The sequence below is a fragment of the Centroberyx affinis genome, unplaced genomic scaffold, assembly GCF_046629955.1.
Source record: "Centroberyx affinis isolate AG114_WGS23_722 - 3 ecotype Tasmania unplaced genomic scaffold, CSIRO-AGI_Caff_v1 ptg009398l_1, whole genome shotgun sequence".
In the NCBI taxonomy this organism is placed as follows: domain Eukaryota; kingdom Metazoa; phylum Chordata; class Actinopteri; order Beryciformes; family Berycidae; genus Centroberyx; species Centroberyx affinis.
In genome coordinates, this window is record NW_027284513.1 from 1 (window position 1) to 51469 (window position 51469).

Below are 51469 nucleotides of genomic sequence, written 5' to 3' on the forward strand. Positions count from 1 at the left end.
GATTTGACCTCCTGTCCAGTGTGAATTGAGATGGTATATTCAGGACTTGTTCTGAGGTCAAGGATGATGTGCTTGGAAGACAATTATTGCTTTATCCGCAGCTTGGGGTAGATCAACTCTCTTGAACTGACCCAAGTTCCATTGGCCTCAAAGGGTTTATTGGAAATGTGGCGATGTGAAGTTTAGTCTGTCTGTTGATTGTCAGTGTGTGTGAGAGCACAATGGCTGACAGCAGGCTTTCTAAATGACAGGATGTTGACAGCTTTGATCTGCCACATAGCCCCTGTTCCATCACCCCACCCCCCCACCGCGGGCACTAGAGGCTATTCTTACCCTGACCTCTGGCTGTAGGCCTGGGATTAGGTGGGTGACTTGTAGTTCACTTTAATTCTACTGAGCTATCCTCTTCAGATGAGAAAGGAGGGTGGCACACAAATAGAGAGACTAATGGAGAGATAAGTATGCCTAACAAAAACAATTGGCCAGTGTTGGCGGTAACACGCTATCCAAGTTGAGTAACTTAACACGTTCGTTTTTCAATGTATGTAATAAGTTATTAGTTACTTTCTCAAACTTGCATTTCGTTACTTTTCCTTTACGTTTCCGTTACTTTTCCACGACTCACAGTTTACCCGCTGTGTACCTTTTTAAAGGAAAAATCCAGCCTAAAACGCTGTAATATAGCTACTGGCAGTGTACCTTTCACTTCTGCATCCATTTTTGTTGTTTGGTGGTGTACTTTTCTTACTCCCGTGGATAATAGCCCAAACCTAGCCAACATGACGTCACATCCAGATATTTCCAGTGCAGCTACAATGGAGTTTAACAGCAGAAACATTTTCAGCTATTTAAAACATCTTTGTGACCTTGGTATTATAAGGTTCTATCTGACCTTTTTGTCAAAACTGAGTTAGTGGCATGAACCTATTCTATGAGTGCCTGTTGACGTGTGGTGTTATTTTTTGAAAATAATGATTTTTGAGTCTGTAATTTCTTAAACAAAATGACCCATCTCCATTTAACTCAATGGATGCTGAAAACTTTGAAGCTCAATAGCTCAGAACTATCCTGAAGGCAGATAGAACCTTATATTTCTAAGCTCACGCAATGGTAAATGTCAGGTTTTCTGTCAGCCCCTCAAAATCAAAGAGCAGGGGCTTTTTTCTGTTTTACACTGAAGTTCAACAATCATACAGGGAGATATCCACGGCGAAATCTGTCTATTGAGCCTACCGAAAGTAGACCATATTAATACTTTCTCTTTATTGTCCATTCACACACTCCCCAGCCATAGATTTCAAAAGGGTGATAATTAGGAATGGGGCGATATGCTTATCTCACAATACGATTCAATACGGGACATGGGGTTCACGATTAAGGTTCACAGTTTTGTATTGCAATATATTGAATTTCGTTGTATCATCCCATCCCTAATGGTAATTAGTCTGAGCATGTGGTACACCATCCATTTGGTTTGAAGTACAGAGCACACTGCTGGTAAAGAGGGTAGTGAATATCAGTGACCAATTGATGGCCCACCAGAGATTTCACCATGATCACATGATGGGGTTTGATTAACAGACACACACTGGCTTCGCTGACAAGTGGCTATGGAGAATCTGTCCACACCACAGGCTCCAGTGGTTCTTGGAGTCAAGTGGGTATGGGTATAGAGACACACACACACACACACACACACACACACACACACATTTTCCATTGTGCCGGGGAGTGATAAATTGGTTTATGAGCCCTTCCCCCTGGTGATACTAAACATGTCACCATGTAGCCTTCTGTCCTGTGGTTGCACTTCATAGCATCATTAAAGCTGCACTAGGCAAATTTGGAAAGTTGAAATTGGAGAGATATCTATACTAAATCTATAATAAATACACATTAATAGTAATAATTGCTGGATTACTGAAAAAAGAACGTGGGTATTTGAACACAAGATGGGATTATCTGGGGATTTAGATAATGATAGGCTAAACTTATTGTATAGGCATCTATTGTGCCTATACAATTGTTTATTTGTGAGTTTGTTGCCCAAATATTTTGGTGATTTTTTTTTCTTTGTTTTTATTTTTATGTTATTGTTTTCTTTGTCAGAAAACTAAGACAGGATATGTGTAGAAGGGAAGTTTAGTCTGTCTGTTGAATGTCATGAGATCTGGTATATGAACACAAAAATAACCCAATAACCCAAGAGACCAATAGACAAGACCCTCCTGGACCCACAGACCAATAGACAAAATCCTCCTGAGCACAGAGACCAACAGTCAGAAATCTTTTGAACCCTGGTCTGGACTTTCCATGATGGCAGGCATTAAGGAGTAGTTTGTGTGTGTGTGTGTGTGTGTGTGTGAGAGGGCGTGTGTGTTTGTGTGTATGCTGGGGACGAGGTTATTGGCCACAGTGAGCATTATATATTCATTATAAATCCAAGGCCAAGCAGACCATGTGGTCCTTTGTGGCTGAACTGGATGATTCTGGCGTTTGATACATTTCCAGTCCCAACATTCCCTAAGTCTTTTGTTATTCCTTAAATTTTCAGTCATACAGACTGGACGAGGGCATCAAGTGACCCGCCAAAACGTAAGCCCTTCTATCTTTGGCCCCAATGAACATGTTGGGTTGAACAGGTCCTATTCCTGGAAATCCATTCATACTTTCCTCCCTGATATTGGCCTTCTGAGAGCTGAAGGCTGTATTTGACATTTCTGGGTAACAATTGCTGCTGTACACAATCATTTGAATCTGCTTTAGAGTGTTTGTTTGTTTGTTTCTGGCTCAGGCTGCTTTGAGTTGATCAGGATCAGTTATTGTTGTGTATGCTTTCGATTGAGGTGAGAGAGGCTGATAGTAAAGGTACTAGCTCCAGCAGCCCTTCACACAGTCTCTTTTGTATTGCAGCCATGTGATTTCAACCTCTGCAAATATCAAGGCTTGTCTGGATGCAAATATTTATGATATTTATAGGTCAGGGCTGTCACTGTAAGTGTGTGTGTTTGTGTGTATACACAGGGCACTGCGCATTTATTAATACATACATAGAAAACCCTCAGCTTTTTGATCAATTTCAAACACTGTATATAGCTGCTTCCCCTTATCTTAGTTTTACTTTCTTGTATTAACTCCTGTTCTACCAATTTTGTGCTGTATGTCATAGAGGTCTTTCCAGTTTGTTATTAGAATATGATAAGCATACTGAAAGTCTGACAGTGGAACTGGGTCGATTTCTATGGGACTGGCTTCTGTCCTTCAGTAAACAAAAAAATCTTTGTCATTAAATTCCATTTTTTGGAGATTGAAAGGAATAATGTACAATTTCAGAAACATATTGTATTTCCTATGTCATAATTTTGTTTTTATTAGTGAGGATTTACTTATTTACTTTATTGCCAGATTGCCAGAACAGTTTATACCCTAAATTGTGATAGCAATGTGCACTTCCATTGAGAATGAATTACAGAAGATGAGGAAACTGAATTGACCATCCAGTGGGATTTTCTTGAGACTTACAGTATTGGTTTTTCTGTCTAGCTTTGTGAGATAGTTGATACTTGTTCAGAAATACTAAATGGGACGTCCCAAGCTACAGTATCACATATATTAATTGCCTGGTATTCCCCTTTCGATATTACAGGTGGTGAGTAATGTATTATAGCTCTTACCGGCTTTGGAGATGTGATGAAAGTCAATGTTGTTGAAGCTCCCAGCCCAGTGCAGTCTGTTCTGCTGCAGGGAACAAAGTTGCTAAAGTTTATGGGAGGAAGCACTGAGGGGCGGAGAGTAGGGGCGGTAGTAAATGGAAGGCTACTGTATTGTTGTGTTATTCTGCTCAGCACAGAGAACATATTGCCATATACTAGCAGTCAGCAGTTGCCTATATGAAGGAGGAGAATCTTATCAAGGACCAGACTAAAACATGGATTTAAAGGTGCAAGAAATACTAGTATTTTGCATGGTGATACATTACCTCTTCACTCAATGCTTGTTTGGTCCCTCCTGTAATTAACTAGGTTACTGCTCTACATTGTGAAAATTATTTATGTCCATCACAGGCCACCATAAGGTATGACAGAGAGCTCTCAGTGCAGTTGCAATTCCTACTGGCCACCGATAGAGATAAAACTTGTGAATTCTTCAATTTCCTTTTAAACCTGCAATAAGCGATATCAGACCTTATAACCAATCCTGAAACTAATGTGTGCTATGTAGAGATTTCATTGAGACATAATGATATAAACTTCCTAAACAAAAGTGAGACTGGTAACTGGCGACACTTCTCCATAGACTGTAAAATAAAGAGGTAGGTACGTCTTAACTATTAGCCTTTATGCACGGTGCTTTGCTAGGTTTGTCCTTAGGGGCCTCTGTAGTGCCGTAGCTTTGCTGTGCTTTATTTACAAATGTGTTGAGGTCTCTGTCACCCTCTAATGGTCGGAAAATCGCTTATTGCAGCTTTAATTGTTTGTAAATAAGATAAGATAAGATAAGATAGCCCTTTATTGATCCCCCTTAGGGACATTCAGGTGTCACAGCAGCAAGTGGCGGACAATGCCAAGGAAATGCCAAGTATGATATGATATGATATGATGAAGTACAGCAAGGTAATAGACGAAATAGGTACTAAAATAAGATAATAAGGTAATGTACATAATATACAACAATATACAACAATAGAGACAGTGCAGTGCAGACAGTGCAAATAAATGCAGGTAAATGCAAATAAAAATGCAAATAAAAATGATGTGGTGGAAGTTTCCAGTAATAAAAGAGACTTGGAGAGTAGAGTTGTCTTTCTGTCATCTTTATTGCTTGCAAGCAAGGCACAAGATGTTCATTCATCAAGTTTGTGGAACAAAAAGGCGCAAAACAGTAGTTTGCCTGCAGTATTAAAAGGTGAAATCCAGTCTGCAAAGGGGCTGGACCACATTCATCAGAAGTGCTAAGATAACAGTTTTGGTGTCTCACAAAAGACCAGTTCAGCAGATAAAAGATTTCCTGTGCAAACAAGGACCAATACAACTAGCCACTATCTTATCTAGCTCAGGTCAGGAAAAAAAGACAAAGGGAGGGAGGGGGTTGGGTCCAAGTTATTGTGCAGGATGGATGGGGGTGAGGGTCTGGGATCTTTGGAGGGGGGATGGTCCAGGGGCCAAGTTATTGCATGACCTTGGTATTATAAGGTTCTATCTGACCTTTTTGTCAAAACTGAGTAAGTCACATGAACCTATTCTATGAGTGCCTGTTGACTAGGGCTGTGCAAAAAAATCGATACAGCTGAGTATTGCAATATTTTTTTCCATGATACTGTATCGATTTTCCAGCCCCTCGTATCGATACATTAAAAAAAATTATTCATGTTTTAAACAGATTTAAAATGTCCTTAATTTTCCCTCAAATCCCTTTGAATTAAATAGTTTTGACTCAATTTGTCCGCTGAGTTATCAATGTAATGTGATGTACATATTAGACTACCCAGGTGGTACACAGCAAGTTGTATTTTCAGCTCTATTTTTAAATTTTCAGTAAATTATGTAGAGTATTGCAATGTATCGCAATATGTATCGTATCGCAATATGTATCGTATCACAATGTATCGTGATACAATCGTATTGTGACCCATGTATCGTGATACGTATCGTATCGTGAGGTCCTTGCCAATACCCAGCCTTACTGTTGACATATGTGTGGTGTTATTATTTGAAAAAAATAATTTTTTGAGTCTGTAATTTCTAAAACAAAAGGACCCATCTCCATTTAACTCAATGGATGCTGAAAACTTTGAAGCTCAATATCTTAGAACTATCCTGAAGGCAGATAGAACCTTATAATTCTAAGCTCAACTCATCCCCTCATCCTCCTCTCTGCCACTGCCTCCAGATTGTCCAGCTAAATAAATAATAATAATAGTATTTTTAACAATATCTTTTTAACCTAAGCCCGACTCAAACACTAAAAGTACATTAATAGACCTTTGACAACTATTGTAATAATGAGATGACCACAGCCATAATAAAATGTTCATCTAGCCTAATCATTGAATTGTGTCTGGTATATGTCTGGTGGGTCTGATGGTAACTACCATTTTTGCCAAATCCGATGAAGTGATTGAATTTAGGTATTCAGTGTGCAGTCATTCCTATGTTCCCAGGGTCCTTTGTTCCCCGAGTCCTATGTTCCCAAGGTCCTATGTTACCAGGGTCCTATGTTCCCAGGGTCCTATGTTCCCCAGCTCTATATAGCACATAATGGGAACATGAAAAAGATGTTCCCCAGCTCTGTATTCGCTTAATATGGTTAGTTAGGGTAAGGGTTTAGGGTTAAGGTTAGGGTTAGGGTTAAACATAGGACCCTGGGAGAGCACATATCTAGAACTGGGGAACATAGGACCCTGGGAACATAGGAGCCTTTGTCATGTTCCCATTATGTGCCATATAAATCTGGAGAACATTGGACCCTGGGAACATAGATAAGCTCCCATTTAGTGTTAGGGTACTGATGTATGTAGTATCATCAGCATCAACATCTCAACATCAACAAGGGAATGCTGATCAGCAGGTTGAAAACAACTGTTGCAGGTTTATTAACATAATTCCTCAGGAGCAGCAGGACTCTGTTCAGCCTTTCATTCCCTCACAGACAGAAGGGACAAACACAGTCATGAGGCTCCTGAGGTTGTGGCTTTCAGGACAGAAAACACTGGAACTCACTGTTACTTCAGCAGAAAACAACCCAGCCCTCAAAATGTTCTTACAAGGACTTCATTTCATTTTATTTCCTTTCCCTAACCGTAACCAAATTGTTTTAGTTGTCTCAACCTACCCATAACCTTTACCCTAATTTTAAATAGTTGTTTTACTTGCCTAAATGTAACCGTTGGCTAATCTTTTCATGTGATAAACAGGTGAAAATGGTGTGTCTAATTCATGCTATTTTATGAGATTGCGTTGAATGTTTGGGGCCTCAGGTGATCTTGACTACAGTTTTTGTGTCACTTTAAAAAAGGTGTCAGCAGCAGATTTCAGCCGTAGGATGTATGTACACTACGATAATTAATAATTGGGGGATTCCCTCGGGAGGTAAAAAAAGTCAATAACCCAATATCGAGCAGACACAGCTGCTCACTCACAGTGACATTATTACAGCAGTTGCGATTAATGTACATGCATACAACATGCAAGTTCCCGTTACCTCACTGTCCCGATCCAAGTGAAGAGGAGCGCCAAATCCATTAATATCCAAATCCGAATCCATGTCCATGTAGTTTAGTTTATTTTTATTTCTGTGTCATGCCAAACATCTGGCCCATCCCACATGGGATTACAGGACACAAGCATTTTACAAAACATACATCTTCCGGTGATGCATATAAGAGCAAAAAAAATAAAATAAAATAAAAGTACTACTATATTCTTACAAATAACATATTTGAAATGATAGGTTTCAAATGAACAATACACTGAAAAGAACTGCTACAAACTTACAGTTTATCTTGATAAAGAGCTTTTTTTCTCATCTCCCAGGCTTTCTCCAGGTAACTAGCTAATCTAAATGTTTCATAAGCGAACAGCCAACTCAATCTTTGTGCATCATCCATATTTACAAAATCAGTGCCTGTTTTTATCTTACTAAACAAAGTATTGCACAGTTCCCAGTAAAAAGGGCAATAGAAAACAAAGTGAAACTCATTTTCTATATCAGTCAAACAGCACACTGAACAAATTCGCTTTTCTTCTTCCAGACTGACATACAGTCCAGTTTCAACCGCAAGTGGTAAAATACCAGATCTCCATGTAAGTAAGCCAGGTTTTCATTAGACAGGCTTCCCTGTACTAATAGAGATGATTGATGAAGACAGACTGTACCTTTGCCAGGATCACAGAAGGCAGGCTGCTACACTGGCCTTTCCGTGTTTCCGTGTTGATTTTTTTTTTAATTTTTTTTTTTTACAAATAATATTCTGAAAAACAAACACGGACACCATGAACACCGCAAGCGCAATTCCCCATTCGGTGTGATGATGGTGATGATGATGATGGTAGTGTTGATATGACAGTGACTACAATGATGCTCTGCGCAAGAAGATACTGGTCTTTATGTCAGTGGTAATAAACATGTGTTTATGCCCAATGGGCCTCATTTATCAAGCGATTTCTGAACAAATTTTTTTATAAATATTTTGTATTCAACTTTACACATGAAATCAGGATTTATCAAAGTTTTTGTACGTCTGAATTGTTTGTACATCCAAACGCCACAGTTTGTCTTTTATCTCAAGTCTTTCACTTTTATTAATGGACAGTAAATTGGCTACTTTGAACGTATGCTTATACTTTCTCTCAAAGTATTACATAGAAGAAAGCCATAAAGAAAGCAATAGTTTAAAGTATTGGTTCTCAACGTGGGGTCCAGGGACCACCAGGGGTCCTTGAGGGGGTCCCAGGGGGTCCCCACCAAATTGATGAATCGTTAAACTTCATTTACAAGAAGTTAACACAATTAGAGAATGTAGAAGAATGACTGTTTGATCATAGTTTCACTGTTATCTCTCTACCTACAATACAGATAGTCATGGAATTCTGGACAAAATCATATCTAACATTAAAAATATTCTCAGATTTGGGTCTGAGAGACAAAATCTCAATGGTGGACTGTCCAAATGTGGGTCTGTGGCTCTAATGTGGACTAAATTAGGGGTCCTTGATATGAAAAAGGTTGAGAATCACTGGTTTAAAGAAACCAACATGAATTTGTTGTAGGCCTAGATGCGATTTCAAAAAATGACTGATCGATATTGCGCAATTGGAGAGACTAGTTAAAGGGCTAAAACACTGTAAATCCCCCAATAATCTGGACTCAGAGGGAGGGGAGAAGCAGATAGGGGGGTGGGTGGGGGGGGGGGGTGGAGATATTTTGTGTAGTGGTCAATCCACAATCCGATGTCATCTGTTCCCTTGAGCCCCTCGGCTGGTGAAGAGTTTCAGCGCTGGGCATGATGTCGCTTTTCCCATCTGGAACAGTGCCAGAGGCAGACACATCCCCAATGATGGCAACGATGCAATCAGCGGTTTGGGAGGGTGCACCAGCAGTTATTCCCTGGCTTCCTCCCATGACCTTGACATTCCTTTGGTTGGCAGCAATGCACTTTGTAGGGAACAGTTTTAAATCAAACCACTTTCTATTAACTTCTTTTGTGGTTCTCTACGAGGATGTACCAGCCTCCTTCCAAAGGTCAATTTTTTGTGGAGCCACAATCCCACTATGGAAGCCCATTTCCGCTAGTGTGATGAAAAAAACAGTCCTGTAAGTCATTATAATGAGAAACTTTCTCAAAATAATGAGTTAGTATCTCAAAATGAGTTAGTATCTCAAAATAATGAGAAACTTTCTCAAAATAATGACTTAGTATCTCAAAACAATGAGTTAGTATCTCAAAATTATGAGAATTTTTTTTTATTATTTTGAGAAAGTTTCTCATTATTTTGAGATACTAACTCATTATTTTGAGATACTCATTATTTTGAGATACTAACTCATTATTTTGAGATACTAACTCATTATTTTGAGAAAGTTTCTCATTATAATGACTTACAGGATCTTTTTTTTTTCATCCCACTGCTCCTGCTGCAGAATAGTATTTGGGGTTTTTTCAAGACAGTGAGTATTTCCTCAGTTTCTGCACCGCTGAAGTTCTTCTTTTTCACTTTCTTTGATGCCATTTTGGTCTGGAAGATTGTTAATGTGGGTGTTCTCCTTTACCTTTATGTTGCATTTCTGAGCCGGCGACAATGTTAATTCATGATAATTAAGGCCTTGTGAACGCGCTTTCCATTTACAAATGATTGGGAACATAGGCACATGAATACAATGGACATCATGTGACTCGAACATTTGACAAATACGGCGGCACTTTTTCAGCTGTGCTTTCATGTATTGCTTGCTTGCTTACTTGTTTAGAATATTATATATACTGTATATACTATATGTACATTCTTTGGTTACGTCATATATATACATATATTTTATGTATATTCTTGGCTATTTCTGTGGATATTATCATGGATGTTGGAAGAAATTAGCATAATTATCTAATTCCTTTGTGAATGCTGCTGGTTTATGTCTATAATGATCATGGGATTCCTGGGTAGCAGGGGGGTGGGGTTGGGAGGAATGGGTGGGTTGTACTGGTAGTTTTGTTAATGTTTGTTTGCTGTTTTTGTGTCTGTTTTTGTGTTTTTGTGTTTTTGATGTATGTACACTGCCTTGGTCCATCATGTTAGGGGCTAGAGGATGGGGGTGGAGTGGGTTGGTGGGAGGGAAACAAGGGAAATGGGGGGGATCTGTTGTAGGACACTTTGCTTTGTTTCCTTGTGTCACTTTTGTGACTGTGATGGTGCTCCCCCTTCCTTATATACACAATAAATAATTGATCACAAAAAAAAGACAAATATGGTGGCAGTTGTTAGTTCGTAAAATTGTACGAGGAAACACTCATATTTACAAAATGAGTGATAACTGAGACCCATTGTGTGTGAGCTAACCTCTGTGTGTGTGTGTGTTTACAGATGCTGTCGGGGACCTCCCTACCTGTCAACACTCTGGTGAAGATTAAAGAGGGGCTGCTGAGACAGAGGGAACTGGAGATAGATAGGTACTGCTGGACGTACACACACTGGAGTGGCCGGGGTGACTTTGTCATTTAATATGCGTGAAGGAAAGAACATGATGTGCAACAGACAGCTGCACAACTCATAACAACGCATAACAACTCATAACAACTTAGCGAGTTACTTCACAAATGGTCACACTGACTTTATGACAGCCAGGGCCCAGTCACTGCCGGAATACATGGAATAACTGAGGTGTGTCTTGCTGCTCACATATGTTTTACAATGGCATCACAACCAGGCCAAATACACAGCAGGACAATATTGGATATTTTGACTAATACTGATCAAAAGGCCTCTAGAAATCCTAGACATTCTGTTAAACAGTCAGAATGTCAGAATGTCAGAATTGAGGTCCCTGCTATGATATTTGGAATATCACTTGATTTAAAGGTTCCATATTTTACACTTTCCAGTGTTTTATTTTATCTCTTGAGGTCCATTCAAAGCTGTGTGTGTGGTGTCATGTACCAAAAACACTCTCAGTCCATTTTTACACGTTCATTTTCCAGCATCTCTCTGAGCCTTAGCAAGAACAGGCCGTTTCTGTCGCCGTGTCTTTAAGGCTCATTGATATTAACGACCCTGTGTTCTGATTGGCTAACCGTTTCAAGAGTGAAACATGAGACACCGCAGGGAAACGACACCCGTGTCAAAATGGCACCACCGTGAAAACTCTAGTTGGCGCCGGTGCGTTTTGTTCCTTTCATAATGTTTAGATAGCACTTCTTTATAATCCAAGAAGCAACTGAAATCCCGTTTTCCACAATATGGGACCTTTAATGAGTGAGAGTCACATTTGGTCACATTTCCATTTTAGCACCTCTCACTGGTAAAGTAAAATTTGAGAAGTGCACTGGTAACACTTTACAATAAGGGTACACTAAGTTAAACAAGACAAGGTAAAAAAAAAAATAGAAATATGTTTACATACAAGATTATTAGCAATAAGTGGAGCTCAGACTATATTTTAAAACATGACAATGTAGCCTCTAGAGAGCTGTTCAAAGTGATAAAACAAAAACATAAATAAGTAAATAAATTTAAATAGTTACTTCCTACACAGTTTATCAAAAAGGAGGCAAGAATACACAAACGAAATTCTCATCACCTGCTTCATTTAAAAAAAAAAAAAAAAAATTGACAATCTCTTTCAAGATGCTTGATTAATTAGCCTAACTGCGGTATGCAGAGTTGAATTTTTCAGTCAGTTTGTTTTGAACTCCGCCCGTTTGTTTTGGTTTCTTAATGACGCTTATTACCGTCCTTTGACTTTTCAGGCAGTCATCTCTGTGTGCGCGCAGGTGGCGGTCACTCATTTGTCTTTCATCTGCATCAGGGAGGGACACTAAGGCATGATGAAAACAGCAGAGGCCGTGCACACCGTTCTCTCCCACAGGACTCTGTGTTCAGCGAAAACACGACAGAGCGGCTGCAGTGTGATACGAGAAAAGATGACCGACAGATGCAGGCATATGTTGGTTATGTAGGCTTAATGGGCCCTTTCTCCTAAGAGGGAATTCAGGCAGGAGCCCTTTATTTAAACAAGAGCTGCTTGGTGCGTTGGATGAATGACGAGTTCCGATTCGTAGTAAATGGTACGGAAATCAAATACTGGTAACACTTTACAATAAGGGTCACTAAGTTAAGGGTTAGTTAATGAATACGCATTAACTAACCCTTAACTTAGTGACCCTTATTGTAAAGTGTTACCAAATAGGGAGTGCCGAAGATCATCGGTGGTTTTGATTGATTTGATTAATTGATTTTATTAGGATCTCTTTTAGCCAAGACGGCTATTCTTCCAAGAGTCCAGTACAATAAAATCATATTTTTAATCAAAAACAAGAACACAACAACACACAGACACACACACACTCATACCCACACTCACAAACATCACACAAACAACCTAAAAAAGTTTTCAGTAAAATGACATGGGTAACACTTTACAATAAGGGTCACTAAGTTAAGGGTTAGTTAATGCTTAATAAGCATTAAGTAACCCTTAATTAACAGTTAACTAATGTGTCTGGTAATCATTTACTAATGGTGTTCATGTTAACTAAGGCATTAATTTATACATTATTTAATAGTCATCTTTATAAACTATTAAATAATGTATAAATTAATACCTTAGTTAACATGAACACCATTAGTAAGTTACACATTAGTTAACTGTTAATTAAGGGTTAACTAACCCTTATTAAGCATTAACTAACCCTTAACTTAGTGACCCTTATTATAAAGTGTTACCATGACATGTCAATAATCCTTAAAACAAAAACAAAAAAACAAAAAAGAATGACCATCTACGACAATAAATTTACATTTTTCTAACTAATATTTTAATCTGCCAGGATCAAGATTTTTTTCTTCTCATCTGTAGCTTTGTCGAGAGCAACATAAATCTTAATAATAAATCTTAGAATTTGGCGGTCTATAAATACAACAAATGAGAACAGGTGATCGATGTGGCAGCTGTACTTGTGTCCATATTTCTTCTACCTGATTAACACAAAGGTCGTCCCTTCTTTGATACCGTGATTGTAGCCAGCAATGGTTTCTGTCTTCCAGACAAAAGCAGCAGATCCTGCAGCTCCATGCCCGGATCAGAGAGAACGACCTCAGAGCACAGCAGGTCCTGCAGAGCCAGAGGGGACGCTCTGATGACCCCTACATCCTCAAAACTAAGGTAACACTCAGCGGATACCTATGAGTGATATACTTCACAGATATCTGCATCTAAATTCACAGTGGTGGAAGAAGTACTCTGATCCTTTACTTAAGTAAAAGTACCAATACAGCAATGTAAAAATACTCCATTACAAGTAAAAGTCCTGCATGAAAAATCCTACTTAAGTAAAAGTACATAAGTATTAGCAGTAAAATGTAGTTAAAGTATTAAAGTAAAAGTAGTGGTTTGGTCCCTCTGTCTGATATTTTATTATATATGACATCATTAGATTATTAATACTGAAGCATCAGTGTGTAAGCAGCATGTTACTGTTGTAGCTGCTGGAGGTGGAGCTAATTTGAACTACTTTATATACAGTTAGCTAGTTTAGTCCAGTGGTTCCCAACCTAGGGGTCGGGCCCCTCCAAAGGGTCACCAGATAAATCTGAGGGGTCGTGAGATGATTAATGGGAGAGGAAAGAAGAAAAAACAAAGTGCTGATACACAAATCTGTTTTCAGTTTTTGGACTTGATTTTTGCTGAAATATTGGATCATTTGAACATTTATTGAAATGAAACCATGTGAGATTTAGAGGGAAAAATCACTATTTGGTGGAGCTGTTAACAACTCATAGACATCTGAAATGTGACCCCGACTACACACTGCTTTTTGTAAGACGTCAAAAGCCAAAAAGGTTGGAAACCACTGGTTTCATCTTTAACAATGTGTTGTATTTTAAAAGCTTGTTATATTATCCATTGTGTCAAATCTCCATCTGAAAAGTAACTAAAGCTGTCAAATAAATGTAGTGGAGCAGAAAGACAATATTTCCCTCTGAAATGTAGTGGAATGGAAGTATGAAGTAGCATCAAATGGAAATACTCAAGTAAAGTACAAGTATCTCAAAATTGTACTTAAGTACAGTACTTGAGTAAATGTACTTAGTTACTTTCCACCATATGGAAAATGTTTAAATAATTATCAAAGTTAAAGCAAAACCTCTGGTTATCTAACAGGATTCGGCAGCAGGAGCCCCACCAGGGCATCCATGCTGTGATAACGAGGAGCTCGGCAGGAAACTGGCAGCGGCTGAACTGGAAGTCCTCCATCTGAACGAGTTCCTCAAGCAGAACACACAGAAATACACCGAGGACATCAGAAAGCTGGAGGAGAAGGTACAACAGTCGACAGCGTTTCCATCCATTTTTTCGTGGTGCTGATTATGCATGATTGAAAAAGAAAAACATATATATGCCACGATTATCATATAGGCATGATATGGACCTTGTTCCCTCTGCAGGGTTCATTCATACCCTCATTTTCATTATGTTGTGAGCACATTGGCAAGGTTATTATCGTTTACGAAAACTAACAAAATAACGAAAACTAGGTGTGAAAAAACATTTTCGTTAACTGAAACAAAAATAAAAACGAGGCTTTACAAAAAAACGATAACTAACTGAAACTGTATTGTGTGTTTACAAAACTAACTAAAATAAACTAAAATTATAGAGAAAATGTCTTTAGTTTTTGTCTTTGTCAATTTATTTAATACATAAGCCTAGTATTTAGAATTTTTGAATCTCGCCCCTGACAAATACCCCATATTACAAAAAAAGACTAAAACTAACACTGAAACTAATAAAAACTAAACTAGTATGGAGAAAAGGGAAAAAAAACTCAGAGGATGGGTCATCAAGGCATTTTATTGGCAAGTTATTGTCAGTAAGAAACTATTGCTGATACAGACTGGAGGGATGTTATAGACTATAAAGCAGGGGTCGGCAAGTAAATTTGGCCTCGGGACAATTTTTTCTAGGTTATTAGATGGCGGGCCATAACATAACTAGAAACAAAAGCTCAATTTAAGACATTGGATTTTAAAAAGTTACCCGTGTTATAGGCTATGATGAGGTGTGTGGGTCAATGGGAGTGATTGGAATCTCCGATTGGATTATATTTGGGTTTTTTTTACTTAGAAACATTTCGTTTAGATGGAAAATGATAAAATATTTTGGTCCCTGCATTCTCCTCCATGAATGCAAGACACGTGAGAGGAAAAGGCTGACAAACAAAAACGTGGAGAATTTGCCTGCACATTTTGCCTTGTTTTTGTCATTTATTTTTCTTCTCCTTTAATAACGTTTGCTAAAAATATACAGACTGCAAAGCATAATGTGGTTTTGTAAGTAATATATGTACTGGGGGCTCTCATAGTTGGCCCAAGACTGTTAAATGTAAAATAAAAAAATAATAAATTAGAAAAAGAAAAGAAAAATGTAAAGAATTCTAAAATCTATGGGGGGGCCAAAAAATATTGCTGGTGGGCCAGTCATGGCCCGCGGGCCACCTGTTGCCAACCCCTGCTACAAAGGATTGTTATTGCTCAATATGGACAGAGTGTACACACTGCAAGTGACTTTGTTGATGGCTCTGATTACATCTATGTCATGGTCTCATGCAGCTACACTGGGGAATTTGAATGGCTGTGACTTCTTGTCCATAGGCAGAACTATTCTTGATGGAACAAAATCACATCAGAAGGGAAACCAGAAAGCATGTGAAGCAGCGAAGTAGTAGTAGTAGTATTTTATTCAGTCATCACACACAATACAATAAGTATAAACAGTATATACAATATACAATCTAATATACAATAAGTATAAGCAGTCTAGACAGTATAAACAAAATCAACAATCTATGTATTAAATAGTGACTGAAAAGGCACAGGCAGAAGCATAATGCCTATTCTACATTCTTATCAATTTAAGCTACCCTCCAGAAATAAAAAATAATAATCAAATAAAAAATCATTCACACTTGTAACCCTCAAAAATAGCTTTATAAACCATTCTTTTGAAAACCAAAAGCGAGTTACACATTCTTAAATTTATATTAGCATTGTTCCATAATTTAACCCCAACAATAGAAATACATCTCCTTTTAATCTGTTTTTTTAGTGTGAACATGGTGTTACAGCTCTCCAACACCACATCTCAGAAAAGGATCTACAGTGTATATTCACTTATTACATGCATATATAATGTACATCCATTCACATACTTTTTATGCAAATCAAGTGCACATTTCATATATCATATGCACACAATATAATGTGTGTGCACAGAGTTAATACTTTACCTCGTAATACTTTTTTTCCTACTGGACAGCCAGGCTAGGCTCCATACAGAGCCACTGGGGCATTCTTGGTAGGGAAACAATAGGTGATTACATTCAACACCATAATAATATTTAATGTCACTATATTACTCATATGAGGCTCATTGTCCACAGATGAAGACGAGGGACCGCTACATCAGTAGTCTGAAGAAGAAATGCCAGAGAGAGAGTGAGCAGAACCAAGAGAAACAGCAACGCATCGAAACGCTGGAGAAATACCTGGCTGACCTGCCCACGCTGGACGAGGTGCAGGCCCAGGCCCAGCAGGTACACACACACACACACACACACACACACACACACACACACACACACACACACACACCTGGTAGATATCAGGGGTCAGATTGTATTTTCAGCCTTTTTTCTTCCTCAAAAGTAAGTTTTTCTGTTTTTAGTTTTGTCTTGATCACTCCCTGTGATATTTCAGTTAGTGATGTCCACTGAAGGCTGTGTCTGTATATTTTATACTTATTATTTTTTTATGAATAATTTAGCTAACACGGAATGTGCCAGTTGAAACCGTTGAATATAATATTACTGTTAATTCTCTGTATAGATCATGCTTGATGTATTTTACATGGCTAAATAAATGTTTTTTTCTGTGTTTTTGATCAATATTTATTATGTTGAATATTTGACTACTATTTACCAGAGGTGTGACCAAGTCAGCTTTGCTCGAGCCCCGAGTCAGTCTCAAGTCTTGAGGCACAAGTCTCAAGTCAAGTCCCAAGTCTAAATGTAGATTACCAAGTCAAGTCCAAGTCATTAATGTGAAGTCCCAAGTCTAAATGTAGAACAGCAGGTCAAGTCAGAACAAATCAAGAGTCCAGTATCAATTTAATATCTTAAAGAAAACTAAATATCTAGGACTTTTCGATGCAATATGGTTTTAATAGGATAAAAACGTAGAGCATCATGAGTTTGATTTCTATAATCAGTTTCATCTTCAGTAAATTCAATCATTCCATACAAATTCAGAAAACAGAATTTAAATTCAGTCGTCTGCTGGAACAAATCTCATCACTTTAAATTTAAATCATTTACTCAAACACAAGATCTCAAGTCAAGACTTTAGAAACCTTTTCAAGTCATCAAAGTACAAGTCAGAGTCAAGTCCCAAGTCACCAGAACCCAAGTCAAGTCAAGTCTCAAGTCTTCTCTTCATGCTTAATGATAGTAATGACATTCATACTGGTGGTTGTGAATGGTGCAATACCTCCCGTTGCCACCAGTGGGCAGTAAATATCAGGCCCTGGGCTTTGTTCCCTTTTGTAGATTTATCCCTTCTCTTTTGTACTTGTTCATTACACACCTGAGAAATAAGACAGATATTATATTATTATTATCATAGCAATAAAGTTTGAGGAACATTTAAACCTGTCTAACCATGTTACCAGTACAAGACTCACCCCCTAGAACAGTGTTTCTCAACATGGGGTCCGGGAACCACCAGGGGTCCTTTAGGGAGTTCCAGGGGGTCCCCAGCAAATTGATGAAACTTCAGCATTTCATTTACAAGAAGTTAGAGAATGTAGAAGAATGACTGTTTTGATCATAGTTTCACTGTTATCTCTCTATCTACAATAGTGATAGTCATGGAATTCTGGACAAAATCATATCTAACAATATTCAAAAGACAAAATCTCATCAAATGGGGGTCCGTTGCTCTGATGTGAAGTCAATTAGGGGTCCTTGATATGAAAAAGGTTGAGAATCACTGCCCTAGAACAACTTCACTTCCAGATAACTAATTTCCAAAGGTACAGTGTATACTATCAAATTCATAAATAAATAAAACCAGATACATTTGTAATTGGCTTAAAAAAATAAATAAAAAATAAAAATAAAATCTAAATAAACCCTTATCTTAGCTGTTATAAATCCCTGGTAAGAAATCATAATCCAGTAGAAATCGCAGACACAATTTGGCAACTGAAACAGGTCATCATATAAAAAAAAAATCATGTTATGAAAGACGTGAATGTCCCGGTTCACACTGCAAACAAAATGAGATTAAAGATTGGAAGTAGCGAGTCATATAATTGGTTTTGCTGCAGGTTTTGTATGTTTTATGTCACAATTCCAGCTAAAAGTAACAAGGTAAAACAGAATACTGCTGAAAAAACCTCCGGTAATCCCAGAAAGATATTGATTTATTGTTTTTGATTCATTTTCTTCTTTTAAAGTACAGCTGTACGAATAAACCTGCTTTTATTTGTGCACATTTTATATTAATTAGTGCTTTGGCTACACTAGAATACTTGCCATATTTATGAAGCCATTCTGATTATGATTGTATGATTCTATGATATTCTTAGTGGCCATACTGATAATGTGTGTGTGTGTGTGTGTGTATGTGCGTTCAGCTGGAGGAGGTACAACAGAAAGCCAAGGATCTGGAAGAAACGGTGTCTCAGCTAGAAAAGAGTCTAGAGGAAGGATGCACGCTGATGAAGGAGAAAGAGGACCTGATTGAGACCCAGTCCAAGAGGGAGAAGGAGCTGGTAGCAACTGTACACAGGTACATGATGAACTAGTTTTGGTAATGTCTCTACTTTTTTCTACATTGGACTGCAGAGTAGGGCTGGGCGATATGGTTAAAATCAATATCAGGATTTTTTTCGATACCTCTACTGCAGAGCTGCTTAAAATGGTCTCAGATGTATTTCTCACTCTCTCTGTCTCTCTGACTTTCTCTCTTTCTCTCACTCTCTCTGTCCCTCTGTCTTTCTCTCTGTCTCTCCTTCTCTCTGTCTTTCTCTCTGTCTCTCTCTTTCTCTCACTCTCTGTCTTTCTCTCTGTCTCTCTTTCTGTCTCTGTCTCTCTTTCTGTCTCTCTGTCTCTCTTTCTGTCTCTGTCTCTCTTTCTGTCTCTTTCTCTTTCTGTCTCTCTTTCTCTCTGTCTCTCTTTCTGTCTCTCTTTCTGTCTGTCTCTCTCTCTGTCTCTCTTTCTGTCTCTCTCTCTGTCTCTCTTTTTCTCTGTCTCCCTGTGTACAGCCTGCAGCAGAAGGTGCAGCAGTGTTTGGAGGACGGCGTGAGGCTGCCCATGCTGGAGCTGAAGCAGCTAGAGGTGGAAAACACTCGACTACTGGAGCAGCAAGATGACAGCAGCAAGGTAGCAGGCTATACAAACAAACACACACACACACACACACACACACACACACACAAACACACACACAGAATTGCCATTAACATGCCCTCTCTGCTTTTCACCAGCTGGTCGAGTATCAGAAGAAGCAGATTGAGAGACTGACCCAGGAACTCATGGTAATAACCAGATCCACACACTAAGACAACCTCTGACTGACAAAATATTGCCATAGCAAGATATTCTGTTGACAGTGCACAATTTCCTTGTTGATTTAGCCCAAAGTCATTTCAGCTGCAAATGAGATTGTATAGGGAGATTTAGAATTGGCATACCGTATTTCCTCTAATAGTGGCCGGTAGTCAATTAAAAGCCGGGTCTCTGATAATGGCTGGGGCCGTGGTCGACACAAACAAATGAAGGCCGGCCCCAAATACAGGCCGGGGAAAAAAACAAAGGAAAAATCAACGGTGGATACCGGTAAACTGCCTGTTATATAATGTAACTGTAGTTTGTAGTAACGTACAAGTGCCACAAGATGGCAGTATGCCACAAGATGGCTTGACCGGCGGAAGTCTCTGGAGCATGCCGTCGCCGATTACCATAATTATCGGTAATGCATTGCAGTAACAAAAAAACGGCTACCTAACGTAACCCAACAGAAGCAGATCAGAAAACAAGGAGGCTTCGTACTAAAATATGAGCAAATATACTTATCAAACAGAGGGAATTAGAAATAAAGGCCTGTCTCTAATATAAGCCTGCTTCCAATAAAGGCCTGGTACCATCTGCAGTTGAGGTAAATAAAGGCCTGGGCCAATATTAGAGGAAATACGGTAGTTCATATTTGGTTGTAGTTTGGGCAATGGATGTCATCCTCGTTGATGGAGAAGACCCTACTTTATCTGCCCACATGCACTTGACACATAAATCAGGCTTAACTATTGCGTGGTTGTGCTGTGGCAGGCCACCGAGAGGAGGCTGCAGACGGAGAGAAGCCTTTCTCAGCAGCTCCAGTCTCAACTGTTGGAAAAGGAGGACGACCTGGCCGCCCTATCCAGAACCTTCCAAGAGGTATCAGTCAAGCCTGTTTCCTCATCCACGTCTGTCTGTCTGCCTGTCTGTCTGGGGACCAGTTCTTCAGAGTTCCAAAAAGACCTACAGTATATTTACACCATAATTTAGTGCAAATCTTAACTACAGCTGGTTGATTTGCAATAAATCATGGTGTATAGGTCTTTCTATTCACAGTGTGATTGTTTGGCTGTTTTTGTTTTGGAACTCTAAAGAACAGGTCCCCATTGACTTCAGTTGTTTTGGAGAAGGCTGCTACCAAGTTGTGCTGGCAACCTCCCTGTGTTATATGGACTAACAAATTTCACCTGTGTTTCATTTGGCATGAGGGTGAGAAGATGATGACAGAATTTTCATTTTTGGGTGAACTATTCTTTTAATAACCCCAGTGACATACCCGCACTCACACAGCATAGCCTGATGTCCTCTATTGTTACCATTTGTGGATTAGTACATCTGTCTTTTGACATCTGCAGTGGGCTCCAAAGATTTGCCATTGTGTATGAAATAGCTACAGTGTAACTTAACACTCTGACAGTTGGGCCTACTTTCCTACTTCAAAATAAGTCAGTCTCAATATTTATGCACAGAAAAGTCTTAATTAGACTAGTCCCTGCTCTGAGCTTTGCAGTTTAATCCTTGTCCAGCACCAGTGAAAGAGGTGGATATATAAATGACTTCGAAAAATGGTCAGAGAATCATGGTGTACTGGTCTGTTTCCCTAAGTTAAATGGAAACTCCCTCTGTGTCTCCCACCAAGAACCAGCAGCAGGCGGACGAGGGCGTGTTGGCATGTCCCGTATCCCAGGTGGAGATGCCGGAGGCTGGCTGTCTACTGAAGGAGATGTCGCTGTGTCTGCTGGACCTCCAGGCTCTGTGCAGCATCCTGGCTCAGAGGGCGCAGGGCAAAGAGCCCAACCTGGCCCTGCTGCTGGGCATCAAATGTATGCGGATAACACACACAAACACACCAGGATATTGTATTTCCTGTATTGAATATTAGATACTGTTTGTGCAAGGCTTTGAACATCTGAAAAGATGTGCTGGCTAGCCCGTCCTCCACCACAAAATTACGATTACAGGTCAGAACGAGGGAGGAGAGGAGACAAGGAGAGGAGAGAGGAGAGGAGACAAGGAGAGGAGAGGAGACAAGGAGAGGAGAGAGGAGAGGAGAGGAGGAGAGGAGAGGACAGGAGGAGAGAGGAGAGGAGAGGAAACAAGGAGAGGAGGAGAGGATAGAAGAGAGGAGAGGAGACAAGGAGAGGAGGAGGGGAGGAGAGGAGACAAGGAGAGGACAGCAGGAGAGGAGACAAGGACAGGAGAGGAGGAGAGGAGAGGAAATGAGGAGGAGAGGAAGAGAGGAAAGGAGAGGAGGAGAGGAAGAGAGGAAAGGAGAGGAGGAGAGGAGACAAGGAGAGGAGACAAGGAGAGGAAGAGGTTCTAAATGCTAGTCAAATTAACAGGTGCCACTTTGTGGCAAAAAGACGTCCCTGCTTGGTCACAGTAGACAACACTTGGCTAACCAAGGTTAGAAAGATTTTTCCAGTATTAAATTTATTCAGAGAATGCAAAACCTTTCATTGCTGGTGCGATGCTTAATGGCAATCTCACCAGACTTGTAAGGGTTCACTTCACTGTGTATTTCCCCTTACTTAGTGATGACTCGCCTCTTTCACTCTCTCTCTAGCGATGGGTATATCTGCTGAGGAGAACGACAGCAGGGCGGTGGTGGTGGAGGATGAGCTGAGAGCCAAGCTGCTGGAGGTCGGGCAGCTGAGGAGAGACATCGACGAGTTGAGGAAAAGCATCTCGGACCGCTACGCTCAGGATATGGGAGACAACTGTGTCACCCAGTGACGCCCATCACCCTCCAGCTCCGATACCGCTGCTCTGACCCTGGATGTTTTTTTTTTTTAACTCTTCTTGCCCTCATCTCTTCTTCTCCCCATCTCCGCTGAGTCCTCTTCACTTTTGAGGCCTCAGTACGCTTAATTGATAACCAGAAAAAAAAACTGTTTTATAAAAGGTATTTCTTAACAATTAGGTACAGAGAAGCAGAGTTGTTTTATTTTACTGCAGCTCTACGTTGAAGGGATTTCAGATTTCTGAATGTAGGCCCAAGCTGTGAATCAAGTTTACGTGAAGCAGGCTTCTTTATGTGTGTCAGAGTTTGAGTTGTGAGGAAGCCATCAGTGAGGCTTCCAGTTTGTTGTAGAATCAGCTTTTACGATGGTCATGGTTTGTCTGCTCTTAAAAAAAAAAAAGGGATTGTGAGTATATTTTTTTATGTACAAAAAGTCAGAACACAAGTATGTCCCGCCTCCAAACCCCATTGGCCAGTAGGAAAACGACTGAACTGCTGCTATGTCAAAGTGCCTCTTTGAGTGACAGCTGATTCCACCAATCAGCTACTTGCATCTGAAACTAAGGTTCCTTTTCATATCTGTTCCGTCAAGACATCCACCCTCACTTATGAAGCAGTCAGAAATTATCACATTCAAGCGCTGCAAGGAACTTTTTCCATTTGATTAATGAATCTCTTAATGCTCTAATTTGATCGCTCATATTTGGCAACGCCTTGCAACCAGTCCATGTAATAGGAGGCTTCTAATGGTTTTAATGGAGGTAGATTTGTAGAAACCTATAACTGTCAGATAATATAATAACTCAAACTGTAATACAATGTCCCTCTGAATGAGTCAAAAATGCAATACAACCTGAGTTTATAATATTTTTTCCTGATAATATGGATAACGGATAATTATTATAAGGGGTGTAACTTGGTTCAGTTATTACAGTGTCAGGGTGAAGATGTTATTACATCATCTAGTGACTTATTGCATTGACAGGTTTTACCCCATTTTAACTTAAGAAAAGTGCTATATAAATAAAGTTTATTATTAGTTTATTAACAATGTTACAAAGTAACAAAGCTTCACAAAAGGATAAAATACAATAAAACAATAATAATACAATATAAGTGAGTAAAGTAAACTAGTAAACTTAAGGACATTTTATGACATTGTAACAAGTTATTACATTACCTGTAAGTTATTGCATTATTAGCCGCTACAAGCATAACCAAAAGGAGCAAAATTATACATTAGGCCAGCCTATTTCTGCATTTAATTCTGTAGATTGATTTGCCTTGATCAAAAAACGATTTAAATAATATCATTGACTGAACAGACAGGTTTCAGTAAATAATGCTGGCTTATTTTGCCATTCTGTTTGCCCAAATATGTAAAGAATTACTTCAAATTAGCGAATTCACATTCAGACCGGACGTGGTGCGACTGATACGCATCACAAATTGTGTATGATCATATTCAGATCCAATTGGAGCGTATGCTACATTCAGAAATCAAAACAGGTCAACCTCACCTGAGCAGCACTGACTGATCACACCTCTCCTCCTCCCATAATTCCATCTTTCTGGTTCCTGTGTATGAATGAGCTAATGTAAAATACATTGTACAATTTCTGATGTTAGAAAAATTTAAACTGATTTATACAGAGGCAGAAAAAAAAAAAAGTGACAAACTTGTATCATCCACCTGAATATTTTTGTCTTTTTAAGCAATATTAACTTTCCAGTTGTGCTGTTAACCAGGTTCTTTAGGAGTCACTGATAATTAATTAGCATATAATTAATTCAATCATGACGCGTCAGGTAATATTCAGGTGTCTGTCAAACCAAAAGAACAGTTCAGGAGTTATTCTCATAGCAGATAAATAGAATTTGTTACTGGTGAAATCATAACTTTGTGTGTCATTTGTTAAGCCAGTTTTCAGCATCTGTGTGGACAGCATGCAGAGCTCCAGGACATCATTACCAAGAAATATGAGACGGACCTTAATAAAGGACCTGGAAGGGTTACCCAGATGTAGGGTTAGTTAATGCTTAATAAGCATTAACTAACCCTTAATTACCAGTTAACTAATGTGTAATTTACTAATGTGTTCATGTTATCTAAGGTATTAATTTATACATTATTTAATAGTTTATAAAGAGGACTATTAAATAATGTCTAAATTAACACCTTAGTTAACATGAACACCATTAGTAAATGATTACCAGACACATGAGTTAACAGTTAATTAAGGGTTAGTTAATGCTTATTAAGCATTAACTAACCCTTAACTTAGTGACCCTTATTGTAAAGTGTTACCACTTAAATTGTTTCTCATACGGCATCACAAGTACATTTAAAGCACATAATAAAAGCATCATAATTCGAATACAGTATGAGTTAAAAGCATCATAATTCGAATACAGTATGAGTATGCAGCTAATAATCCTACAAGTCAGACCAGATTCATAATGCATTATGATGCATGTCAATGTATTATAATGCATGTACATTTCTGTGGTGATTATAATGTAAGAATAGTTATTGCAATATATGCTGACAAGATGCTGATAATGTGTTTCTGATGCCTCACAATGCACCTCTATTCAAGTGTTTGGGCGTTTTGTTTCACCTCAACAGGAAAACTGCTCCTCCTATATACAGAAAGTTAAATAGGAACAGTAGCGACAATTGATTTATTATGGTCATGTGTTCGCTACGGTGGCCCTGAGGGACATTTCTGAAAACACGACTACATTTCACAAAACACGACATTTCACAAAACGACGACATTTCACAAAACACATTTCAGAATCTGAAATGTCGTTGTCGTGTTTTCACCCTCAGGGCCACCGTAGTTCTCTAATACGTCATGGATACAGGCTCAGCATCTGAGGGAACTGAGCTGAACTGAATAAGAGCCAGTCATGACAACTATAACATTACATATTTGTCTGTTTGCTATGATATGGTGAATGTGCTACGTTCTTTGCTACATTTATATCAGTATTGTGTTTAAATTGGCAATACGAATATTTTGATCCTGGTTTAAGTATATTTTGCATGTTTCTTAATATGTTCTACTGTAGACTTGGTTTGGTGTCGTGCTTAGAACAAACTCTAGCATAGCATGATTAGCCTGCCCAGTATCTGCACTGTCTTACCAATGTTACCTGTATAAGATGGACTATTTAAGACTAGCAAAAAAAAGGGGCTGAGAGGGATGTGAAATGTTAAAAATATAATGTGCTTTTATCTATGCAATCTTACATACCAGCAGCTCATGTTGACTAATCGGCCGGTAGAGTATGGTAAGAGTATGGTAAGGTATTGTTCTTCTGTGCCTTTCATAAGCTATGCAGTCGGCTACACAGCTCATGTCTTTCAATTAAGAGTTGAGTCATTAACTATTCGTTAATTGTAATGAAGTTCCATACAATGAAGCTTGTATGGAACGTCTCAACAGTGGGAATGTTGTAATATAGTTTTAACGTTGTCCAAGACACACTGAGGATGTACAGTAGACTTTTCATCACAACAGTGGTGGGAAAACATTAACATTACTGTGAATATGAATATTTAACATACTGTATCTGATAACTTCATATACTTAATTTAGTCAGTCAGTTGTATAAGCCCAGTGTGAAACATGAACTGCACATTGAGCGAGACTGATGCAAATGCTAAGCCATAGGCACAAACAATGCATACACATACACTCAGGTAACTACACAGGACGGAGTGGTCTCCATGGAAACCTGAAGAATGTACTTACTGTAAATGCACTGTAAATTATGGGATGCGACAGCCTAGAGTCCAATGAATCTTGGAGACAAAGAAAACTAGTGTGAATGTGCATAGCGACCAAACTGAAACAGATCTGAAATCAGATTTTAACCCTCCATCATCAGACCTGATCCATCAAGTTTCTTTGTCTGCATGATTCATGCGGTGGATAACAGCTGAGTGGATTTAACGGTAGAAGTGTTGTAGAATATAAAAAGGGAAAGTATTTGGTTGTCATGGCTGGTTCTTTGTCTGTGTTGTCAGTCAGTCTGTGGATGATTTAACAAGCCACTGGATGGCTTCTTAATCTGTATAAGGAATAATTATTTGGTTTATAGTATTGATCATGTTTCAAGCTTTTTAGTTTTGCAGCTAGAGTTTATGAATGCCAAAGGTATATTTATATACAATGATGTTCCTAAAAAGTATTAACATGTATTTTTCCATTTTAAAAAAAGGGTTTTGATCTGTTATTTCAAATGACAAATAAAAACTATTTTTCTATTTTTTTTTTTTGAGTATTATTGGGTATTGGTGGCAAAATACTAGTAGTTAAGACTAGTCTAAGCCTTAGACTGGTCTTACATTCTCAGGTTGGACTAGGCTAATTAAGACTGTCTGTTACTTAAATATTACGACTGACTTATTTTTAGGTAAGAAAGATAGCCACCCTGGCTAATCTTGAGTTAAGAACTTTGTTGTTATGGCAACAAGTTGGCCTAACTGTCAGAGTGGGACGTTTAAATACTGAAGCGGTTTCATAAAAAATGGCAAGTCTCAGTTTTTTGGAACGACCTGAAGAAGAACGAGACAGAAACAACACAGATCTACAACAATCAAGAAGTTGTAGGAACAGGTAAATATAAGTGTCTATAGCGAGTTTGACTTAAGGTCACATTTAAGTCTAAGACTAGGTCTATCTTTATGCAACTGGCCCCAGGTCTCAACTAAGAGGGGGGGAAAAAACACATAGAACTGTTTCCAGTAAGTGAAATGTGCTTTATTGGATAGTCACAGGCAAAGCACTATTGCAGGCTCCTGAACTTGGATGTTAGATAACCAAGAACCTTTGTGAAGGTTCACATTGATTCACTGCAATACGACATCCAATGGGCAATGCTGATTAATCTGCACTGAGCAAGTTCAAGCACACTGAAAAGTTATTCAAATGAACACTGGAGAAAATCTTTGTGTGCAACTACGAGCAAGATTAAAAAATATTTTTGTACTGAAGTCAAAAGAATTGGATACCTCCAGAGAACTAGATAATTAAATAACATTTACAATAAAATACCAAAGCATAAAAAAACCCATACTTAAATAAGTACATGGCAGTGCATTGCACAACTGCATGGTTCAATAATGCAAAAATATAGTAAAAATGTCTGTATAAAAATACATTGAATAGCTGTTTCCTAAAAGCATTATGGTGAAAACTGTAGTCCTGCAAGACTACTTGGATTAAAAATTGGATTTAAGAAGGCAGCAGGTACAAGTGGTACAAATAGCAACCTGCCTTAAAAGGGTCCTGGGCACACTGACCAACTTCAAAAACATATTTAACCTCAGTCTTAAGTCCACGGCAAGCCATTTTCTGAAATATTATGCAGGTCAGGTTGTGAATTGTTGACCAGACCCTGATGGGAAGAGGCTGCTGACCCAGAACTGCTTGTTCTGCCAGTAATCCTGTGCAGCAGGCTGGTGAGCTACGTAGGCTGAGCTTGTCCGGGCAGTGGGGCTAGTGGTCCTCCCGGTCCTCCCCAGCAGAGCAGGCTAGCCTGGACAAACTGCAGCACCAAACCTTTAATGGCCTCCAGGTAGAGCTGTTGTCCTGAGTTTAGATAGAGCCAGATCAGCCTGCTCAGCTGGGCCAATACACCATCACCATGAAGGCTGTCTGAGGACGACAATAGCAAACAGACAGACACACAGACACGTCATTTAGAATGTAGTAAGACTTTTGCAATCGAAATAATGTGAAATTCAAACTACTGTGGAGCTATCAGACACACTGTAGTTTTTCATAGCCAGCCAGAACTCTCTCTGAAAAACGGCACAAGAAACCACAACTGGACCAATTCAAGCCCACTTTTCAATCCTTGAAATAAAACACATAGGGGCTAGGGTTGTCGCGGTGTTACCGGTGGCATACGGTCTTGGCATATGGCGTCCACATCGGTGTTATTAGCCCCACACCGGGAATACCGTTATTTTGTATTTTGTAAAATAAAAGCACATATACAGAGCTTCCATGTTCAACTTAAGCTACTAAATGATAAATGGACACAACATACTGATCATTAATATGATCACTAATATGACAGATTAGGATGAATAGGATGAATTATTTGTCCTTACCTAGTGACAGTAATGTGTCCAGGACAATCCAATGGGAGCCTAAATAAGGGCAATATGCCAGAATCTGCATTGCACTCACATTAACTGTGAGTGCAGTGTTATAAATCGCTGATTAAAAAGTGTTTTAAATTTACAAATGCCATTAACACATGTGAGTTTGGAGAGGAATTTTAAGTTTCACTTTCATTGTAGTGGCATTGTAGTAGAAAATGACATGTCTGTTTACAAGTTAAATTCATTTGAACACATTGTTTTATCATTCACATTGGGCTGAAAAGAAGAAAATGTCTAGTTTCTTCATTCACTACTACTACTACTAGTGCGTGGTTCAGATTAGTCTGTACCTGTCATTTGATTGGGAGTTTGTTTAAGCTGGCCCGTCTTCCCGGTTGTGTGGAGTTTTCTTTTTTTAAGCACTGCGATTGGTCCGAAGGTGTAAACACCACCCAGCCGGCAAACACTGGTATTAAAACCCGAACCAAACCAGTTGTTTAAGCATCCCAAACAGGTGCAACCACCGGTACTGCTCTGTATTCATTTTCCAGAACCGTAACGTCAGTGACACCCCTGGATATAACCCAGAATCTCTTTCTTCTGTCAAAAGATTCAGGGCTAGTCAAAAAAAACACTCCCAGAAGCTGTTGGTGACGCTTGTGATCACAGCACGGGCATCGACCCAGCACCCCCCCGGCTGTGTCCGGCCTTGTGATGGAGGCTTGGCAGAGGGATAGGAGCAATATACCATTATCAAGAGCATCATTAACATATTAGTGAAACCTATGGTTGACATGTTTAGAGAAGGTTTTAAAAAACTCAATGGGAAAACCATCAGGGACTGAGGATTTACCAATCTACATAGATTTAATGGCCAACTTTGTAAGAGGATTGTCCAGCTGAGACTTAGTGTTCTGGCTTATGGTGGGTACAAGGAGACAACTGAAAAATATGTCCGAGACACACACACACACACACACACACCTTGGCTGATCTTGCTGTGGTACTCCAGCAGTGTGTACAGCTCGTCAGGCAGCAGATTTCGGAGCCAGCCGTTGTCTTCTAGATGGATCCAGTTGTGGACCAGACGCTTCCTCTGGAGAAAGTTCTGAAGGTGGCTGAGGTAAATGGGGTTCCCCGATACCATGTAGAGCCTGAAGTGCACACACACAATTATCAGCATTAACCAACTTACTACACAGCATTGTACAATTAAAATGAAATCATTAGAATGTAAAATAAGCCATAACTGATCTATTTATTGCTACTCCTTTCCATTTGCCCTTGTTTTAATTTGTATGTTTTCAATTTGTATTTCTTCAAGCATTTATTTATTTATTTATTTTATGTAAAGCACTTTGAACTGCATCGTTTGTATGAAAAGTGCTCTATAAATAAAGTTTATTATTATTATCATCATTATAAGCAAGATTTAAATGCTAAGCGAGTAAAAATTAACAATAAATTAACAGTATTGAAAAAACAATAGTGAAAAGAGCACTGATATATTTAAGTATTTCTCTTTGTTTGAATGCAACTAAGTGCTTATGTACTTAGTACATAAGCACTTAGTTGGTTGATTTCAACAAACAAAAACATTGAGTGTGTACCAAATTTGTCCTCACAAGCTGTATTGGCATGATTGGGTTCATTCCAGTCAAAATTTGTTTCCACAGCCAGTACAGATGAAACACAGAGGCCCCCTTTACACCTTGCATTAAAATGCGTCTCGTATCCAGATATCTAGATATGATTTAACCTGATTACATTTACACCTGGTATTAATATGCGTCTCCAGTGTCCACAGCTCAAACAACCGAACATCACATCCCCCTCTCTGCGCGGGTCCAAAAAAAAAAAAGATGATACCCATCCGTGAAGCCGCGCTATTGTATGGACTTATGCTTGCTCCGCCCACGTAGTTGTTGTATGTGGATTGAAAACGCAATTGCATTTACACTTGTGTTCAATGTGGTCACAATGCGTCCCTGACCACCTCCGGAGGTGGTTTGGCCGATCGGATCACAATCCGTCCTCAATGTGTCTTGGGTGCATTTACACCTGTACTTTCATGTGGTCAAGCACTATCCGATTGCAATCCGATCACCCAAAACGCATTTTAATGCAAGGTGTAAAGGGGGTAACGGACACATTGAAACACCAACACAAGAAACATACATGCATACATTTTTCTGCCTGTAAACTAGCAAGCAATCAGAAACCATAGAAGGGAAAAGTCAGAGTTTGTGATCTGCAAGCTGACTTCAATTTTCTATCCAACTACCTTTTTTAAACAGTTAGTTAAATATCAATGTCTGCTGATCACCAAAATTAATTTATTATATTGTAAACGATTGTTTTTCACTGGTTAAAATGAAGAACTTATAGATGTACAATCAAAAGGCAAAGTTGTTTTGATAACATTTTACAATAAGGGTACATTAATTAAGGCTTAGTCAATGCTTAATAAGCATTAACTAACCCTTAATTAACAGTTAACTAATGTGTCTGGTAATCATTTACTAATGGTGTTAACTAAGGTATTAATTTAGACATTATTTAATAGGCATCTTTATAAATTAAATGTATAAATTAATACCTTAGTTAACATGAACACCATTAGTAAATTACACATTAGTTAACTGTTAATTAAGGGTTAATGTTTATTAAGCATTAACTAACCCTTATTAAGCATTAACTAACCCTTAACTTAGTGTACCCTTATTGTAAAGCGTTACCGTTTTCTTAATGTTGTTATTGTTTGGAACATGTCCCTTAAAACACTTCTGTTTGCAGCGTTTCTGTGTTTGCATGCATTTTCTGAATTGGCATCACGTCTATGAAATTTGCAGCGCATTTGTAAAATGTAGTGCATGTGTTGGCAGGTTGATACATGTTTTCTCAATTCACAACACATTCTTTAATTTGCAGCGTGTTGAGCTCTCTTGGCCACCGTACCTTATATCCATAAAATCTTGCATACTGGGGTTAGCTGTGGTTTGTTATGAGTGAGAACATAAGCCGAACAAAGTCGCACAGCACACATTTTTGCAGAAGTGGGATGTAACAAAGTAAAAATATTTCATTACTGTACTTAAGTAGGATTTTCAAGTACTCAAGTTTTTCTTTCACTGAAGACGTTTTACTTTTACTCACTACATTTCAAAAGAAAAATCTGTACTTTCTACTCACATTTTCAAAACTTGTTCAAATCAACTGATTTTCTACAATTTTGTTTTTTATTTTCCACATCAGACAGCTTCCATCCCGGAAGCAGCTGATCAAGAGCCAGATGTGATTGGCTGCTTGATCAGCAAAACGACACCACAAAGGAAGGAAAGGGAGACAGAGAGAAGCAACACGAAGAAGAGAGAATTAACGTTAGTGAATTCAGCTGCTAGGGTTAGGGTTAGTGATTTGAGCTGCAAGGGCTAGGGTTAGTGATTTGAGCTGCAGACTCTCTCATCTGGGATTCAGAGGAACGCTCAACAGAAAACCAGTTTAGAACATTATAAATGACTTTAGAGAACGACTTTTACTTTTATACTTTAAGTAAATTTAAGACCATGTACTTTCATACTTTGACTTCAGTAAAGGATTTGAAACGGTACTTCAACTTCTACCGGAGTATATTTTTGTATTTGCACTTTTACATGAGTAAGGAATTTGTGTACTTGTGCCTCTGCATTTTTGTCATCTCATTGTGGTTATTTGGTGCTACCCGAGTTCAAATGTCATTGTGTTTTAAGGCTTGCTTGCTGTGAATGCACCCTTGCATTTAGACAGTAAATAAGACAGTGAGGTTTTTATATGAAAGACTTACTTGTAGTAGGGTAGGTTCTCAATCATCTTCCAGTTGACATAGTTGCCAGCGGTTTCCTCCAGGGTGCAGACCCGGGCCATCTGAACTTTGGCCACTTGCCACAGCCTGTGGTGGTCCACCAGGCCCTCCTGGAGCTCCTGGCGAAGCAGGAGGTACACTCCGTCTAGTGTGTCCTCATACACCTGGGAATTGGTTCATAGGACGCAGAATTCAGGAGAATGATAACTAGGATACTTTTCTCACTTATTTATTTATACATTTTAAAGTTACAGGGACAGTGCACATTAATAGACATTTCTGTAAATGTGCCAGTTTAGCCATCTTGGCTAATTTTCAGCTGCAGTCCCTGGGCATGTGTAATGACAGCTACAAAAGACACATAAAATACATTAAATCAGGAACAGCAATACTGTACATACAACAGAGCACACTTTCATAAGAACACATAAAATACTTTAAAACAAGGACAACAATACATAAAACAAAGCACAAACCAGGCAAGCAAGCTTCAGGTTATTTAAATAAGTTACAAAGTATGGTCACACACACTATGGTCACTGTTCCATGTGTGAGCTGCTCTCACTGAAAAAGCTGACTGTCCGAAAGCAGACCTCCTCATAGGTATTAGACATACTAGGTCTGTGGCAAGAGGGGATTGTATATCATCAGTTGTTTTCTGCTTTATAAAAGCACTAAGGGGGGAGGAGCCAAGCCATGCAGAATCTTATAGACAAGACAAGCGTCTGTAAATTTGATAAGATTGTCCCAGTTCAGTAAATTATGATTTCTTAGGCAGTAACAATGGTGATGGGTGTTTGGCTTCCTGTCAAGCACCTTAAGAGCCTGGTGGTATACTGACTGTACAGGTTTGAGTGTTGTACAGGAGGCTTGTGCCCAGCTAGTCAAACAGTATGACAAATATGACATGATCATGGCATTAAAATATAGTGTTGCTGCCTTAGTAGTTAAACAATTTCTGATATGGCGGAAATTTGACAAGTTGAACTTATTACATTTGTTACCATCTTAATTTGTTTTTTAAATGTAAGACTAGAATCAATTGTTACACCAAGATATTTGAAATCAGATACCACTGTCAGCTTTTCCCCTGCAACATAAACGTTAGGTGTGAGATTATCTGTTGACCTCTTAGTGAAGAACATACAAACTGTTTTCTTTATGTTTAAGTGAAGACAGGAGTTATTAAGCCACTGTGTGACATAGGCCATCACTGCCGTGAGCTTACATGCAGCTTGCTGTTTGGTCGTTGCATGTACATAAATGACAGTATCATCTGCATACATTTGAATCTCAGACTTATTGCATACATTGGGAAGATCATTTATGTAAAGGCTAAACAACAGGGGCCCCAGAATTGATCCCTGAAGTACACCGATATCACAACTAAGGGCTGATGACAGCTCACCATTTATCCTGACCCTCTGTGCTCTGCCTTCCAGATAGGATTGCATCCATTTAATAGCATTAGGGGAGAAGTTGAACATTGAAAGCTTTGCAACACCATGATCCACAGTGTCAAAGGCTTTCTTTAGATCTAAGAATATGGCCCCAACAACTCCCCCCTTATCTAGTTTAGATTTCATATTCTCCAGGAGAAAGCAGTTAGCAGTTTCAGTTGAATGGTTAGATCTGAAACCAAACTGCATGGGATGCAGTCTGAAAGGGCTATTGTTAAGGTGGCTAGTAAGTTGTTCTGCTACATATCTTTCAATTACCTTTGACATGATAAGTACTATGCTAGTTGGCCTGTAATTGCATACCTCTGAGGGACCACCTGTTTTGTAAATCGGTGTTATTATAGCTGTCTTCCATGCTTTTGGAAAGACCCCTTCATTAATGGATCTATTGATAGCATTTGTTATTGGACCAGACAAACACTCATTAAACATTTTCAGGAACATTGTGTCCAGCCCATACACATCTTTGGCTTTGGAATTCTTTGGGGAGTTTATAATCATTCTTACTTTTGTTTCAGAACTTCACTGGGCATTCTGTTTTTGCTCAATCTTGAATAGCTGTAAAGATTGTCTTTGTGGACAGACAAATGTTAGTGGATGAACAGTGTGTAATGTGCAATCTGGCCTGGGTCTAGAGGGTGCTGAGGTGGGCTATGGACCCACTTGCAACTCAGGCATCCTAACAATAGCCCATTACTGTCTTAACAGATCTGATTTGCACAGAAGCTAAAGTCAAAAGCAGTATTTCACAGGATTTGAATGGCATAAAACTTTTTTTTTACATCTCTCTTGATCAAACCCTAGAGCTTAGTGCTTTTCATCCACCCCTCACCCCTGTTCTCCCTCTGTAACAGGGGTCTCAATGTGCCATGGAAGCAGTGGTGGAAAGTAACCAATTACATTTACTCAAGTACTGTACTTGTACATGGGCAAAAAATCTTTAAGTTTTTGGTGCACACGGAAAACTATCTGGTGCGCACCAGAAACTATCCCATGGGCACGAGAAAGTTTCCCGTGGGCACAAGAAAGTATACCGTGTTCACAAGAAAGTATTGCGTGCGCACAGGATAGTTTCTGGTGCGCACCAGATAGTTTTCCGTGCGCACGAGAAATTTAAAGCCTTTTTTTTTTTGCCCATGTCCCTTTAGGGGCTCCGTAATATTCAGATTAATAATACAAAATATAAAATCGACAAATAAATTATGATGTATTATTACAGATTAAGATAAAACTTTATTGATCCCCAGGGGGAAATTTACAAACTACCCAGCAGTAAATAAATTAATTAAAATCAGCTTCACCTTTACCAGCTGCAACATTAAAGTGATGTACACATTAATGCATCAATAATTATAATCCAATAATATAATATACATTATTCTGAAATGGGCCATTCTGCATAATGAGTACTTTTACTTTTGGTACTTTAAGTATATTTTGATGATAATACTTTTGTACTTTTACTTAAGTAAAAATTTGAATGCAATACTTTTACTTGTAACAGAGTATTTCTACACTGTGGTATTGTTACTTTTTTAACCTTGTGCAGGTTTTCGTTTCAACCAAAGACTACACCAGGTGATTTCACCGATTTGTTCCCCCTCTCTGATTGAAGGTGTGCCAATCAGTGAAATCACCTGGGGCCTCGTGTATAAAACGTTGCGTACATACAAAAAGGTTGAGTATCCCCGTTTTTACGCACACGTCGCAATGTATAAAAATAAAGTTGTGTGTGCCGTCCCGCAAACTTTAGACCATGCACAGGTTTCTGGTTTTGTCAGTTGGCAAAGTAGTGAAATTCTCCAAATGTTTCAAAATCACATTCTCACAATTCACTGTGCTCCGTCTATGGAGTGGTCCATGAAAAAAACAGAATTATTTCCGTTGATAATAACCCTAATAGTTATTTATAATGTTTAACACTAGAAAGGCCAAAGCCCATCTGGCGTTATGTTCAATTTTAAGTTTCTCCAACACTGAAAATGCAATTTTCTTCCTCCTTCCATACCTTTTCCTGAATATGATAAATAAATAACTGTTTTTGTAATTCTAAAAAAGCCACTTAGGAAATAGATACAGCCACTTTTTTTTCCACTTTGCATAAAAACCCTCTATACCGCTGCGTTGTATGTGTGAATGAGTGTCTCTCTCTCCGGCTCGCTTCAAGTAGGTGTTAACGCACATCAGGGACTGTATTAGAGATCCACGTATGAAAGGTTTTCTACATCTGAAAATTTCTGTGCATATGTACTTGTCAAGTTTTGTGCGTACGCCGTGTTTCAGTGTGAAGTCTACGCAGACTTTTATACATGAGGCCCCTGGTGTAGTCTTTGCCATGTGTCTGACTGTTTTATTAACATAAGTGTAATAAGTGCTGGAAACTTGCATTCAATGGACAGCCGCTGTAAAATATATTCCATTTTTGGCCTCACTCTTCTGGTTTGTTGCACGTTCTGCCTAGTAAAACCACTAATAACATGTGTGTTGTGCATGATGCTTATAGTCCTGTACAGCCATCTTTCTGCTATTCAATCAATTAACCACTAGAAAGGCTAGACTTTTCAATCCCCTCCACCAGCCAAGTAAACACACCAATAGACCGCACAGAGTTATAGTTAATGTCAGCATCTACAGCCATCTAATAACCTAATGCTCAAAGGAAATAACGGTGTAGCCACTACTTGATTATATAACATTACAAAGCACTTGGCTGAAAGTGCTTAAAAACATGAAACTTTGGCGACCCCTTGAGTCCCTTAGTGCAGTGGTTCTCAACCTTTTTCATATCAAGGACCCCTAATTTAGTCCACATTAGGGCCACAGACCCCCATTTGATAAGATTTTGTCTCTCGGACCCAAATCTGAGAATATTTTTATTGTCAGATATGATTTTGTCCAGAATTCCATAACTATCTGTACTGTAGGTAGAGAGATAACAGTGAAACTATGATCAAAATAGTCATTCTAAAATGACAAACTAATGAAGATTAACAATTCATCAATTTGCTGGGGACCCCCTGGAATGCCCTCAAGGACGCCTGGTGGTCCCCGGACCCCACGTTGAGAACCACTGCCTTAGTGGTAGTATTTTACATCAGCTATCGCAAAGACGACACCCCGCCCTTCGGACAGCAGAGAGAAGACAAATAATGTGTACAGATTTGCATAATGCATTGTATTATGATGTGAACTTGTCATAACGCAAACTGAATAATGGTAATAACGGAACTGAAATAAACTTGTGTTAGGAAGCAAGTTATTTGGCCCAGGCACAAGACTAATCTCGGAGACTCCCAGGGTTCGCTGTTGTGTAATATAGTGGCCATCACTAAAATTACACTCCAGCTGATCAGTATCAGCTGACTGTCAATTACCAGTCACATTCAAACAAGTTAGTGAGGCGGTCTAGATTGAAAGTGTGAGCTGTCAGATTATATTTATGCCACTGCTGCTATGGACCAGGGGCCGGATTCACAAAACCTTAAGAAAATAATTTAACTTAAGCTCTAAAATGCTATTCTCAAAAACAGTTCTTATATTTTCTTAACTTTCTTCTTATGTTTCTTCCTTATGAATAAATGGTATTCTTGAAATGAAAGTTCTCAAATTGGTTCTTGATTTTTTTCTTAACTTTAAGACAGCCCTTCACCTGTCTTAAAATCCCTACAGTGAAAAGGTAAGCATCTAATATCATATATTTAAACACATTTTAGACAAGTAGGTTATACTTAAAAGTCTTCATAGATTCCCCTACACCTAACATTAAGATAAACATTTATTGTAAAGCTTTATTTGGTGTAGGGCCAGGTAGGCCTCTGTCTCATGTCTGTTGAAAATAAGCTAGCAAATTTTACAGTTACCAACAGCAACCACTGTTTAAATCTTTGCTCTAGTTGCCCTAAATAGGTTTTACCCAATTGTTTTGTACATGGAAGCACTTTGGGTTGCCTCCTAGCCTTGTCTCCTAGCCTCAATGGCAGTAAGCCTAAAGTTTATTAACCAGAATTAATTCAGGCCCTATTTTGAGAAGTTCTCAAGTTGGAAAATTAAAGAAATTTGTAAGAAATGAGACTGTTACTAAGCAAATATTGAGGAATTGCACTTAAGAGCCTTCTTAAGAACTTCCTAAAATTTCCTCTTATGTCATTTCTTAAGAACTATCTTAACACATTGGTGAATCCGGCCCCAGATTTGGCGGCAAAACTCCCTCCACTTCTCCCACCTCCTCCTGCTATTGTACATAGGATGTTGTGCAAGCTATCTCTGAATAATGTCTGGTTGTATGTTATGGCTTTCATATATTAAATGATGTACAGTATGTCTACTATGCCTTGGGGGTTAATTCTGCTCCCTACAGAATCTCATGCATGCTGCTTGGATTCATTAGGGAGCATCCTCAGGAGCAGAGCCTTTCTGCCAAATACAACTGTATAAGTATGATTCCTACTAAAGTATAAGTAGTAGTATTAAGAAATATATAACAGACCATATGGACAAGGTAAGAGATGGTGTGTGTTACCTTCCTGCGTTTCAGCTTGCCCCAGTCACGCCCCAGGATCCAGGCCACCAGAGACTTGCACATAGAAAAATAGCTCTCCACCACCTGAATGCCTGAGAGAGAGCGAGAGAGAGCGAGAATAGGTAACGAAAGAAGAAGCAGCTCCGAGTTCTTCTGTTCTGTGTTCACCGATCATGTCCAGGGGTAACAAAATGTACTAAGCTTATAAAAAAGGACCATGTGAGCTTTTTTTTGTGAAAACTGGAACAGTAACATTTTTACTTCTTTGCAACCGCAATGGCCTATCATAGTTAGGTCGTCCATTCTTGTTCCATCTGCAGTCTGGCCGTTGTGTGGTGAGCCCATCTACATTTTACATATGGGTAAATGAACACAGTTAGCTAGTTTTGTATTTTGTTCCATTAACAACTCCAGTTGTACTGTGAGGATGATGATATATTCATGTCTGTCCTATGGTTTAACTACCTGGTCCCAGGCCAACCAGTCAGTAATTAAACCCATAGTGTGTCTGTACAATCGGGCCTTGAAAATCTTAGACAAAAAGCAAATAAGGTACAATCATTGCCGCATTTTAAGTAAATACAAGATTTTAAGTTTTGCAAACTTTATTGATTTTCATTATGTAAAGCTTGTGTTTAAATGGACTTGCTCCTCAGCCTTTCTGTAAATACATCAAGAGACTACAGAGCTGTAGCAGATCCACCAGAGCAGCTTCAAGTGGCAACTGTAAAGTTTCATTCTGCAAAACATATTTTGCACAGCTTTTTCTGTGAAAGGAGCAAAGTGCTGGAACTCGCTACCTGATCACTTGAAATCTGCTGCAAACTTCACCACTTTTACCAAAGTTACCAAATCCTTGTTCATTCAGCAACAAACTTGTACTCATGTCTAGTTTTCTGTAGTTATGTTACTACTAAATGTGTGTTTTATGGTATCTAGTTGTACTCAGTTTACCTTTGTTGTTAGTTTGTCTATGTATATTGTATCTGTCCCTATCAAATAAACCACAAATAAACCTATGTGTGGGAAACCCTGCATTCAGTACCGCTGTAACCATTCTGAATGCTCTGCTGCACCTCATCCTGGCCAGAGTGCGTTTTGAACACTCCAAGGGACCAAAGCCCAGAGGTCTGATTTAAACATAAACTGTGTCACTTCTGTCTCCTATGCACCGCATTTCCGCAGACAAGACTAAACGTAAAAATTTACCGACTCACCCACAGTCTCATCTCCACCGGCCAACTTTCCTCTCCAATAGTCTGCTGTGATTGGGTGGAGCAGAGCCAGGTACCTGACGTCACACAGGGTCCCGCCCCAGTTGGCCACCCTCCGCTTGCTGTGTTTACGCCACTGTAGGAAGAGGGTACGCAGTTGGCGATTGAAGGGGGCTGGCTGTTTGAAGAGCCAGTAAGAAAAAATCCACTGGAAACGGCACTGGGTGTACTGGCAGAACATAGCCTCCAGCTCTGTATGGTCTAGGAGGGAAAGAGAAACAGGTATAGCAACAAGATTCCTCAAACTGATAATAAGTGCTTTTGCACTGCATACGCACACTCATCCCTGCTCTGTCCAAACTGCCATCACCACATCAAAGCTATGACACTCTAAATCTGGCAAATGTACATTTCCTGGTTAATATACGAGTGGAAAACACTAGTCAGTTATGCGAGGCTCTCACAGACCCGAGATCTGCTGACTGCATATCTAACACATTGTGCAAACTGTTAAACAGTTCCGTACCTGAGGGTCTTTTGAGTAATTTCATCAGATTAGGATATTGAACAAAAAGTTGTCTTCATTGACTCATGTTAGTTATGTTACGCTAGATTCTTTGGAACTAGATCAAAAAGGTACAAAAAGAGGTGGGACACAAAAGAGTTCCCAAATTTTTGGAAATACAGCTCTAGAAAAAAAAATTAAGAGACCACTGCAAAATGATCTCTTTTTTTTTAATTATCTCTGTTTCTACCATTTATAGATATGTGTTTGAGTAAGATGAACATTTTTGTTTTATTCTATAAACTACTGACAACATCTCTCCCAAATTCCAAATAAAAATATTGTCATGCCAAGATGCATGAAAGCCGTGATTGAAAATCAGGGTTATTCCACCAAATATTGATTTCTGAACTCTTCCCAAGTTAAAACATTAGTATTGTGTTGTTTAAAAATGAAGATGAACTTGTTTTCTTTGCATTATTCGAGGTCTAAAAACACTGCATCTTTTGTTATTTTGACCAGTTGTCATTTTCTGCTCTAAATGACAATATTTTAATTTGGAATTTGGGAGAAATGTTGTCAGTAGTTTATAGAATAAAACAAAAATGTTCATTTTACTCAAACGCATACCAATAAATAGTAAAACCAGAGAAACTGATAATTTTGTAGTGGTCTCTTAATTTTTTCCAGAGCTGTAAGAAAGATGCAAAAATAGATGCAAAAATAGCAAAGCTTAGTCATGTATAGCACTTGCTGTGGAGCACTACACTGGCTTCATGCACACATAGCTGGCGATGCGTTTGAGTCAGCATTGAAGAAACCGCCATATGGCACATTTATAGAAGAAGAGGAACGGGTGGAAGTGGCAGACGTGACCAAAAATATGTCAAAAGAACCATGACAGATACTAACTCATAGCAATGGGAACTAAGCAACATAGCAGCTCAGTAGTTGGTATTAGGGCTGTGACGGTATTGAGATTTTCAAACCACGGTGAAAAAGTAATGCCCCACTGCGGTTTCTCAGACAATGCAACATTTTATATTGTTTACCAATATGATATTTTGTATAATACAACATTATATTTTGTAATTTTCCTGTAAAATGATAAAGAATCACCTTCCTGGACTGTTGCAGGCACAAATCAAAACTGATGCAAAGAAAGCAAAGATAACCCTTGGATGCTTTCTCAAGACAGCACAAACCAACACGACCAGACCGAGACCGAAATCTGTCTGTCCTACAGGCAAGTAAACACAATTATCTACTTTTACTTATTGTTCCATAAACAACTCGTACCATATAGGGTATGAGTAGGGTACGACATGGTGTCGAATGACTATGCTAAGCAAATTCTTGGCATTTATACACATTTCTATGCCTCAGATAAACAGACTGCTGCGTAGACCCTACAAAAATAGAAGCCATGCACATCTCCAAAGTTGCGGATCTGATCCAGTTGTTTCAGATCTGCTGCGTATGCAGCCAGTGGAGCAGGCTGTACGTAAATGGCTGTGTGTCTGATCCGACCATTCCGGCGGAAAACAGAAATCTGAGCTGTTAGAGCAAATATGCAGTTAGCTGTTCTCACAGGGTGTCAGTCTCTTCAGCACTGAGGAACATGTGATTCTTGGGTCAAGGTGGAACTAAAAACATTCTATTTTGTATCTCTGTCTTTGGGTATCTCAGTGTCGATGTATGCCAATGACTTACCACTGCTCTCTTGCTGGTTGAGGACATACTGAAAGATCTTCCCAACACTTCCATGTTGTTCCACAGCTAGAGCATACAGCTCCTTCCATTCAAACTTCAGAACATCACTCCCCTCCTTTCCATCTGTCAAACAGAGCAGCAGCTGCTATACATTCATAATAATAGCCATGAAATCACCAATTAGCCGATTATACTTTTTAAAGCAAGGGCATTGGGTTAATTTCAGACTGTACAGATAACAGTAACAAGAGAACTAGTTCTATAAAAGTTGACATTTATTGAACTGATATGTTACAGATCGTATGCACGCTGAATTGACAAGTCAACCCTCACTATTCAGTAAATGTCTTATGTGATGTTCTGCAAGGTATGCATGTGTGGTGATATGCTTAGCAACATTAAAAGTTAAGATAATAATAATAATAATAATAACAACAACAACAAGTTTGTTGTGTGCGGAATGTGCTACACAATCCATTTACTGTAGCCTCAGGGCCGCCTTCTCCAAACAAAGTTCTTCACAAACTGGCATTTGGTTACATTTTTCTATCACACTGACACCTCCGTCATCATCTGAAACTCATTGATCATGCCAATTTGCTGCCGTTTTGTCTTTTGTTAGTGAGATTGGACTACTTAACACATGCAAGTCATTTAGAGAATAGGCCATTTTTAATTTTGGGTTTGGTGGAAAAATAAAATGGGATCACTGGTAAATTATTTTGGAATCGCAACAATTGCGATTCCAAAATCGCAATTGAAAATTCTGTCATCTACTCACCTTCATGCCAAATGAAACACAGGTGAAATTTATTAGTCCATATAATACACAGGGAGGTTCAGAAAATTACATCACTTTACTGTAACGCAGCCTTTAAAACCAGGAAAAGACAACACTTATGCCATATTACGATATCCAAAATCTAAGACGATATCTAGTCTCATGTCACGATATCGATATAATATTGATATATTGCCCAGCCCTAGACAAACTTCACCTGTGTTTCAACTGGCATGAAGGTGAGTAGATGATGACAGAATTTTCATTTTTGGGTGAACTATTCCTTTAAATAACTGCTGCCTATAGTGTTTCTCCCCCGGACCATGCCGCCGCCGATCTTACAGGGCTTCCATACAATACACCTAAATGAAAGGATGTGCGTCACAGTGTGTTTGGACAGCAGGTTCTCTTACAACTACGATCTCAATCTAACATAACCCATCGGTCGGACCGTACCTTGAACTTTTGCCTCTAGTACCTCCATCTCTAAACCCCAGAGTGTCTTGATGTCGGCGGCGGGCAGCTTGGCGGCTGGCAGCGGGACGGTCTCCTCCAGGACAAGCCACTGGATCCAGTACCGCTGTGGTGGAAGCGAAACCTGGGCGAACAGTTTCTCCTGGAGCAGCTGGTTACAGTGCAGGTTTGTAAACAGCGTCTTCCACATGAACACCAGGCGAAAGGAATCCTTGGCCTGGATCAAGCAGGTGGCGGAGGCGAAGGGAACCCCAAACGATGCCTGTAGGGGGCAACACTGAGTATGAAAGGCTGCGGGCATCATGGGCAGACAGACTATGGGCTTTTATGTAAAATAAATAAATAAAAAAACAGCTTTTAAACAGAAAATAAAAAATGTGCGTTTTTCCACCCGTCTTTAAGCCTACTCAAGTTAATCAACAAAGCAAGATCCAAAATTAATAATTCTGCAGAACCTATAGGCTTAATTAGAGGACGTAAACATTAAAGGAATAGTTCACCCACAAATGAAAATTCTGTCATCATCTACTCACCCTCATGCCAGTTGAAACACAGGTGAAGTTTGTCCGTATAACACAGGGAGGTTGCCAGCACAACTCCATAGCAGCCTTCTCCAAAACAACTGAAGTCAGTGGGGACCAGTTCTTCAGAGTTCCAAAAAGACCTACAGTATATTTACACCATCATTTAGTGCAAATCTTAACTACAGCTGATTGATTTGCAACAAATAATGGTGTATAGGTCTTTCTATTCACAGTGTGATTGTTTGGCTGTTTTTGTTTTGGAACTCTAAAGAACAGGTCCCCATTGACTTCAGTTGTTTTGGAGAAGGCTGCTACCAAGTTGTGCTGGCAAATTTCACCTGTATTTCATTTGGCATGAGGGTGAGTAGATGACAGAATTTTCATTTTGGGGTGAACTATTCCTTTAAACATGAGGCCAAACATGCAGAATAAACATACATTTTTCTATTGCCAGCTGTCTAACAGCTGAGGCCTACAGTACCTTGAATAAATCCTGACTCCTGACAACAGACCCCACAGGTTTCCCACAGGTTGAAAATTCCTACTTTGTTTAGGGGTAATTCCTTGTCTTTACATTGTGTCCAATGCAACCCAACTGGTGATCAGAGGGAATATGCAATTAAGTCTCTGCACTGCACTCAACTTTCTGAGTGTTGAGCAGTATTAGAATTCTCCGATTAAAAAGTATCAAGTTATGTACTCCTTACCTCCATGGCCGAATATAAACAAGTTGAAAGTGTTTTTTTGTTTTGTTTTTATTTATTTATTTATTTTTCATCCTCCACTTTTTTCTTGGCAATCTACGCATTCACTCCATTGTTAGCATTATCGTATTGGTTTTCATCTGTTATCGCTGTCTTCCCTTTCAAATTTTTTTGTATTATTCTTTGTAATGTGTGTTGTTGTGCAGGGGTTGGGTGGAGTGGTGACCTGTAAACCTGGCATTGTGTCTACTGTTTGCTTATGCTTTTCACCAATAAAAACTATTCTTAAAAAAAAAAAAAAAAAAAAAGTATCAAGTTACTTTTTACAAATACCGTTACTAACACAAGCAAAGAAAATTGCATTTTTTTTCAGAACAGGAGATAGAGTACAATGCTACTAGACTGTGCATTTAATCGCTCATCGAATAATCATTAACATCCCTAGCTTGGATCAACTAAATGTTTGCACAAATCAAATGGCGGACACAAAACATTTATTTTCTGATCTACTAACAGCAAACAGGGCATCAATAAGGGCGCTGCTGTTCTTCCTTATGTTCCATTGCATTTGTGGCTGTTCCAAGAACAGTCAAAGTAGAATTAGGCTACATCTTAAAACTTTGCACAGGTAAGCTTTCTGCGGTGATTGCCATGAGTCCATCTTTCTCCCCCTGCCAACTTTACATGTTTAAATTGGAATTGGTACATTCCATCTTTCATATGCTGAGCTGACAATGAATGTACATAAATTTGTGACCAAATTGACCTAAGAAAATGATTATGCTGCCTTCAGGTGCCTGTAGGACAGTGATTCTCAACTTTTTTCACATCAAGGACCCTAATTTAGTCCACATTAGAACCACGGACCCCCATTTGATAAGATTTTGTCTCGGACCCAAATTTTAGAATATTTTTATTGTTAGATATGATTTTGTCCAGAATTCCATGACTATCTGTATCTGTCATTCTTCTACATTCTCTAATTGTGTTAACTTCTTCTAAATGAAATAACGGTGAAGTTTAAAAATTCATCAATTTGCTGGGGACCCCCTGGAACCCCTTTAAGGACCCCTGGTGGTCCCCGGACCCCATGCTGAGAACCATTGCTGTAGGAAATATCAGAATTACGTGTTGATCGTGCAGGAGGGTAAATATTACAGGGAGAGTTGGGATTTTCTGTGATCCCCAAGTTGCTGAGATATGCTGTTTCACAGAGTGAATGGAAACCTTGTAAACAATTGATGGTCAAAGTGATGTTTTTCTTATGTTTTGAATTAAAAATTCTAAAAAAAACCCCCACAATATCTATACTTTGTTCAACATTTGTCCATGTTGTGAGAAGCAGGCCAGTGGATGGATCTGTGGGTCAGTTGTGGTGGACCAGTTTGGTCAAATTGCAGGATGGATGCATCCCCAAAGCGTGTCAAGAAAATTGTTTTCACTATTTAATAAGCTAATAAATAAAAAATTTAAAAAATCTCAATTTGGAATAGCACTAAACATGGTTAGGTTTGGGATGTTTTCACTGTGGGGGAGGGCTTTATTGCATTAATTTCGAATTGCTTTGTGGAAAACAGAACACCCTGCACACTAGGGCTGAACAATTAATCTAAATTTTATCGAAATCGCAATATGGCCTACTGCAATTTTCAAATCACAGGAGGCGCAATATTTGTTAAAGGCGAAATGTGTCAAAATACCATTTTAAATTAAATATTGTCGTGCTGCAGAGATGTCCTGGCCTACACATCATATTCTACAGACGTAAGGAAAGATTTTTGTTTGGTACAGATCCTCGCAAAAAAAGAAAAAAAAAAAAAAAAAATCACACCATAATCATTTTAATACTTTTTTCAATGAAAATGAGAATAATGTAAAAATTATCATTGCCTCCAATATCGCAAATTATATCGCAATATCAGTCAAAATAATCGCAATTAGATATTTTTTCAAAATCGTTCAGCCCTACTGCACACTCACCTTTGATATTTAAATGGGTTGTTGTGTTGCATTTTTAATCGTCATTTCACCCATACATAAAAACATTTCTGTAGTGGCCCTGGGTAACAAACCATACATGGTAATGGGAGTATTCTTGAGGTCAAGCCATTCTTGATGTTCGTACAGTTTCTTACATATTTTTATTATTACCTGATTGCTTACTATTATATTTGTTTTCACGCTGTGCTCTTTGATATAGCCCGACACCCTCCTTATACTGTAGAATTATATGCATCTTATCCTGCTACTGTGCATCTGAGTTTTTTAATCTGTATGTGCACTATAGGATGGATATCTAAAAAGGACTACAAATTGAAAACAAAGAACTACACTTCCCTCTGTGGCATGTTGGGTGCCACAAGAATGGTGCAGCACAGGTGTTCTGCATACTACTGATTACACTGCTGGGACTCTTGTATATCCTTGCCCAGTTCATTGTGTGTATTGCTTGGTTCAATAAAGACACTTGGATTGTTTTTTGACCTCTAGCACTTTAGCATAAGGCATCTGAAAAATTAAGTTTGATGCAATCAATGTGATTTTCACGGAATTAACTGTGCCGCCATTTAAGATTTTTATATTTTCTACACAGTTGGCTAATAAATGTTGATTGGACTCATATAAACACTGGTAGGGCTGATATTAATACTTTCAGAGGTAAATTAACACTGGCAGTTTTACTGTGTATAAGACCATATACTAGGCCAGTGATTCTCAAAGTGGGGCCCGGGGACCACCAGAGGTCCTTGAGGGGGTTCCAGGGGGTCCCCAGCAAATTGATGAATTATTAAATTCACCATTGTTTCATTTACAAGAGCTTAACACAAATAGAGAATGTAGAGGAATGACTATTTTGATCATAGTTTCTCTGTTATCTCTCTACCTACAATATACAGGAAATACAGATACATATGATTTTGTTCAGAATTCCATGAGTAACAATAAAAACATTCTCAGATTTGGGTCCAAGAGAAAATCTCTCATCAAATGGGGATCTGTGGCCCTAATGTGGACTAAATTAGGGGTCCTTGAATGAAAAAGGTTGAGAATCACTGTACTAGGCTGTGTGTGAAAAAATGTAGGTGTCTGACCTGACCTATAGGCATTTAGGCATTCATCAGACCCGTAAATTTTTCCATCATCATTTTTCTACCCCTAAAGCCAATTAGGCTACTCACCTTCCCACAGAAAAAAACAAAACAAAAAACATTTTGCTTGCAGACTTCCTTTATCGATCACTATGACGGGAAATTCAGTTATCATGGTATCAAAGTAGCTCCATAACGAAAAAAATATTTCAAATATCTTTTGTAGAGTTACTTTGATTACTATGAAATTCAGTTATCTAGCTATCTGCTAGACAGTTTAACGTTTGCACACGTCTGCCTCAAAATAACATTAAATTAAAAGCAGTTTGATGGCTGTTTTCCAACTAAATCAAACGCATCGTCCACACACGCGTCTCTAGCCATCCAGAAGTGACCCACCTGGAAGTGTCTGGACCACAGGGAGTTGCAGGAGCAGACCCGGAACAAGGTGCGGCAGGTGGACCCGACTCTCAGCAGCGACGTCGGATCCAGTCTACGTAAAATGAGAACGAGGAGTTCATCGCTGAGGTCCAGGATCCCGGTGTCCAGACCTTCTCCTGCATCCCACAGCTGCCTCTCCTCTGTGCCGTGGTTGGAGGTCGACATCAGGGAGAGTTTCTGCAGCTCGTCCTCCCAGCCGCTCTGCCCTGCTCCTGCACCTGCTCCCGGTCCCGTTCCCGTTCCTGCCATGCCCAGTACTGCCGCCCGCCCAGCGCTTTGGTTCAGAGGACTTTTAACAGTTTGGGACGCACCAATGTCGATCTGATTGTGGGGGAGTTCAAGAGGTGTTTCCATCTGTCTCAGGATGCGCTTAATTATTTCCAACAGGTGAGCCAAGTGGGCGGAGCTTCTGTCAGTTTAGTAGAGCCGTTGAGAGGAGGGGGTTGATTTCCCCTTAACCAATCAAAAGTGAAGGAAAAGAGTGAATGAAGTCTTGAAATTGTCAACACATGAAACACCAGAAATAGATAGAATTATAGAATAGAATTGATAAAAGTGATAGAATTGTCAAGAGGCAGCAATGCCGACTTTTGCCAATTTATCTTATATCCAGAGAAATTAGCCTACTGAACTGTCCAAAATGGAAAGAACATATGGAAGGGATATAGATATATTATTCAAATAGCAGAACATCATCTGTGTATGAAGAAATTAAATGTGGTGTATTACCTATGCAAATTGGCTGGATTTCATGCGATTGGCGTACCGGTTGGGCCAGGGATTCAAAATAAAGAGCAGGCTGGATAGGGGGCAGCCTTGGTGGGTCCCATGTGATAGGGCAACATGAGAGACAGATGCTACCCATCATCACCATTGCTCTAGGATTAGCATATAGAACCTTTAGCAAGTCAATGAATCCCTGTCTCAAGGGAAAGACTGAAAAAAGTATCCGGCCGCTCTTTTCAGTGACACTAATGCTGGGCTTATTTATTAACTTCACCAAGAATGGTTAGGGTTTCTGAAAAAAATATCAGATTTGCAAAGACAATATGTTGGCTGAAGGGGTGATGTCAACAAATATTTTGCCAAAAAGCCGATGAAAAAACGTTGCACGGACGGTTCAAACTTCGTCCCACCTGCAAAGGCGTTGATTGGCTCGATTGTTTCTCCGAGCTAGAACAAGCCCTTGACTAGAGCACCACCAGACTCTCTTGGTGCATTCCATTGTACTCGGAACTCGGAGAAAAACAACTTCCAACACGGAGAAGTGCAACAGAACGGTCGTTCGAGTCGGAATTCCCAGTCGGAACTTCGGGCAAGATTCTTTCTGCCAGAGTTCTCCGACATAAACACAGCTGACGTCACAGCATAAATCTGTACTTAATAAAACTTGATTTTACTTGATATGTAGTTTTTGTGTTATGAAAACCTGTTGTAACAACTTTGTAGTTTCCATTTGTAACGTAATTCAGTGACTTGTGCTTCGTTAGTAGATAGAAGTCTTTGCTGTATGAACTCGCCTGCTAACGTAACTACAGCTGTCAGATAGCTGCCGTTAACGTTAATGGGTAAAGGCTGTTGCGTCCATGTTTTCCCGAGAAGACGCACTGGAACGCATTTAGATCGGAGACCTCTGACTTCCAGTGGAATGCACCATCTGAATCGCTCGATAAAATCTGAAGAGTGGGTGGGACACGATTCAGGACTCTGTAACCAGGCTATATAATAATAGCATTTTTATGACACCTCCAAACTCGCACGCAATCCATAAGTGAATCACATATTCCATATTCTTGATGGAGAGTCAAGTCAAGTCAAACTTTATTTATATAGCACATTTCATACACAAGTAGCACAATGTGTTTCACAGAATAGTGTTAATAATAATAGTAATAAGAGAGAGTAAAAACAATAGTGCAATAAGAATAATAATAAGCAATACAGCAATAAAAGCAATAAAATAAGAATAAAAACAATACAAAAAACATTATAAAACTTGAAAATGTAACAAAATATATATTAAAAAAAACACAAAACAATAATAAAAAATAACATGGATGTAGCAGCAACAACAAAAATACAATGTATAGGCTCTAATCAAATGCTCTGGAGAAAAGGAAGGTTTTGAGGTTACTTTTAAAAGAGGATAAGCTTGTTGCACACCTCAGATCATTTCATTTCATTTCATTTATTTATGTGACTCAAGACCATGATCACATGGTATGGAGCACAAACAATAATAACAATAACAACAATAATAACAAAACAATAGCACACGGCATGGCTGAAGTACAACAAATGTTACTTAAACAAAGGAAGGACATTCTTCAAAAAGGCACCTAATTTACAAATAACTTTTGGCTTATCTGATTGTAATAACAAAATTAATTTAAACATAGATGGGCGGTTTAAATAATACTTTGGCAAATACCTTTCTCTATAATTCATTATGCTTACATTCTTACATTCATCATCTGGCAAGCTTTTCCTACAACTGGGAGCGCAGCAACTTTAGGCCAAATCATCAAATTTAGATTTTGTCCTTGGGACAACTAGAAGTTTGAGTCAGATGTTCTAAGAAGCCTAATTGGCTCATATTTAAATCCAATTGAAATCCAATCAAATCCCATGAAGCTATGGTGTTGATCAGACAAGGAACGCTGCATGGGCTTCAAACATGTTCACTGGAGGTGCTCATTGGAAATATGGGGAGTCCATATGTAGAGGAAAAAATAAGAAAAAATCCAAGGCACTCGCCTCTGTATAAAAGCCTTTATTATTCTTGGCTATTTAATGTTAAAATGTTAGGAGAAGTGTTGCGGCCCCACCCGGCCTGCTTCAGGGTGCAGAGAACAATGAAACATACAGGAGGCTACAAACACAGGTGTATATAATTAGACAGTCTCCAATTGTCTTGTCTGCCTGTCTAAGCTACTGTATATTCAGTAGGAAATGCATGTGACATCATGGGAATACTATGAATACTCACTGAATGCCTGCCTTCCGAGGAAAAAAAAAAAAATTGTGAGAGCAGCCCACTATCTCATAGCTTCCAGGCCGTAACAATAGTCCCCTTTCCACTGAGGTGCCAAACCTGGTGCTTGAACTTAGTTCCTGACCCCTTCCCACTGGGCCTAGGCCAAAACCGGGCTTGTCCAGGAACTCAAGCCCCACTAGCTGGCCCTTCCAAATCCTCAGGGCTAAAGTTGTTAGCCAGGTGCTTAGATGTCAGCACAATCTTTTTTTTTTTTTTTTTTCAACCGGGGGTGCTTAGTAACGTCCATAACTGAGCGCAGCCGTACCTATAAAAAAACACACTTGGGCCAACTACCGTTGGAGTCAGGTGAGCTTTGTATATTTCCTTTTTACAAGTAGTAAGATATATGTGCATGTTAATTCTGCCATGTGTCTCAAATGAGGCTGGTCTGCCACATGCTTTTGTTTATATAAGACCGTTATGAGTTGAAAACATCTTTTGTTTTAGCCAGATACCATATATTAAGACCAATATT

The 51469-nt window shown here is 39.0% G+C and overlaps 2 protein-coding genes across 2 annotated transcripts; one reads left to right on the top strand and one right to left on the bottom strand.

Annotated features, from left to right (window-relative positions):
* Positions 1–10299: 10299 nt before the first annotated feature.
* cep85l (centrosomal protein 85, like) lies at positions 10300–23570 on the top strand. The gene is made up of 11 exons (XM_071514607.1): positions 10300–10314; positions 10575–10660; positions 13254–13371; positions 14371–14529; positions 16649–16801; positions 18904–19058; positions 19534–19651; positions 19756–19806; positions 20594–20701; positions 21462–21645; positions 22389–23570. Exons 1-11 carry the CDS (start codon positions 10300–10302, stop codon positions 22556–22558), a joined length of 1317 nt encoding a protein of 438 aa, XP_071370708.1. The 3' UTR covers positions 22559–23570.
* Positions 23571–28046: 4476 nt separating this feature from the next.
* Positions 28047–48311, bottom strand: LOC139640414 (uncharacterized). The gene is made up of 8 exons (XM_071514610.1): positions 47916–48311; positions 43182–43461; positions 41945–42067; positions 39730–39987; positions 38513–38604; positions 32516–32697; positions 29677–29846; positions 28047–28237 (listed from the first exon to the last, which is right to left on the bottom strand). Exons 1-8 carry the CDS (start codon positions 48309–48311, stop codon positions 28047–28049), a joined length of 1692 nt encoding a protein of 563 aa, XP_071370711.1.
* Positions 48312–51469: the final 3158 nt, after the last annotated feature.

What these genes read in the sequence shown, in the direction of transcription:
- cep85l (XM_071514607.1), top strand. An exon ending in GACTGACCCAGGAACTCATG is followed by an intron (nt 19,807 to 20,593) that starts GTAATAACCAGA and finishes GTGCTGTGGCAG; the next exon opens with GCCACCGAGAGGAGGCTGCA. An exon ending in TATCCAGAACCTTCCAAGAG is followed by an intron (nt 20,702 to 21,461) that starts GTATCAGTCAAG and finishes TCTCCCACCAAG; the next exon opens with AACCAGCAGCAGGCGGACGA.
- LOC139640414 (XM_071514610.1), bottom strand. Translation starts at nt 48,311, where the DNA reads ATGGAAACACCTCTTGAACTCCCCCACAATCAGATCGACATTGGTGCG. An exon ending in ACTAGAGGCAAAAGTTCAAG is followed by an intron (nt 42,068 to 43,181) that starts GTACGGTCCGAC and finishes TCTGTTTGACAG; the next exon opens with ATGGAAAGGAGGGGAGTGAT. An exon ending in GAGAACCTACCCTACTACAA is followed by an intron (nt 29,847 to 32,515) that starts GTAAGTCTTTCA and finishes TGTGCACTTCAG; the next exon opens with GCTCTACATGGTATCGGGGA.